The following is a 70783-nucleotide window of genomic DNA, read 5'->3' on the forward strand; positions in this document are numbered from 1 at the left end:
GTTTGAGCACCTCAACATCTTTCTTAAATTGAGGGGCCCAGAACTGAGAACTGGAGTCAGGGGTCACAGTGTGGCATACCCAGTGCTGAGTACAGAGGCAGAAGGACTGCCCCGGTCCTGCTGGCCACACTATAATCACCTCCCTCGAGACACATCTTTCGATGCAGCCCAGGTGACAGCACAACCCCTGTCACCCCATCAGGTCACAGATACAGGTCTGTGCATCTGGCAGGATGCACAGGAGACAGATTATGTCCCTTTGTGTCCCACAAGAAGTAGATGTTGCCTGGGTGTTACTTCAGCAGAAGCCACACACGTTGTGACGGTTCATTAATATTCCTCAGGAGCAGCGACTGCAGGAAGCTACCAGAGAGGCTGCTCCTGGTACTAAGCCAAACACATATGAGTTTTCTCATTGTGAGGACCATGTAAACAAACTGGCAGACATCCAAAGGCAGATGGGGAGCAATATCCATGGGATGGAATGGTGATAGGGCTGGGAATGGATTAATTTGCTAATGTGATTGCTGTGAAGAAATTAAATGGTAGTGTGAGAAGTCCTCAGGCTTGTGTTCTGTTGTATTAAGATGTGGTAAGTTTGCATCTCGAGTCACAGAGCAAACAGGGACGTGTCTTGTTGGTCAACTCAACCCCTTAGTTCAAATCTGTAGGTCTCTGGTGTCTGCTTTCTGATGCAGGGAGCCAGGAAAAACCACAGTGTCCTCTACTCTGCCCTAGTGAGGTCATGCTGTGGTAGACCTGATAGGCCCAAAATAGGCTTGTACATGTCCTGTCTTGCCTAGGCATGTTTTTGTGCTCCATCAGAGAGTCAGAGAGGCAAGTGTGGAAAACAGACTCTAAAGAACCTGGAGCCACTGAGTCTGGCCTGCCCAGGGTCCTGTGGTGTAAGGTACACACACTTAGCTTGTGCCTGCCTAGTGCAAGGCCTGTGCTGTTCCCAAATTAGGGAAAAGAGAGCCTGTGGCTTTGCCTCATATGGTAAGGTTTGGCTAACTGCCATCCTGATTGGCTGTTCTGTGTCCAAAGGGCAATTAATCTGGGCCCACATTGATACAAGGAGATAGGCAGGTGAACAACCTGCCTGTGCGTCTCTGCTTTGCCTCCCTGCTCTTTGCTTGCTCTCTCTGCTGTGCCCAGCCCTGCTGCCATTGCACACTGCCTTACTGCCTGCCTGCTAAACTCCACTGCTGCCAGTTACCAGGAGCAGACCCTGGATGTCTGCACACCATCAGCCTGTGTGGCCAGCGTGACATCGTGCTGAGACTGCACCACAGCTGCCTCTGCACCTGAAGGTCCTGCCTAGAATCCCTGGACATATACACAGATGGTCCATAAGAAGCCAGGAGAACAAAGGTCAGAGACTGTCTGCATCCTTTCCCCAGGAGCTGGGAAGATTTAAGCCTCAATGTCCAACAAGACAGAGGCAGGCATACCTCCTACTGCAGCCAGGTTTCTTGGCCAAACTGCTCTTGGACACTTCTGGGGATGGAGCATCCATCACCTCTCCAGGAAACTCGTGCCAGGGTCTCACCATCCTCACAGCAGAGGGTTTCTTCCTTCTCTCTAGTCTAAATCTACCCTCTTTCAGATTAAATCCATCACCCCTTGTCCCGTCACAACAGGTCCTGCTCAAAAGTCTGCCCTCAGCTTCCTGATTGCCCCCCGTTAAGCACTGAAAGGCCACCAGAAGGTGTCCCTGGAAGCTTCTCTTCTCCAGCTTGAACAACCTCGATTCTCTCAACCTGGCCTCACAGCAGAGGGCTTGCAGCCCTCCCATTTTTTGGAGGAGAGTCATGAGCACTTAGAGCCATGTGGCCACCTTGATTTCACACACACTCACCCCTACTCTCCTGAGCAGGGAAATGCCCTGCTTGACTCTCCACTGCAGAGATAAGGGAATGGATACATCAGTCAGAGCTGGTGCTCACTGGCATCATCTGGTCTTCAAAAGCACAAGGGCAATCAGCATAATGACTGAGTTTAGAGTGGAAATCCAATTACTGCTGGGAAGTGTTTCATTAGGGAGGATTTTCTCTGTGGCTGTCACATCTGGGGAGCTTCTTGCTGCACGAGATGACTGATGCTCGTGTCATGTCCTGCTTTGGGCTAGCCCAGAGCTGATTCTGGTCAGTGCTGTGACTTCCCAGCTCTGTCTCTGCTCACTGAGGCACTCGCAAAAGTTCAGGGCGGGTTTGCACAGCCAGGGGCCGCTTCTAGCAGGGAGAAGCTGATAGGGAGAGCTCCTGCTGAGGGCTGGGCTGCACTAAGGCTCTGCCCAAGACTTGCCCCTCTGCACACCAAGCCACAGCTTATGCCTCACCTCAGGGGCCAGGAAGGTAGAGGTGGCATCTCTGAGGAGGAGCAAACGGCCCAACAAGGGATTCCAGCCCACCTACCTATTATGGAATTATTTTCATTCGAAAAAACCTTTAAAATCATTGAGTCCAAACATTATCCATCCCTGCCAGGCCTGGTGCTAAATCATGCCCCTCAGCACCACATCTTTACATCCTATAAAAACCTCCAGGGGTGGCTCAGAGCCTTAAATGACCTGGAATGGTTCCAGGGATGGGGCATCTACCACCTCTCTGGGAAACATGGGACAGTTTTTCACCATCCTCAGTGTCTTCCTGCTCACCAGATGAAATCTTTCTCTTTTAGTTTCAAACTCATCATCCCTTATCCTGTTGCAATAGGTCCCATTCAAAAGCCCCCAGCTTTCTGATCAGCCTCTTTAAGCATTGAAAGGCCACCAGAAGGTCTCCCTAGAGCATTCTTCAGGCTGAACAACCCCAACTCTCTCAGCCTGGCCTCATAGCAGAGGGCTCCCAGTCCTCCCACCATTGTTGTGGCCTCCTCTGGCCCTGCTCCAACAGGTCAATGTCTTGGCTGTGCTGAGGACTCCAGAGCACTGCAGATGGGATCACAGCAGAGCAGAGTGGCAGAATCCCCTCCCCACACCTGCTGCCCGCACTACTGGGGATCAAGCTGGGGCACAGCTGGCTCTGGATTGAGAGTGCATGGTGCTGGCTCATGGCCTGTTTTTCACCCATGAGCACCTTCAGGTCCTTCTCACCCCTCAGCCTGTGTTGATAGCCGGGATTGCCTCAACCCATGTGCACAGCTTGGCCTTGTTGAAGTTAATGAGGTGAACCTCACCAGGTTATGCACATTATTGGCTGAGGTTTTGCTGCCAGCTCACATCTGTTTAAATTTGGTGAAACTGCCACTTTTAAGGGGTCGAATAGGTAGCTGACTGATCTGCAACACTTCTGCTGAAACACCACCAGCTGCATGAATAAGCCTTGGAAATGATCAAGCCTGACATTACCATAATGAAGCCAGCAGACACAGTGAGGATAAGAGGCTGCTGCAGAAGATGTGGTGGCAGGCAGCATGAGACACGTCTGTGCAGGAGGTGTCTCCAGGGAGGTGGCAGATTCCTGGGGCTGTGGCTCAGGCACTGCAAGGGAAGATAAATTCTACTGAAGAGAGGAGTTCATCTCGGTGGCAGTGACAGCTCAGCTCCCTGCTATGGTGCACATGTTATGCTATGTTGATATGCTGTGGAGAAAACCAAACGTGGTCTGTTGGGGAATGTTTGCATGTCTGTGGTTTGCTTCTCTGAAGATTCAGTTTTGAATCCAACAGTGAGCAGCAGCCTGGGCTGTGGTTGAGATGGGAAAGAGGCATAAATAAATGAAAATGAGAGAACTGGGAGGAGAGGAACCTCATGAAGTTCAACAAGTGTAGGGTCATAGAATCATAGAATCAGTCAGGGTTGGAAGGGACCACAAGGATCATCTAGTTCCAACCCCTCTGGCATAGGCAGGGACATCCAGATCAGGCTGGCCAGAGCCTCATCCAGCCTGGCCTTAAACACCTCCAGGGATGGGGCCTCAACCACCTCCCTGGGCAACCCATTCCAGGCTCTCATCACTCTCATGCTGAACAACTTCCTCTTCATGTCCAGTCTGACTCTCCCCACCTCCAGCTTTGCTCCATTCTCCCCAGTCCTGTCACTCCCTGACAGCCTAAAAAGTCCCTCCCCAGCTTTTTTGTAGGCCCCTTCAGATCCTGGAAGGCCACAAGGTGGTCACCTGGGAGCCTCCTCTTCTCCAGTCAGGGTCCTGCACCTGGGGAGGAATAAACCCTGCCCCAGTAGAGGTGAGGGGCTGGCCTACTGGAAACAGCTCTGCAGAGAAGGGCCTAGGACTGCTGGTGGACAGGTTCACCATGAGCAATGTGCTCTCATGGCCAAGAAGGCAAAAGGTGCCCTGGGGTGCAACCAGAAGAGTGTGGCCAGCAGGTTGAGTGAGGTTCTTCTCCCCATATACTCTGCTCCAAAGAGGACACATCTGGGATACTGGGCCCAGTTCTGAGCTCCCCACTTCAAGAGGGACAGAATTACTGGAGAGAGTCCAGTGGAGGCTACAAAGATGCTGAGGGGCCTGCAGCATCTCTGTGAAGATGAAAGGATGAGAGACCTGGGACTGTTTAGCCTGGAGAAAAGCAGCCTGAGAGGGGATCTGACCAAGGATCCCCCTTCAAGAGCTAAAAGGTGGGGGGCAAGAGGATGGGGCCAGACTCTTTTCAGTGGTGCCCAGTGACAGGACAAGGTGCAGTGGGCACAAACTGTAACCCAGGAGGTTCCATCTGAAAAGGAGAAAAAATGTCCTTCCTGTGAAGGTGATGGAGTCCTGGAGCAGGCTGCCCAAAGGGGTTGTGGAGTCTCTTTCTCTGGACTCTCCCCATCACTTGCACCTTCTGCTCCTGCATGGTGAAGATCCTCCCCTGAACAGCAGAAGCATGCTGCTTATATTGCATGTAATGGGATGTCCCTCTTTGAAAGGCAAATAACCCTAGCACTTTTCAAGTGAATCCTGCAGCAGAGCTGGGATTGTGCAGCAGCTTTCTTAGCTCTCAGCTCAAACCTGCTGGGGCTCCTCCACAAGAAACCAGCTTGTGTCTGTGGTTATCAAATTCCAATTAGCCTCAAATCAGCACACCTTCCTAACTCACCCCACACTGGAATAACCAAGAAACTACTCTGGTTTTACTCAAAAAAACATTTCAGGATGATCATCACCACCTCCCTGCTGGGCTTCTGATTCACCCTGTGACATTTAGTTTCAGTCAGCATCTTCTGGCTGAGGAAGGTGTTTGTGATGATTGCAGTGAAGGCTTCTTCAAGCTCACTGATTGTCCCTGATTTAGCCGACTGAGCACTATCAGAGGAACCTGATTTGCTCTAAGATGCTCTTTTTCTGCTCCAACATTACCTTTGCTACCTGCAGGTGAGTGGGTACAGGCTGGAGTGGACTCCTAGGAGAGAAGCTTCTCTAGCTTGGTTTCCTGGTTGGTTTCTCAATGACATTTCAAGGCAGAGGCAGGCAGGCAGAGAGCTGTGGGTGCAGGAACATTTTGCATCAGCCTACACAGCAGTTAGAGCACCCGTGGTAAGTGGTGTGTGGGCAAGTGGTACAGGGCCTCTTCACAGCAGAGCTGCAGATATCTGTGCCAGAGAGAACACCCTCTGAGGAACAGAGGGCAGAGCTCTTACTGCAGCTTCATTGACTCAAATTATTCCCTGGAAACACATTAAAATGCCTCTGTTTTTTTTCTTGCAAAAGGATTAATAAAGTCATGTTTTGTTAGTGCAAACAGGTATCCATTTGGACTTACAGAGCTCTTGCTCTGGTACTTCAGGTACCAGCTCCAGGTACTTCAGAGCAACCCCAGGGACCTTCAAACAACAACAGAGAGCAGAACATGACACAAAAGACATCCTGTGAGTGACCCAGAACGCCCATCATTAGCACAGCCTACATGTCACAACTCCCCATGGACCCTGCTGTCATGGTGGGAGCCCTGTGGCTAGGACTGCAGTTCCCAAAGTGGGCAAAAATAAGTCAGTTATGAAAAGAGCATGAGAAGATACAGAGAAAACCTTAGGAGATGGTTGTTAGAACCAGGGTGGTGAGTGCACACCCTCTATAGAAAAAGGCACTGCCCACAAGAAAAAAAACCCATGATTCTAAACCATTTCCATAACCAACAGGCTGCAAGGTTTGGAGCAGGCTGCTCAGGGCACTGCTGGAGTCCCCATCCCTGCACAAATAGAAAAATCATCTCAAATTTTGGTTTGGGGTCACAGAGTCACAGAATGGTTTGAGTTGGAAGGGGCCTTTAAAGGTTATCCAATCCAACCCTCCATTTAGTCAGCAGGGGCATCTGCAACTAGAGCAGGATGCTCAGAGCCGTGTCCAACTTGACCTGGAATGGTTCCAGCAATGGGGAACGTGGGCAACCTGGGACAATGCCTCACCACCCTCATCATGAAGAACTTCACCCTTCTCTCTAGACTAAATATCCCCTATTTCAGTTCAAAACCCATCATCCCTTGTCCTGTCACAACAGGCCCTGCTCAAAAGTCTGTCCCCAGCTTTATTAGCCTCTTTAAGCACTGAAAGGCCACCTGAAGGTCTCCCTGGAGCCTTTTTTTCTCCAGGCTGAACAACCTCAACTCTCTCAGCCTGGCCTCACAGCAGAGGGCTTCCAGCCCTCCCATCATTGCTGTGGCCTCCTCTGGCCCTGCTCCAACAGGTCCATGTCTCTGCTGTGCTGAGGACTCCAGAACTGGCCCCAGCACTGCAGGTGGGGTCTCAGCAGAGCAGAGGGGCAGAATCACTGCAAGCTCTCACCAGTAGAGCAAACACCCATTGGCACCAGCCCACAACTGGGTTACTCACAGGGCTTTCAGGGGAAGAAGTGGAGCAGAGTTGTTCAAAGCAAAATTTTGATGTGCTGTTCATAGCCCTGTAAGCCTGACCAAGTGCCCACCAGTGTCAATATCCATTTGCCTGAATATGAGCAGCTTTTGTTCTGTTACCATCCTCCCATTCTGCTTCTCTTTTTTTGTTTTCCTCTCATGAGGAGAAATTTTCCCTAAAGCTCAAAGATGATGACTTTGGAAGTGCTGTCTTCCTTCTAACCTTGCCAGGGTCAGGAGTCTTCTTCTCTGCCTCATTAGACGCTCTTGCTGCTATTTCTGTGCCACTCTGCTGGATTCTTTGATGCTAAACCCTCCATTTCAGATGTCTTGTTTAAGGAGGGAAAAAAAAATCCAACCTGATTCAAACCTTTTTTTAATCCTTCCAATTAACCAGCAGCATTTTTTCTGCCAAGACCCAGTCAGCCAGCCTGTCTTCTTCTGCATGCAGCAAAGCTTTCAGAGGGCCACAGTGCTATTTGTGACACTGGCTGGCATCATGTCATTTGACCTCAACACCAAGGTCATGAGTAGAAAGAGGTTGCCATCAATATCCTCCTAGGGTAGGATGAAGCACATGGAAAAGGGATGTAGGAATAAAACCAAACCAAAACAAAAACCAAGAAGAGTGAGGTAATGTCCACCCCAAAGAACTCCTGGATGCTTGGGGATGTGCCCATGGCTCTGCTGGCCTCGGTATCCAGGAGGATAATCTTATCTAATCTGATCTAATAATCCAACATAATCTTCTAGAGTGTCATGAACTGCATCTCACCAGCATTGTCTGCCAGCAGGGAGCTAATGGGCCTGTTGCAGATGATGTTGCCTGTCAGAAAGAGCTATTTTTGGCTTCAAAAGCAACATTACTTCCTCAATGACTGTCCAGAAAAACTCTTCCAGCCTCAGAGACTGCAGTGAAACTGCAGGTTTGATATTCAAAGCCTGCACAAGGCTGGTCTTGGTCCATTCTTCCAGACTGAGAATGCATCCACAGGCAGCAGTGGTTGAAATAAACACTTGCTGGTTCTTGTGGTCTGCTTCTAGGTTCTCCTGTTACACAGGCTTCATTCCCCATGGATGCAGGGAAAATGTAAGAAACACTTACATCTCACAGTCATGCAGTGGTGGAGGTTGCAGGGGACCTCTGCAGATCATCCAGTCCAATCCCTCTGCTAAAGCAGGGTCCCCCACAGCAGCTTGCCCAGGATCACAATGTCCAGGTGGGTTTGGAATCTCTCTGGGCAGCCTGATCCAGGGCTTCAGCATCCTCACACCAATGAAACTTCTGTCATGTTCGAGTAGAACCTCCTGGGTTCCAGCTGGTGCCCACTGCACCTTATCCTGCCACTGGGCACCACTGAAAAGACTCTGGTCCCATTCTCTTCCCCCATCCCCACCTCCTTTAGCTCTTGCTGAGCATTGATCAGATCTCCTCTCCTCCAGGGGGCAGCTCTTCTTCAGCCTAAACAGCCCCAGGTCTCTCACCCTTTGCTCCTCACAAAGATGCTCCAGGCTCCTCAGCACCTTCATAGTCTTCACTGGACCCTCTCCCATAGTTCCCTAACTCTCTTGAAGTGAGGAGCCCAGAATTTGATCCAGTCCTCCAGATATGGCCTCCCTGGGACTGAGTAGAGGGGCATGAGAGCCACCCTCAACCCGCTGGCCACACTCTACTTTCATCTCTGGAAACCATTGGCCTTATTTCCCCTACCTCACAAACTTTGAAGGGTAGAAACTGGGCTGAAAGTGGATTATTTTTATTGACTGAGTATAATGAGTTCCATATGGCCTAGTTTCTGTCTTACTTGAATAAGTCCTCTGCACACAGCATCTGCTGGAGCTCCTAAGTCAGTAGTAGAACATCTGCACTAAGCTTCCTCTTGCCAAAGTGACATTTTACAAGGAACCAGTTTTAACAGCATTTTGCCCTGTGTATCTGAGGCAGATTCCTGTGCTGGCCTCAGAATGACAGGTTTCCTCTCACTAAAATGCAGCAACTGGATTTCAACCACCAAAACATTCATTGCCTTCTGGAGCCAACATCAACTTTCGATCAGAGCAAAGCACTGTGAAACCAGCAGGTCAGTAGGTCCTTCACTTGGGATACAACTCCAAGAATGTTCCATGCTTGGAGAAGAATGATTGGAAAGCTACCCAGCACAGGAAGACCTAGGGGTGTTAGTTGAAAACTGGATGAAGATGACCCACTGTGTGCTCAGGTGGCCAAGATCAACAGCTTCCTGGCCTGCATTAGCAACAGTGTGGCCAGCAGAACTAGAGCAGGACTTGTCCTCCTGTACCTACAGAATCATAGAAGCACAGAATTGTTTTGGCTGGAAAAAACCTTTAAGGTCATAAAGTCCAACCATTATCTAACCTTAAACTAAACCATGTCCCTCAGCACCACATCTCTGCATCTTTTAATCACTTCCAGGGATGGGAAATACAACCACCTTCCTGGGAAGCCTGCTTAAGAACCCTTTCAGTCAAGAACATTCTTTTGATATCTAACCCAAACTCCCTCTGCTGCAACCTGAGGCCATTTTTTCTTGTTCTGTCATTTTTTTCTTGTGAGAAGAGACTAATCCCCACCTGGCTCCAGTCTCATTTCAGGAGGTTGTAGAGAACCAGAAGGTCTCCTCTCAGCCTCCTTTTCTCCAGGCTGAACAACCTCAGTTCCCTCAGCTGCTCCTCACAAGACCCTTTACCAGCTTTGCTGCCCTCCTTTGGACCTGTTCCAGCACCTCAGTGTCCTTCTTAGAGTGAAAGTCCCAAAGCTGAACCCAATGTTTGAGTTGTGGCCCCAAGCAGAAAAGCCAAATGAGAAGCAATGAGAGCAACTCAGTTCTGCCACCACTGTGTCCTGATCTGACAGGTCAGGAGCCTTGACACAGAATCACAGAATTATAGAATCAGCCAGGTTGGAAGAGACCTCCAAAATCATCCATTCCAACCTATAACCAACTTCTTCACAGTATCACAGTATCACCAAGGTTGGAAGAGACCTCACAGATCATCAAGTCCAACCCTTCACCACAGAGCTCAAGGCTAGACCATGGCACCAAGTGCCACATCCAATCCTGCCTTGAACAGCCCCAGGGACGGTGACTCCACCACCACCCCAGGCAGCCCATTCCAGTGTCCAATGACTCTCTCAGTGAAGAACTTTCTCCTCACCTCCAGCCTAAATTTCCCCTGGCACAGCCTGAGGCTGTGTCCTCTCGTTCTGGTGCTGGCCACCTGAGAGAAGAGAGCAACCTCCCCCTGGCCACAACCACCCTTCAGGTAGTTGTAGACCTTCTTGCCACATATGTCCTGATCCTAAACTTAATCCTAGCTGAAAGTGCCCAGAGATGTCTCCACATCAAAGAGTCAGAGCAAAAGAGGAAGATGGAGCTCACCCAGGGCTGGAGAAGAAGAGAGGGGTGAATCCCTGAGGCAGCAGAATCATTTTGATACTTAAAAAACAGATAAAAAACTACTTCAGAGGAGTGCAGGGAAGAGTTAAAGGCGATGAATAAAGACGTGAGACAATATTAATTGTCTGCAACACAATCTGTCTGACTTTGGGTTTAGAAAGACCTCCTCCACTTGGGTTCCCATGGTAACTGCTGCGCAAACCCACACTTTTCCTCATCATCTCCGTGGAGTTTAAAGCAATTCTGTAATCCAATCAAAATGTAAAGAAGAGAATCTGGGGTGGGCTTGTTTTTGGTATGTGCTGAGTACACCATTACCTCAGGAGCAAACTAACTAGGAGAAGCCAAATCTACAATTTTGACCCGAGAGAGATGCTTAATTACTGACTAATTAGCAGCTCCTGGAGTTTCTTAGTGCATATGGGAGAGGTTTTTTGGACAGTGGTTGTGATTCTGAGGTCTTCCAAGTAGGTTTCCAAAGTGGGAAGCAGCAAACCTGACTGTGCAGAGTATTTCTACCAGCTGACGCAAGCTGCAGTCAAGCAGGGATTGCATAACTACCGGAGCTGAGGCTGTGGAACTCTGTGCTTGGGGGAAGGGAGTCTGGAGTGCCCTGCCACAGTGCTCCCACTGAAGCTCTCAAGAATATCAGCCCCTAACCCAAGAGTCTTCTGGACTCTGTGAGCTGTGGCTGAGGCAGCTCAGGTGCTGGGAAGCAGAATGTCTGGGCTGTTGGGTAGGAATTGCTTTCCAGTGGGGCTTCTCCATAGAATCACAGAATGGCTTGAGTTTGGAGGGACCTTATAGATCATTTAGTTCCAACCCCCTGTCATGGGCAGTGACACCTCCCACTAGACCAGGCTGCTCAAAGCTTTATCCAGCCTGGTATTCAACACTTCCAGAGATGAGGCAACCAGAAGTTCTCTGGGCAACGTTTCACTGTTTCACCACCCTCACAGTAAAGAACTCCAAGCTCAGATCCCTGTGGAGAAGGGGGTTCTGTTAATACTCTCCAGCAGCATATGGGGTTAAAGTTGTGTTCACAAACACCAAACCCAGTGTGACTTCTGGGAAGTCAGCAGCACCTTCCATAGACTTTGATTTAGCAGAGGATGGAATTATTTCCCTTGATATAGAGGATTTTCTGTAGGAGGAAGCATGAACACATGGCCTTTAAAACTTAAAGGGGACCTAGAAGAAAAGTTCAGGACACACTTCTGAGCAGGGCCTGTTTGGAAAGGACATGAGGTTACGAGTTTGTTTGTTTCCTTCCTTCCTAGAAGAGGAACAGTCAGGTTACAGAGAAAGGAAAAAAATCTGATGCTGAGGGTGGCGAGATCCTGGCCCAGGTTGACCAGAGGTTAGTAGATGCCCCATCCCTGGCATCACTCCAGATCAGGTTGCTGGTGGCTTTGAGCAACCTGCTCTAGTTGCAGATGTCCCTGCTGACTGCAGTGGTGGGTGGATTAGATGATGTTTGAAGGTCCCTTCCAACCCAAATTTTTCTGTGATTCTATGGATTTTCTTCCTGGAATGAAACCTACTGCTGCAGGCAGGTAATTAGCTCTTTAATTCTTCTAACACTGAACCCCAGGAAACTCTTCTGAGTGGAATTCTAAATGGCAAGTTTCCCAAAAAGCTGAAGCAAGAAAACAGCCAGATCAATCACCAAATCATTCTGCTTGGAAAAATCTTTTACCATCACTGAGTCCATCCATTCCCTAACTCTGCCAATCACATCCCTCAGCACTACATCTCTGTGTCTTTTAAACACCTCTGGGGGGTATTCAATCACCTGCCTGGGAGCCTGTTCCAGTGTTTAAGAACCCTTGCAGTAAAGAATTTTCTTTTGATACCCAACCTACATTCCCCCTCCAAACCCCCTCAACTCCCCACTCTGCCCTGATGTAACTTGAGGCCCTTTAGTCTTGTCCTATCACTTGGGATAAGAGATCTTGCTCCAACTTCTTTTCAGGGAGTTGTAGAGAGCCAGAAGGTCTCCCCTCAGCCTCCTTTTCTCCTGACTAAACAATCCCAGTTCCCCCAGCTGCTCCCCATAAGACTTGTGAGAAGAAACCAACATTCACCTCACTACAAATCAGTCAGGATCACTCTTTCTTCCTATAGCAATACAAAACACATCCCTGGGACATTCAGGGTCAGCCTTGATTTCACCTTGAGCTTTATGACAATGACTTCATGTCTCCTGCCTTGTATGATTAGAGGGAGGAAAGTTCTCTGCATAATCTCTTGGCATTTCATAACTGCAGGCTCAATAAATGAGGTCAGGACTTTGGATGCTGAACCTCATCCAGGGACTGCAGCACTTGGTTTGTGTCCTGAAATGATCACCTGGCTGGCACTTGGCTGTCTTCAAGTGGTCCTTCATTAGGTCAACCCCATGTGAGCAGCCTCTCTTCTCCTATGCTCATTTGCCTGGTTGAGTGATTGACTCACCATCAGGACATATGAAGGTCCTTAAAAAGTGAAATACTCTGAGCAAACAGGTTCAAGACAGAGCTGGTTCAATTTGTTCACATTTCAGCTAGAGATGGATCAACATCCTGCATAAAAAAAAATAATTGACTTTGGGTGGAATTCTTTAAAATGCTTTTGACCACTTGCACAATGGATTGAATTGGAGAAATTTGTTTCCCTCTATGACTTTAACTTTAGGGAGAAGGTTGAGACACTGAAGTGCTATATTCTTTTGTTTGTTTGGACTTTTTTTGTTTGTTTTCAGCTCAAAAGAAAAGCCAGAGGAAGAAGTCTTGCTACTCCCACTCCTGCCTGTGGAATGTGATGTTGTGAGGCACAGATGTCATCAAGAAAAGGGTAGTGTCTTGATTACACAGCCATTTTTTCCTGTATCATTTTTCATCCTCTATTAAACCAAATCAGCTCTGTGGGCAGAACAGATTGGCCTTCTTTGCTTGGTGTCCCACAGCTGAACATGCCCTTGTCTGACAAGTGTTCTTAGAGACTGAAGTTTCCCTGTGGTTAAATCACAGAAACATAGAATCACAGACTGGTTTGGATTGGAAGGGACCTTTAAAGGTCATATAGTCCAACCTCCCTGCACTGAGCAGGGATATCTCCAGGGGACTGAATGCAGTTTGCAGATGAAACTAAGCTGGGAGTGTTGGTCTGCTTGAGGGTGGAAAGGCTCTAGAAAGGGATCTGGACTAGCTGAATGACAAAGGTAATTGAGGTTCAACAAGACCAAGTGCTGGGGCCTGCAGTTGGATCACAACAACCCCATCAGTGCTCCAGGCCTGGGGAAGAGTGGATGGAAACATACAGATGAAGGTGAGCAAGTGTGTGCCCAAGTGGCCATAAAGACCACCAGCACTTGGATCAGTAATAGTGTGCCCAGCAGGAAAGGACAGTGATTGTCCCCCTGCATTGGCAATTGGTGAGGTCACACTTTGAGTGCTGGGTGCCTCACTCCAAGGACAAGAAGGGCAGTGAAGGGTGTGGAGAATAGGTCTGCTGAGGAGCACCTGAGGGGACTGGGGTTGTTTAGTCTGGGGAAAAGGAGGCTAAGGGAAGACCTCATTGTTCTCTACAACTTGCTGAAAGGAGGTTGGAGTCAGGTGGGGCTTGATCTCTTCTCCCAAGAAACAAGTGATAGGAAAAGAGAAACCAACCTCAAGTTGCACCAAAGGAGGTTTACGTTGGACATTAGGAGAAACTTCTTACCTGAAAGGGTTCTCAAACACTGGAACAGTCTGCCCAGGGAGGTGGTTGAATTCCCATCCTTGGAAGTGCTTAAAAGCCACAGAGGTGTGGTGCTGAGGGACATGGTTTAGCACCAGATAGATAATTGTTGGACTTGATCTTAAAGGTCTTTTCCAGCAAAAACAATTTTATGGTTCTATGAAACTGAGTCCAGTGTTACAGAAGAATGGGGTCAGATTTCCACCTGTTTTATCCTGATTAAGGACTAATTAAACAATTTCTTGTTATCCCCCAGCATTTCTGCTGTGTCTCAAAGCACCCTCTGCTGGTGCGTCGGGAGTATCACCTTTGGGTACCCAACAGACACGGGCACACAGTGACTCCGCACAGAGTGAAGCTTTCTGGCTACGTGGACCTGAGGAGTGGCAAAGCAAAAGGCACGAGAAATGAGGACAGAAATGGAACTCTGCACAAGGTCAGACTTTATTGGAAATTGACAACAGAAACATTCACAGAACGGCATGGTGACAACCACTGACGTTCCCACAGCTTTCATGGGCAGGCACAGATGAGGCCCACCTAGGGAGGGGGTACTACCTCAGAAGAAGTAGCTTGGGTCTGACAAGTCCAGAGAAGCCAAGCTGGGACCTTCTAGCCTCAATCATACCCATTTCTGTCTGGCCGATCAGTGATTCAATAAAGCATCCTCACTCCAGATCTCAGCCTGGCATTGTCCTCTTAGGAGAGAAACCTGCCAGTTTTCTGACCAGAAACCTTCCTGGCTTGCTGTGTTAAGGGGAAATAAGCACTGCAGGAGAGCTTTTGATAGACATGGATGAGTTTCCCCACCACCTACTCCACCTTCCAGCTGTTGCAGGCCAGTCAATGCCCTGAAACATCGTGTCTGTATCCTTTATATCATCAGAATCTTGTCCTTCACTTTCTTCATCCTCTAGCTACTCTTCCTCTTCCTGCACCTTTTCTTCTGTCTCATGAACTTTGTAGTAGCTGCCAAAGCTCTCTTCACTGCAGTTGCTGCTGCTGGCTGGCCCATGGCTCCATTTTGTGATCTACCAGCAAAGTGCAAAAGGAAGAAAGACTCCAGTAACTGCCACTGCCAGGCAACAGCACCCTGCTCCTGATCATGGCCACCTGGATGCTCATCTCCTGGTTCCTCTGCTCCAGCTCCTGCAGCAGCCATGCCATCTCCTGTCTCTGCATCACACTGCTTCATGTGCTCGTTTGTGGCCTCATCCAGCTCAAGGCTGGACTCTAGCACTCGCATGATGATCAAGGTCAAAATACTAGAGGAGACTTTTATGGCAACCATGGCAGCCATGGCCTGCAGAGAGCTAGTGGTGGTGGGAGCAGGGCCAGGAGCCACACAGAGCTGGAGGCAGAGAGGAGAGGGGACCAGGCAGCTGGGAGGCAGCAAGGACTGAGCCCAGCCCTGGCACCAGCAGCATCATGTCCTGCCCAAATTGCTCTGGTGAGCAACCTGGTCCTCAGCACAGGGTGAGGACCTGCACTTCTTCCCTGGCCATCGTCCAGCCCAACATCCCCCCATGCTCGCACTCACTCCTGACTCAGACCATACTGGGGCTGCACTGTCTGCTGACACATTCACAGCAGCTCCTTCCCACCCATGCCCTGTAATGCCACAAACACCACAGCACATCGCAGCCACACCCACTGACCAGCTCTGTCCTTCTGCTGAAGCCTGGCTCCACAACTCACAGCTGCCCCAAGCCACCAAAGCTCTGAGACCCCACAAAGTACTGACCACCCGGCAGACACCTTACCTGCATTGTTGTGACCTTCATTGCTGAGCAAACTGATCATTGGTCAGTAGCCAACGGTTGCAGAGCCCTGTAGAGAAGGAAGATGTGTTACAATCTGCTTTTATAGCAGAGGAAAATTAATCACATTTTGAGTATCAAGTCAGGAGTTTAAGGATTGTTTGGTGTCAACTCTGAGAACTCTCACTAAAGCCCTGTTTTCACATCCCAAAGCCATGCAATGGAGAGAAAAATCAGTAATCAAGGAAAACTTTTTTTAAAACACCAACTCTCATTCTACTTTTGCCTGGAAAAGCTTGGTTTTCCACTCATTTCATAGAATCAAACAGGTTGGAAGAGCCCTTCAAGCTCATCCAGTCCAACCTAGCACCCAACCCTATCCAATCAACTAGACCATGGCACTAATGCCTCATCCAGGGTTTTCTTGAACACCTCCAGGGATGGCAACTCCACCACTTCCTTGACCTCTGCCCTCCCATCCTGCCTGGCAAGGTCCCTCTACAGGGCTCTCCTACCCTCCAACAGATCCACACCTGCTCCTAGCTTGATGTCATTTGGAAACTTACTGATGGAGGACTCAATCCCTAGGTCCAGATCATCAATAAAGATATTCATGTTATTTAGAGCTTTTATGGTTTTGCCTGGAGGCTGAGTTTTTCAAAGGGAAGTGTAGCATAAAACTGGATGATAATAACTTCCTTCTTTGTAACCAGGAACCTCCTGAGTTGTATCCAAAAGAGAGGTTCTAGATTGACTGCTGACAGAGAACACAGCATAGCATTTTCTCCGCAAGACACTATTCAATGCTGGACTGATAAACAGCAGTGACTTTCCATGCAAGGTATGATGCTTCTTGAGAAGTTGTCTTGGTTTATGCAATGCTGCCCAAGAGAAGAGTTAACAAAGTGCAGTGACAGTGAAAGGACAAAGACAGTGATTTGCCATTGGAATGGGCTCCCTAGGGAAGTGGTGGAGTCTCTGTCACTGCAGGTGTTCAAGAAAAGACTGGATGAGGCACTTAGTGCCATGCTCTAGTTGATTGGATAGGGCTGGGTGACAGGTTAGACTGGATGAGCTTGGAGGTCTCTTCCAAGCTGGTTGATTCTATGATTTTATGTCAAACATTGTTCAGAGTTCAGGACCTGAAATGGGAAACCTTTTAAAGGGACTAGTTGACCTAATTCCCCCAGAACTAAAGGCCTACCTTCCCAGTTAACTACCTGCAACACTGATGACCAGAGGAGTCACCTCAGAAAACCAAGAAATGTCTTCTGCAACTGATGAAGGAACAGCTGGTTGACCAGCAGCAGTGATGGCTTGACTGCAGTCCCATCTCCACACACTGCATGATTCTAGACCACAAGCTATAAATATTGCCCAAATTCCAGATCTCATTTGGAGGAAATCGAGAGTATGACACCAAAGGCCAGGCCAAGTTGATGGCTTTGACCCCCTCACCCCTCATGCTCCAGCCTTTTGGGTAAGATTCACCACCTCAGCTATGCTGAGCACTTCTCTGGGAGATCTGAGTGACTGCAATGGTAGTTTGGAGCTGCAGAGCAGTTCTGTAGTGCAGTGATTTTACCACCAGCAACCTTACAGGATGCGTGTGTGTCGCTGGCAAGTAACACAGTACCTCTGTGGTAAAGGGTTGGACTTGATGATCTGTGAGGTCTCGTCCAACCCTGATGATACTGTGATACTGTGATAAAGTGTTCTGATCCAGCACCTGCACCAGTGCAGCTTTGGGATGCAGCCGCATGTACAGCAGACAGGCTGCTTGGGTAGCTGATGCAGGGCCTATAGCACCAAGGGCTAGCACAGCTATGAACTTCCAGCCACCCCCAGCCCCTCTAACCCCTGAGGACGGCTAGAACTCAAGGGGATCCAGCTCCTGCCAGATTTACCCCACTCTCAACGCAACAGCTGCCCACTTGGCTTGGCTACCTCTGCCCCTTTTCTAGTCTCCTGTCCCTCGGGGTTCCCTCCTGCAGGCAGAATTCGCGGCCACATGGGCACGCCGCTGCTCATCAAGCCCGCGTCGCTTGTGCGGCCGTGGCTGGAGCCAGGCCCCGCGGGCAGCCGCTCCCGAGGCAGCCCAAGCCGCGGCGGCTGGCCCCGGGCCGGGACAAGGCAGAGCTGCGCACAGAGGCGGCGCCCCCGGGCAGCCCCGGGCGGGGCCTTGAGCTGCGGCAGGAGGCTGGGACGAGCGGGCTGCAATGGCAGCGCAGTCTGGCGGCTCCGGAGCCAGGCCTCCATGGCGACACACACCCGCGGTCTAAGGCACATCAAGCTCACAGAATCACAGAACTGTAGAGGCTGGAAGGGACCTCCAGAGATCACCGAGCCAAACCCCCTGCCAGGCCGGGTCACCAGGGGTAGTCTGCAGGCTCGCTGCTGCTCATCAGGCCAATGCCGCTTGTGCTGCCGCCACTCGAGTCAGCACCGCGGGCAGCCGCTCCCGAGCCAGCCGGGCCCGCTGCGGCTCGCCCCGGGGCGGGGAAGCGGCAGGGCTGCGGCGGCGCCGCGCAGTGCCCGGGGGAGGCCACTGAGGAGGCCTGAGCGGGGCCCTCGGCAGCGGCAAGAGGCTGAAAGGAGCAGCTGTAACGGGAGCTCCCGGGGGCTGCTCCAGAGCCAGGCCTCCATGGCAGCACACTCCCGGTCTGAGGGAGATAAAAGTTCACCAGGGCTTCCTCCACTGCTTCCCTCCTGTTGGTAGGGAAGGGGCAGGGAAGGAGCTGGTGAGACCAGGGCTGGCCAGTCTTCTACTGCCAGCCCAGGGAGACTTCCAAGATGCCCCAAAGTGGCCAGGTTCCTGGGCAGTGGGGAATTACTGTCAACTTGCCAGGGATAAAGCTCTCAGCAGGAATGAGCTCTCTGGAAGATGGGAGCCCTGGCGCTGTTGGGGTGCTGAAAGGAGACTCTTAACACAAGCCTCCTTGGAAAGGCCTCCTGAGCTGCCTGAAGATCTCTTTCGCTGTCATCTGTCAGCTGCAGCTTGCAAGGGTGTCTCTACTGTAGTGATGCAGCTTAGGCCTCAGCCCCCAGACTGATGCCACAAAGTTCTGGAACCAGAAATCTTTTTTGTGTGTATCAATGTGGGAGCTCTTGCAGAGCGTGCCCAGGAGATGGGAACACCACCGACTCCTCCAGATCTCCTCAGGATGGTGGAGGAAGCACAGCATGCTCTCCAGCAGTAATACTGTTGTGCAGTGCACTTAGTTGCACTTGGACCTGGAGCCTTTTCTTTGGCCTCTCCTCCATGATGCTTTCCGCGGCTGGGCTGCAGGGGCAGCAGCAGGCGGTAGCCACCATCAGCCCCATGAGCACTCCAGCCTCCAGTGGTCCTGCCTACCCCAATGGGTGGCTGCATCACCAGGAAATAAGTGCCAGAGCAGAGCTCTTAACAGACATGGATGAGTTCCCTCACCAGCTCCTCCACTTTCCAGCTGCTGTGGGCCAGCTTCTGCACTGGCCAGTGGATGCTCCTTGCAAAAATTACATCCGTATCCTTCATAGGATCTTCTTCAGTTTCTTCTTCCTCCTCTTCTTCCTCTTGCTTGTTTAATCCTTCTCAAGCACTGTATATAGCTGCTGAAGCTTTCTGTTTTGCTTCTGCTGGCTGGCTTACAGTTCCATTTTGTGATTCACCAGCCAAGTGCCAAGGGAAGGAGAAGGACTCCAGCAACTGCTACTGACAGGCAACAGCACCCTGCTCCTGGATCATGGCCACCTGGGTGCTCATCTTCTGGCTCCCCTGCTCCAGCTCCTGCAGCAGCCAAGCCATCTCCCGGCTCTGCATCACCTCACACTGCCTCATGAGCTCATCTGTGGCCTCATCCAGCTCAAGGCTTGGCCCTGGCGCTTGTGTGATGATCAAGGTCAAAATCCCAGAGAAGCCTTGCATGGCAGCCAAGGCCTGCCGGGAGCTAGTGGTGGTGGGAACAGGGCCAGGAGCCACAGAGAGCTAGGGGCAGAGAGGAGAGGGGGCCAGGCAGCTGGGAGGCAGCAAGGACTGTGCCCAGCCCTGGCACCAGCAGCACCATGCCTTGCCCAAATTGTTCTGGTGAGCAGCCTGGCCCTCAGCACAGGGTGAAAATGCAACCCCAGAGACCTGCACTTCTTCCCAGGCCCTCATCCAGCCCAGCTGCCCTCCATGCCCACACTCACTGCTGGCCCAGGCCACCTTTGCCTGGGCCTCCACCAAGTTGTCCAGGATGTCCATTGAGCATCATGGCCTGGGCAAGGGGGAAAGAGGAGGTAAGAAGTGATGCAGGAGGCCAAAGCAGGGGCAGGAGGGACACTCGCAGCATGGTGACCACTCAGCTGCTTCAGCAGCAGCTTGATGGAGGCCAGCTGAGCTCCCCCCACTGCTTCTGCTTCTCTCCTGTTGGTGGGGAAGGGGCAGAGCTGGTTGAGGCCAGTCCCTCTCCTGCCAGACTGCAGACACTGCTAAGATGTCCCAAAGCAGTTAAATCTCCCTGGCAGTGCAGCAGAGAAGCAGCTGTGTTGAGGACAGGTCTGGGCAGAGGCTGACTGGACAGAGCTGGGTGAAGCTGCTCCATCAGCTTTCCCTGCTCCAAAGCTGCCCTGCCCTGCAGGGGGGGCTGTGCCTTGCTGCAGGGCTTGCCCAGGCTGCAGTGCCAGGCAGGGTGTATCCATGCAGTGCACTGAAACAGAGCTCATTTACCTCCTGGGAGCTTCAGAAAGAGAGGAGAAACAGCCTGAGTGCCAGCTGCTGCCCAGCCTGTGGGCAGGGTTTGACACCCATACAGCCCTGCCCTGTGGGGACAGATGAAGATGCAGGACAGAGATGCTGCCCACCTCTGTGGTGGCCCATGACACCCAGACTCACCAGAAGGTGATCACACAGGAGCCAGAGATCTAGATGAGGATGCGGGATCTGGTGACTTTCCCTTCCTCCTTCTCAGCACCATCCCGACTGCCCCCTTGCCACCACTGAGCACCTGTAGCTGGCCTAGAGCCAGGCAGAGCTTGGTGCACAGTGCATTGACAATTCTGCAGAGAGGAACATCAGGGAGTGAGCTGGAGCTGGCCCAGCCTGGTGGCTCCTCTATGGCATCTGCCTGCCAGGGACATGGCTATAGGTGCATTCAGCACCAGGCTGCTGGGTGCCAGGAGCTAATTCTTAAGTGTCCTGCCCTAGTGCCAGGTCAAGGGCTTAGGCCCAAAGGCACCTGGGGGCTGGAAGTCTTACTTGGCCTTGGCAATGACCAAGGTGTCCCTGGCTCACCCTCACCCACTGCCAGAGCAACGGCTGCAGTGATGCTGAGACAGGCTCTGGCTGCTGCCCAGGCTCAGGGGCATCCCCGCAGAGCAGATGGGGGCTGGGCACGAGCAAGGTGGCTGCTGCAGGGTGTGGCTGTGCCAGACTGTCCCCGAGTCACAGCGGGAGCTCACCTGGACCCACTGGAGCAGTTGAGCTGGCCCATCCTGATGAGTCTCCAGGAGTGGCACAGGGCACACTGGTGATGCCCAGAAAGAGCCCTGGTGCCAGACAAAACTTCCCAACTCTTGCAGCAATATCTCTGCAAGGTAGCACCCAGTAGCACCCAGTGCTGCCCTAGCACCGTCCAAGCAGGCACTGTAGCTGTTACAGGGCAGCACCAGCGAAACACAAGTTGGTTGTTAGGACTCCAATGGTCACACTGGGGAGCTGGGGAGGGGCACTGGGGGCTCTTCCCAGTATGTCTCTTTTGTACTGGGGAGCCCAGGCCTGGCACAGCACTGCAGTCATGGCCTCAGCAGTGCTGAGCAGCAGGGAAGAGTCACCTACTGCCAGCACCTGGCAAGGTTTTGCCCACTGCAGCCTGGACTGCCACTGGCTGGCTTTCAGCAAGTGCTACTTGGTGGCTCGTGGTCAAGTTGGTGTCCTCCAGGACCCTAGAACCTTTCCAGCCATGCTGCTCTCCATCAGCTTTCCTAAGCTGCCTTTAGTCACCAGTAAGTGTGGATGTGTCTCAGGATGCCATGCCAGTACCATCTACAGTCTGTCCCTTCCTCTTTATGTCTTCTCTACCACTACTGTGAGAGTGGGAAAGGAATGTGTTCTCCAGAGAGAGGAGATGGTCCAGCTGGAAAAGCTCTCTCTTGTTATGGGACGGGAGAAAGAGGATGTACCTGGCAGTAGAGTTCAGCGATGGACTTTCCTTAAGTCCAGCTTTTTAACACCAACTTTGTTCTTCTTCACCTAATGGTGAGGATGGTGGTGTCAGTCTCTTGGAAAGCTGGAGAGGACTTTGGCTTTGCCAGGATTTGTGGAGAGAAAAGGAGAGGGAAGGAGAGAGGGAAGGAGGAAAGGAGACAATGTGTGAAGTATTGAAAATAGGCGGAGAAGACAAAAGGGAGGGGTGTGAGGATGTAGAGAGAGACAAATAGACAGAGACAGAGAGGTAGAGACAGGTCCTTTCTGTAAGCCCTCAAGGGTCAGGAAAGAGTTTGCAGGATCATGATACCCCCTCGTCATGCCATGTAGATTTGCAAAGACCTGTGTCTGGAGAGGAAGGCAGACAATTCTCCACACAGCTGAGGAGAGCTGAGTTGAATAACCTGGAGGGAGAAGACATAAATATATGGCCAAGACTTTCTTGTATTGTTGTTGAGTGTCGGGGAGTGAGGATTAGGGTGGGGGGAAGGATAGATTGACTGCAAAATCCCCTTCTGCTCCTCGGAAAAACAACCTAAACCCACAATTAAGAATGTTATTGGGGAAGCCCTCCATCTTAAAACCTTGAAAGATGAGAACACTGGAACATGATGCCCCAGGAAAGTGGTGAGGTCACCATTCCTGTAGGTGTTCAGAAGCCATGTACATGTGGCACCTTGGGACATAACCATTAGTGTGCATGGTGGTCTTGGGTTGATGGTTGGACTTGATGACCTTGGAGGTTTTTTGCAACCTTTATGCTTCTATGATTCTATTCTATGATTTTGTGGGTGTCCCCATCTTCCCCCATCCTGAAAGACAGGGTGTCCTTAATATGAAAACCATGTAATTTCTAACCAGAGGATTTTCTTCTCAACTTTCCGTCTCTTCCCCACTCAACTCTGCCACTATGTGGCAGCACTCAAAGAGAACTTGGAAAAAAAACAAACATAAAATCACTTAGGCAATGAAAAAAATCAAACTACTGAGACCACATCTGGAGTACTGTGTCCAGTTCTGTGCTCTCCAGTTCAAGAGAGACAGGAAACTACTGGATAGAGTCCTGTGTAGGCTACAAAGATCCTGAGGGGACTGGAGAAATCTCTGCAAGGAAAGGCTGAGAGACCTGGGGCTGTTAAGCCTGGAAAAGCAGCCTGAGAAGGGATTGGATTAATGCTCAGTAAGAGCTGAAGGGTGGGGGGCAAGCGGATAGAGCCAGGCTCTTTTCTGTGGTGCCTAGTATTGGGACAAGGGGCAACAGGCACAAAATACAACCCAGGAGGTTCTATCTGAAGATGAGGAAAAAACTTCTTTCCTGTGAAGGAGCCCTGAAGCAGGCTGCCCAGAGAGGTTGCGGAGTCTCCTTCTCTGAGATTCCAAACCTACCTGGAGACTGTGATCCTGGGCAAGCTCTGTGAGTCACCCTGCTTTAGCAGTGGGGTTAGAACAGATGATCTCCAGAGGGCTTGTTTAGCCTGGAGAAGAGGAGGCTCAGGGCAAACCTCATTGCTGTCCACAAGTACCTGAAGGGAGGCTGTAGCCAGGTGGGGTTGGGCTCTTCTCCCAGGCAACCAGCAACAGAACAAGGGGACACAGTCTCGAGTTGTGCCAGGGGAGGTCGAGGCTGGATGTTAGGAGGAAGCTGTTGCCAGAGAGAGTGAATGGCATTGGAATGGGCTGCCCAGGGAGGCTGTCCCTGGAGGTGTTAAAAAAAACACTGGATGAGGCACTTAGTGCCATGGTCTAGTTGATTGGATGGGGCTGGGTGCTAGGTTGGACTGGATGATCTTGGAGGTCTCTTCCAACCTGCTTGATTCTATAATTCTGTGTTCTCGTCCAACTCCTACCATTTTGTGATTCTGTGACTCTGAAATGCCTTAGAACTTTGCAAAGAAACAAGAAAATGTCAGAGTAATAACAATGGAGACAAAAACTACTTTGCAACAGTCATCACCCTTAATATAACTACTGGTACCAAGGGAAGGAAAGATGAAGTCATGCTTTTCAGGATCTTTCAAGCTCTTTCCGTAGGGAGCTTGATGTGCTTTGAAGCAGCTTGTTATTTACAGTGAATTTATTTACCAGCTCCTTTTCCCTTGTAGCCTGTAAGTATTATGTGGCAAAACTGTATTCCCTGCCTCAAAGTTCCACACATGCCCTTCCAGGTGAGATTCATTCCCAGAAGAGCTCTCACATGGAATTGTCTAAAGGCTGTGTGGTAATTGCTTCTGTTAGTGCCAATCCACCATCACGTTTCTCTCTTGCTCACCTGCACATGCATTAAATGAAATGAATCTTCCATGCACTCGTATTTTTGGATGCACCAAGCAAAGACACATTCAATTACCCTCTTATTAAGTATGAATAAAGGCTTCCAGACAATTTCCCCAGGATGTAGGTCAAAGCCACTTGGCTTGGTGGTCACCCAACCTCTGCTCAACACATTTGTTTGTGCACTTATTCTTCAAGGCATCTTAAATTATCAGTGTGTGCTGCTGCCCCAAAGAATGAAAGAGAGGCCTTCTCACCTCTTTGCTGTTGTAGAATGGAGGGATTCTTGGATTATCAATAAGAAACTGGGAAACTCCAATTCTGTCTGAAATGGAATGGCAGCAAGCTGCAAGTGCTGCAAGCAGTGATTTATTACTGAGTCCTGCATCAAGGAATAAGCAGCTTCAAGTCCTTAGTAATGTCCTGTTGTTCTGCAGAAAGGAACATACATGCTGTACTTTACAAAATTTGCCCCAAACACAAGGACATGGAACTGTTTGAGACAGTCCAGAGGAGGCCATAAAGATGCTCAGAGGGCTGCAGCAGCTCTGCTGTGAGGACAGGCTGAGAGAGTTGGGGCTTTTCAGCCTGGAAAAGAGAAGGCAGACCTTGGAGTGGCCTTCCAGTATCTGAAGGGGACCTACAGGAGGGCTAGACAGGGACTATTGACAAGGTCTTGTAATGACAGGATGAGGAAGAATGGGCTTAAACTGGCAGTGGGGAGATTGAAACTAGATGTAAGGAAGAAGTTTTTTCTAGTGAGGGTGGTAAGACACTGGCACAGGCTGCCCAGGAAGGCTGTGTCTGCTCCTTCCCTGGAGGTGTTCAAGGCCAGGCTGGATGAGGCCTTGAGCATCTGTTCTAGTGGGAGGTGTCCCTGCCTATGGTGAGGAGTTGGAACTGGATGATCTTTGAGGTCCCTTCCTCCACCTGCCAAAGACCTAAATTGCGGGACATAAAATTATGATCAAAGTCCCTTGGAAAGGTGCAGGGAAAGAAATGATTCAGGCAGAAAAGGAAATGTGATGTTATTGCAGCTGGGCCTGAGCAAGAGCTGGAGAAAACTTTGTGGCAGAGAAACTATGTGCATATAGAAAAAAAAAAAAAAGAGGTTCTTTCCCTTGAACGAAAGATCTCCCAAGTAACACGACAAGAGGAAATTGCTTCAAAATGCACCAGGAGAGGTTTAGGGAAAATGCCTTCCCCAAATTGGTTCCCAAGCCCTGAAACTGGCTGTTCAGGGCAGTGGTGGAGTTCCCACCCCTGAAGATGTTTAAAAGCCATGTAGATATGGTGCTGAGGGACATGGTTTAGTGGTGGCCTTGGCAGTGCTGGGTTAACAGTCGGACTTGAGTATCTTAGTCACTTCGAACTGAAACAATTTCATCACTATGAAAAGCTTCAGGTGCTGGCAGACTGCAATGAAAAGATGTGGGATCTGTCTGCTAACTCCCCCTTGTGCTTGAGAACTAAGTACTCAACCATCAAGTTACCTTCTGCTACAAGTAAGGGAAGATGCAGGAGACAGAAATGGACTGAAGTGAGGGCAATCTGTTCTCCCTGTAAGTAGAAAATGAAATAGGTTAATGAAACAAAGAGAGTCTTTATAAGTAAATATGAAATTGGTCAGTGAAATAACCAGAGCACAACAGAGAAACATAGTTGCTTTGTTTCTTTAAGATAACACAGAATACAGCTGGAAAGAGAGATTGTCTTTATAGTCCTCCAATAAGGAGATGATGAATTGTGGAAGGAAAGATTAAAAACTGAGGAAGTAAGCAGTTTTCTTGAAGGTCACAGAATCATAGAATCAACCAGGTTGGAAGAGACCTCCAAGCTTATCCAGTCCAACCTAGCACCCAGCCCTAGCCAATCAACCAGATCATGGCACTAAGTGCCTCATCCAGTCTTTGCTTGAACACTTCCAGGGATAGCAACTTCACCATCTCCCTGGGCAGTCCATTCCAATGCCAATCACTCTCTCTGGCAAGAACACCCTCCTAACATCCAGCCTAGACCTTCCCTGGCACAACTTGAGACTCTGTTCCCTTATTCTGTTGCTGGATGCCTGGGAGAAGACCCCAACCCCACCTGGCTACAGCCTCCCTTCAGGTAGCTGTAGACAGCAATGAGGTCTGCCCTGAGCCTCCTCTTCTGCAGGCTGCACACCCCCCAGCTCCCTCAGCCTCTCCTCACAGGGCTCTGCTCCAGGCCCCTCACAGCTTTGTCGCCCCTCTCTGGACACATTCCAGTATCTCAACATCTCACTTGAGGAGCCCAGAACTGGACACAGCACTCAAGGTGTGGCCTGACCAGTAATGAGTACAGGGGCAGAATAACTTCCCTTGTCCTGCTGGCCACACTGTTCCTGATCCAGGCCAGGATGCCATTGATTATCCTGGCCACCTGGGCACACTGCTGGCTCTGGTTCAGCTACTCTCTACCAGCACCCCCAGGTCCCTCTCTGCCTGGCTGCTCTCAGCCACTCTGTCCCCAGCCTGTAGTGATGCTTGGGGTGGTTGTGGCCAAAGTGTAGAACCCTGCACTTGGCCTTGTTCAATCTCATCCCATTGGCCTCTGCCCACCCATCCAGCCTGGCAAGGTCCCTCTGCAGGGCTGAGTCTACTAAACAATTAAAGCTTTCAAGTTTTCAAAATTTCAAGTCTCTGAGCATGCATGAACCTTGGGGTTAACTAGAGAGCAGACCAATGTAGAACACCAGACCATCAGAGGAGGAGGAAGTCAGGGGGATTGAAGACCCTTCCTCCAAATTCACCAGAGGATGGGGGTGTGCATGTGGAAGACACACTTGCATATATTAGCCTTAGGTCCCAAAAGACTAATTAATGTACTAATTGTTTCTTGGAAAAGCAATGAGTGTGTATCAATCTGTCTAAGACCACATCTAAACCCTGTTCAGCATGTATGAACTCATGCATCCAGTGGTAAACAAATGCCTCTTTGCTCCCTTGGCCTTTCAGTATCTGAAGGCGGGCTACAAAAAAGCTGGGGAGGGACTTTTCAGGATATTAGGGAGTGACAGGACTAGGGGCAATGGAGCAAAGCTGGAGATGGGTAGGTTCAGGCTGGACGTGAGGAGGAAATTCTTCACCATGTGAGAGTGGTGAGAGGCTGGAATGAGTTGCCCAGGGAGGTGGTTGAGGCCCCATGGCTGGAGGTGTTTAAGGCCAGGCTGGATGAGGCTCTGGCCAGCGTGATTGAGGGTAGGGTGTCCCTGGGCATGGCAGGGGGGTTGGAACTGGCTGCCTCTTGTGGTCCCTTCCAACGCTGACTGATTCTGTGATTCTGTGATTCCCTAAAACCTTCAGAACTGGGTTCTGAGAGCCTGAATCCAGTATTTGTGGTAACAACCCTATACAGGAATTTCCTCACTTCACTGCCACAACTTGGTAATAAGTGCTCTGAGCTGGACAAGAAGCAAGGCATGGTTCCAACTAAACACGAGGAGAAGCTTCTCTGGTGGGAAGGTGCTGGAGCCTTGGTCAGGTTGCTCAGATAGGTTGTGGAGTCTCTTCTAATGAGATTCCAGAGCCACCTGGACATTGTGATCCTGGGTGACCCTGCTTTAGCAGAGAGATCGGAATAGATGATCTCCAGGGCTCCCTTCCAGCCGCCTCCACTCCGTGCCTCTAAAGGACTCACCCAAGGCTCTGTGACCACCCCCAGGGCCTCGCCCGCCTGCCACACCCCCCGAAAGCAGCATAGCGCCGTGCGAGGCGGCGCAGGAGGAGTCCTCGCCGCTCAGTGGCCGAGCTACACGTCTGTCATCCTGCGCGGCTTGCTATAGGGTGCCGCCCGCCTTGGGCCCGCCCGGAGGGGCAGGCTGCTGCCGGCAGGCGGCGCCGGCGGTGACGCGCGGGAGGGCGGAAGCGCGCGCGCGGCGCGGCGCTGGAAGATGGCGGCCGCCGGGCAGCTGTGGGCCGGCCTCTGCCTGGCGCTGGTGGCCGGCGCGGTGGCGCTGGGCAGGCAGAGCCCGGTGAAGGTGCTGTCGGACGAGATGTGGCGGGAGCTGCTGCAGGGCGAGTGGATGGTGGAGTTGTGAGTGGCTGGGGAGTCGTTCGGGGTGCCGGGGCCCGGTGGGTTGGGCTTGAGGGGGTCTCTGGGGCCGCGGGAGCTGAGCGGTTTAGCCACAGCCGTTTTGTTGCTCCTAGCTACGCCCCGTGGTGTCCTGCCTGCCAGAGCCTGCAGCCAGAGTGGGAGAAGTTCGCGGAGTGGGGAGAAGACCTGGAGGTGAACATCGCCAAAGTGGATGTCACGGAGCAGCCGGGTGCGCATCTGCTGGGGACAGTTGTGTCCTCCTCGGGGCTTTGGGCGTCTGGGATGTCGGGCACAGCTCGCAGAACACTGGGTGTGCCGGTAGCAATGCGAAGAGCTCGGGGGAAACCGTAAAGATCTACTGATCTTTAGTGGAGGCAGATTGCTGTAAACAAGCAAATCCGTAATAAAGAAAGGGAAGTTATTTGCAGAGTGATTTTCGAGGCTTTCAAGGAGATTTTTGGCCATACTTTTAAAGTATCATAGAGGAAAAAAATTGGCTTCAGCCTTCTTTGTGTGTGGAGTTCAAGGGAGTACAAGCAGCCTGGTCTCCCTCAGCTGAGGGAAACTCTCAGAATGAGTGATTTCCCTTTGGAATGGGCTGCCCAGGGAGGTGGTGGAGGCACCGTCCCTGGAGGTCTTCAAGAAAAGACTGGATGAGGCACTTGGTGCCATGGTCTAGTTGACTGGATAGGGCTGGGTGATAGGTTGGACTGGATGATCTTGGAGGTCTCTTCCAACCTGGTTGATTCTATGAAGCTCCCTTCTCTGAATTGCCCATGTGTCTGTGTGGGGTTTGTGAAAATTACTTTCTCTATGCTGATGCTTTTCTCCAAAATCATATAAGAGTTTGGAAAATTGCCTCACTTTGATTGTTTTCTGCAAGCACTGAAGATTGCAGATTCATAGAATGGTTTGGATTGGAAGGGACCTTGAAGGTCATCTAGTTCCCACACCTGCATTGACAGGGACACACTCAGCTAGCCCAGATTGCTCTCTCTGAAGAGCTACAGCCGAAATAGTCAAATAGAACAGTTTTCCTTTACCCTGTTTTTGTCATTTTTCTTAACATCCTTTTTCCCCCTCAGAGAACCTTTCTCACTGTTTATCCAGAGACTTTTCTTTTAAACTGTGCACTGCTTTGATATGCACAAATTTGTATTTGTTTGCACTTAGAGGCAGATGCTTTGGGAGTATCTTTTTTTTTTGTTGTTGTTTTGGTGTATAATAGCATTTCTTGCCGTATAATAACATTTCTTGCCTTTTCTTAGAATCATAGAATCAACCAGGTTGGAAGAGATCTCCAAGCTCATCCAGTCCAACCTATCACCCAGTGCTATCCAGTCAACTAGACCATGGCACTAAGTGCCCCATCCAGTCTTGAACACCTCCAGGGAAGGTGACTTCATCACCTCCCTGGACATCCCATTCCAATAGCAAATCACTCTCTCTGTGAAGACCTTCCTCCTAACATCCAGCTCATACCTCCCCTGGCACAGGAAAGGGCCTAACCACAAATTTCTTTTTCCATGAAGGTGCTCTGCTATTCTGAAATTAACTGTTTTCTTACAGGATTAAGTGGAAGATTTGTCATAACAGCCCTTCCCACTATCTATCAGTAAGTATGAAATTCAACACCTCTGGGTTTGATTTTTTTTCTGCAGGAGAGAGAAGGGGTTTTAATTTTTGGGGGGTGAGGGAATAAATGAGCTTTACCATCCTTTTCAGGCATGTGAGTTCCTTTACACAGAGACAACACTGACTTACCTGCTGTGACCTCATACAACTGCCAGTTGGTTATTTTTGTTTCCCTTCAGGCCTTATTTAATGTATGTTTTCATGGGTGTTTCTGTTTTGCAATCTTCTGTCTGAAGGTTGATCTTCATGCAGTCATGTGGCAAGTGCCTTAGGAAGATCATTATCTTTCTATGGGATCAAGGCCTAAAGCTAGCCAAGGTGCACATGTAGTCGGGAAATAGTGATAGTCAGGAATTTTGGAAACATGGGACAAATAAAGCAAAGTAAAACTATAACAATTTAACCAATGAAAACTAGGCAAGCTTATGGGAAGGAAAATGCTGACTGGAAGGAAACACTGCATGCTTGGACCGCTTGAAAAACAAAGGACTGGATTTATTTCTTTTACAGCTGTAAGGATGGACAGTTCAGGAGATACCAGGGTGCAAGAACTAAAACTGATTTCATCAATTTCATCAGTGACCAGGAGTGGAAATCTATTGAACCAGTTTCATCATGGTTTGGGCCTTCCTCTTTCCTGTAAGTTTCAGTATGAACTTTACAGTAACTTGTCAGATGAACACACTTGAAAGGCATGCCACAGGTCTTTAGGTGTGGCACTTCATAGAATCAACCAGGTTGGAAGAGGCCTCCAAGACCATCCAATCAAACCTGGCACCCAGCCCTAGCCATTCAACTAGACCATAGCACTGAGTGCCCCATCCAGTCTTCGCTTGAACACCTCCAGGGATGGCAACTCCACCACCTCCCTGGGCAGCCCATTCCAATGCAAATCACTCTCTCTGGGAAGAACTTCCTCCTAACATCCAGCCTAGACCTCCCCTGGCACAACTTGAGACTGTGTCCCCTTCTTCTGGTGCTGCTTGCCTGGCAGAAGAGACCAACCCCACCTGGCTACAGCCTCCCTTCAGGGAGTTGTAGACAGCAGTGAGGTCACCCCTGAGCCTCCTCCAGGCTGCATGCCCCCAGCTCCTTTGTTCACAGCTTACACAGCAGCTTTGCTCTGCTGAGAAACGTGAATGTGATAGGTCAGTGGTCATGGCTCTTCCATTAGTTCTGCTGAGGCCACAATCATAAGAACTGGCTGCAGTTTCAGGCTCCCTGCTGCAAGAAGGACATTGAGGTGCTGGAGTATCCAGGGAAGGGCATTGAACCTGGTGAAGGGTCTACTGCACAGGTCTGGTGAGGAGCAGCTGAGAGTGAATTGGAGTTGTTCAGCCTGGGGTGAATGAGACTGAGGGGAGACCTGGCTCTCTACAACTCCCTGAAAGGGGTTGGAGTGAGGTGAGGGTTGGTCTGTTCTCCCAAGAAACAGGTAATAGGACAAGAGGAAAGGCCTCAAGTGCCATCAGGGGAGGTTTAGGTTGAATATTAGGAGAAACTTCTTGCCTGCAAGGGTTCTAAAATACTGTGCAGACTGCCCAGGTAGACGGTTGAATCCCCATCCTTGGAAGTCTTAGACTCAGATATGTGGTGCAGAGGAATATGGTTTGGCACCAGACTTGGCAGATTTAATGAGTGGTTGGTCTTCTGCTACGTTACAAAGTCTGTGGTTGTGCACAGCAGAAAGGTCCTAAGCAAGGTTTACTTCAAGGCTTCCGAGAGCCATAGGTGGTTGCATTGTACCAAACTGTTGTCAGTAATTATTGATACTTGGAAGTTTTTTGATTATTCAGTAGAAAGATGTTTTGCCCAGCTAAATTCTAGGAAATTGCCAATAAGAAATTAAGAATCGTGGAGCAACGTAGAATCAGTCAGGGTTGAAAGGGACCACAAGGAGCATCTAGTTCCAACCCCCCTGCCATGGGCAGGGACACCCTACCCTCAATCAGGCTGGCCAGAGCCTCAGCCAGCCTGCCCTTAAACACCTCCAGCCATGGGGCCTCAACCACCTCCCTGGGCAACCCATTCCAGCCTCTCACCACTCTCATGTCTGAAGAACTTCCTCCTCACGTCCAGTCTGAATCTCCCTACCTCCAGCTTTGCTCCATTCCGCCTAGTCCTGTCACTCCCTGACAGCCTAAAAAGTCCCTTCCCAGCTTTTTTGGAGACCCCCTTCAGATCCTGGAAGGCCACAAGAAGGTCACCTCAGAGCCTTCTCTTCTCCAGACTGAACAGCCCCAACTCACTCGGTCTGTGCTCACAGCAGAGCTGCTGCAGCCCTCTGGTCATCCTTGTGGCCCTTCTCTGGACACACTCCAGCATCTCCACATCCCTCTTGTAATAGGTTCTCCAGAACTGGATGCAGTACTCCAGGTGAGATCTCACCAGAGTGTAGTAGAAGGGGAGAATCACCTCCCTTGACCTGCTAGCCACACTTCTGATACAACCCTGGCTCTGGTTGGTTTTGGGCTGCAAGTGCACACTGCTGGCTCTTGTTTGCTGTGATTTCTATATATGGAGTGGACATTTAGGAAAACATCTGTAATATAAAGCAAAGTTAAAGTGGAAAGGAGAAGGTTGCTTAATTGAAAGATAGCTGGCATAAAGAGACTGTAGTCTGAGGAAAAAAACATGCTCTTTGGAATTCTTGCTGGGTTTATGGCTTAATGGGCTTTCAGTTCTGGATGCATCTCCTTTGTGGTGGTTTCAGAGTCATTGAGTAGCTGTGAAGGATAAAGCATGTTTGGGAGACCTTTGATTCAGGTGATTGAGCCAATTTTTTTTCATTTGCTGTTAATCAGAAATCGTGGCTGAAATGCCTCTGAGCTAATTGTGCTGCACTGTATCACAGACTGGTGGAAGTTGGAAGGGACCTCTAGTGATCATCCAGTCCAACCCTGCTTCTAAAACAGGGCCACCCGCAGCAGGCTGCTTGGGATCACAATATCCATCTGAATTGGGAATCTCTCCATAGAAGGAGTCCCCACAACCTCTCTGGACAGCCTGCTTCAGGGCTTCAGCACCCTCACAGGAAAGAAGTTTCTTCTGTTCAGATGGAACCTCCTGGGTTCCAGTTTGTACCCATTGCCACTTGTCACTGGGCACCAATGAGAAGAGTCTGGACTCATCCTTTTGAACTCAGACATTTAGCTATTGATCAGATCTTCTCAGGCTGTTCCTCTGCAGGCTAAACAGTCCCAGATATCTCAGTTGTGTTGGCTTGATAGTAGGAGGAAGTTCTTTCCAGAGAGAGTGATTTGCCATTGGAATGGGCTGCCCAGGGAGGTTGTGGAGTTGTCATCCCTCGAGGTGTTCAAGAAAAGACTGGATGGGACACTTAGTGCCATGGTCTAGTTGATTGGGTAGGGCTGGGTGCTAGGTTGGACTGGATGGTCTTGGAGGCCTCTTCCAACCTGGTTGAGTCTATGATTCTAAGGAAAGGCAAGAAAGTTTATTATACAGCAATAAATGCTATTACACACCAAAACAACAACAAAAAAGATTTCATGGATTGATAGAATGGTTTGGGTTGAGTGAGGTGTTGAAGATCATCCAGTTCCAACCCCACTGCCATGGGCAGGGACACTTCCACTAGACCAGGTTGTTCAAGACCTCATCCAGTCTAGCCTTGAACACCACCAGGTCACCCATGAACTTCCTGGGCAACCTGTTACAGTGTCAAACCACTCTCACTGCAAAGATACTTCAGTCATGTCAGCATCTGTGAAGCCCTGGCAGATAGCAGAGTTCTGCCTGGTTTCTTACAAACTGTTGGTCCAAGTAGAAGATAAACAGAAGTAACTGAAATTCCTGTGTCAGCAAGTGCTAATCAAGGAAGCTTCTGAATTTGTAGCTGTCCAGATTCAGAATGTTATCCAAGCTGATGGTGGTACTGAAAGTACCTGACAGAAAATAAAGTAGTTGGAAGAGAAACAGACAAGAGCAGAAAGGTGTTTTCAGAATGGGACTAAATGACCAGTTGGGTGGACCAGAAGTTGCTGGTGTGTGACTGGCTTAAAGATATCTTCAGTTCCTTTCTTCTCTCTGTTTCAGGATGAGCAGCATGTCAGCTCTGTTTCAGTTGTCCATGTGGATCAGGGTATGTGCTTGGAGCTCTGCTTTGATCTTTATCTTAACAGGCATCACATTCAGCTCTTCTGACAAGGGTTCTCCTATCTTTTGTTCCAGCACTGCCATGGTTACTTAACAGAGAATGTTGGGATACCAGTCTGGGGCTCCTATGCTGTTTTTGCCTTGGCAACTCTGTTCTCAGGACTGATCCTTGGACTTGTAAGTGAAGCACCTGAAACAGAGTGGCTTGTACCACTGGATATTACACCAACACCTTCTTTGCTTCAGTCTTTCATAGCAAAAACAATTGCTCTTGAGGTACCCAGCACCTTGGGCTCGAAGACAGGGATTGAGAGCAAAATTAAGCTCCCACAACCAAAGGGGCACTGGTCAGTGGTTTAAGTGGTCTTGGAGACGCATGGATATATGAAACTGGATGGGATCCACCCAAAGGTACTGAGGTAGCTGGTGAAGTGGTCACCAAGTTGTTCTCCATCCTGTACCAGCAGCTATGCCTAACTGGAGAGGTCCCAGCTGACTGGACGTTAAGAAATATAACTGCAAGAAAGGGCTGGAATGAGACTCTGGGGAGCTACAGACCTGTCAGTCTGACATCAGTCCTGGGGAATGTCCTGAAGCAGATCATCCTGAGTGTCAGTGTGTGGCTTATACAGGACAACCAGATGAGCAGGCCCAGCCAGCATGGGCATGTCCTGCTAGATAAATATGATCTCCTCCTACAACAAAGTGACCTGCTTAGTGCATGAGGGAAAGACAATTAATGTTGTTTACCACTTATTATAAAGCCTTTGACACAATGCCCACAACATACTCCTGGAGAAACTGGCTGCTCCTGGCTTAGATGGGTGGAGGCTTCACTGGCTTAAAAACAGGCTAGGTGGCCAGGCCCAAAGGGTGGTGGGGAATGAGGCTAGCTCCAGTTAGCAGCCAGCCACCAGTGGTGTTTGCCAGGGCTCAGTACTGAAACCACTTCCCTTTAACATATTTATTCGTGATCTGGATAAGGGGATCAAGGGCACCCACAGTGAGTTTGCAGATGACAGCAAACTAGGAGGGAGTGTTGACCTGCTTGAGAGTAGGCAGGTTCTACAGAGGGACCCAAACAGGCTGAATCAATGGGCTGAGGCCAGTGGGATGAACTGCAGCAAGGCCAAGGTACTGCACTTGGGTCACCACAACCTCATGAACTCTTGAGGCTTTGGGCCAGAATGTCAGGAAACTGCCCAGTGGAAGAGGGTGTGGGGTTGCTGATTGACAGCTGGCTGAAAAGCTGGTGTGTGCCCAGGTGCTAAGAAAGACCACCAGCATCCTGGCCTGGATCAGCAGTAGTTTGGCCAGCTGGACCAGGGCAGAGATTGGGGGGCACTGATGAGGCTGCACCTTGAATAGTGGGTTCAGTGTCAGGGCTTTTCACTCCAAGAAGGGCATCAATGTGCTGGAGCATGTCCAGAGAAGGGCAGTGAAGCTGGTGGAGAACAGCTCTGGTGAGGACCAGCTGAGGAAACTGGGGTTGCTCAGTCTGGAGAAAAGGAGACAGAGATGGAGAAACCATCTTGCTCTCTGTACTCTGAAAGGAGGTTGAAGTCAGGTGGGGGTTGGTCTCTTCTCCCAGGTAACAAGTGATAGGACAAGAGGAAATGACCTCAGGTTGCACTAGGGGAGATTTAGGTTGGGACATCGGGATAAATTTCTTCCCCTGAAGGGTTGTCAAGCCCTGAAAGAGGCTGCTCAGAGCAGTGGTGGAATCCCCATCCCTGGAGGGATTTCAAAGCTGTGTAGATGTGGTGCTGAGTGACATGGTTTAGTGGTGACCTGGCAGTGCTGGGTTAAGATTTGAACGTAACGATGGTCTCTTCCAATCTAAATGATTCTGTGAGTGTAATGCACTATGTTTGTGGTTCCAACTATGCTTTTCCTTGGTTTCAGATGATGGTCTTCCTAGCAGACTGTATCTGTCCATCCAAGAGGCACAGGCCTCCACAGTACCCTCACTCAAGTAAGTCCACTGTCTACTTGTTAATGTAGTGAAACTGGGAAATCTCTCTTGTTACATGTTGGTGTGGAGCTTGTGTCTGCAGGACAGGAAGGTCAGAAGTGTGTATAAATACTGTGTAGGAGTTTGTTTAATGTATGGAAGATGGATTCTTTCCTTCACATGCAGCTGTTTGCCCTTAGGCTTTAAAGTGGATTTGTATTTAGCTAAAACCACTTTTTGAGGAGATAAAAAAATGGGTTTTTTTTATAGCATTTTCATACCTCCAAGAGATGTAATTCCACATCTGCAGGGAGGTAAAAGTTTGCAATGGAGCTCTTACTGTTGCTTGGTTGGGCCAAAATGAGGATTAAAGTGAATTTCCTTTTCTGTGGATAATAAATGATTCGGCTCAGGATTAGCCTCTGGAAATTTTTAAAGGCAATCTTAGTCATGGAAGAACCATTTGAATGCTGCTTTTTGAGGAACCTGGTTCATCTTTATTTCAAAGCTTGAGGAGGTTTTATGTTCTTTTGCCATTGTAGTTTGTGATCTGTTAAACCTTGACCTGGGATAACTTCATGCTAGTGACAGTTCTACCTCAGATGGCAGCTTAAGTGACTGGTACTGCAAAGTGCTGCCTGGACTAAATACATTAAAAATTCTGTGCTAGCCTTTCTTCTCAGCACTGGTGAGGCCACACCTCGAACACTGGCTTCAGTTTTGGGTCTCTCATTCCAAGAAGGATATCAAGGTGCTGGAGCAGGTCTAGAGAAGGGCAGTGAAGCTGGTGAAGGGTATGGAGAACAGCTCTGGTGAGGACCAGCTGAGGAAACTGAGGTTGCTCAGTCTGGAGAAAAGGAGGCAGAGATGGAGTAGCCATCTTGCTCTCTGTACTCTCTGAAAGGAGGTTGGAGTCAGGCAGGGGTTGGTCTCTTCTCCCAGGTAACAAGTGATAGGACAAGAGGAAATGACCTCAAGTTGCACTAGGGGAGATTTAGGTTGGGACATCGGGATAAATTTCTTCCCCTGAAGGGTTGTCAAGTGCTGGAAGAGGCTGCTCAGAGCAGTGGCGGAATCCCCATCCCTGGAGGGATTTCAAAGCTGTGTAGATGTGATGCTGAGTGACATGGTTTAGAGTTACATAATGGTTGAAGTTAATGATCTTAAAGGTTTCTTCCAACCAGAACAATTCTATGATGCTAAAATAAATATTTCCCATGGTATTGGTATTTATTTGTGTCTGCACGTTTCCCTTCCTCCTTAAGGAAAGCTAGCTCCAGAGTCAGCTCAACTGCTGAAAAAGTTGGACGAAGAGCAGGAAGCAGATGAGGAAGATCTCTCAGATGATGAAGCAGAGGGCAAAGAGGCATCCGACAGAAACTCGTCACCGAATGCTGTCAGGCAGCGCCCAGTGAACGCCGCTGCAGATAAATCTTAGCTGTGTTTGCACATAGGAGTAGTGTTATGAGTCACCAACTCAAAAGGAGGTAGATCAAATCCTTCAGCTTGAAGAGAAGAGCAACTCCTGTTGTGATGATATTGATGCATTTCATGAGTTCAGGACACACACAAAAGGAAAGCAGGAATCAGGTATTCCAAACTTAAATCATGCTGTCGCAAACGGCTGGAACTTCTCCTGGCAGTGTGCAGAGAAGTGCCAAGAAGTAATTGATGTAGCTTCTTGAACGACTTGTTCTATAGGAATTTTTTTTTTTTTTTAACAGGATGTAAAACAGTGTTAAGGGAACAATAACAAGGAAAATGCACTAACTTTGTGCTGTTAAAGCATTCAGAAAGGTTTCTCAGTATAAATCCTACCTAGCTGTGCTCGGAAGAAATGCTGGGGGGGTGGGGGAAATTCCTTCAGTTACGGGACACACTCCAGGCTTTTGATGTGATAACTGCTTTCTGCTATGACAATGAGTGCTGCAACACCCCTCCCCCCCGCCATCCTTCTTCCAGAGAGATGAAAGTTGCTGTCCTCATTTAGAGGAGCAGAAGCTGCCATATGGACAGAGAGCTTGTCCTGGCCATCCTCCCAGATGGAAGTTCCCACAAGTGCTTTGTGTGGTGTGGGTTCTCTGGCTGACCAGAAACCTGCTCTTTGCATTGATTTTTGTTGTTGTTTAAAGAAGGCTTCAGACAACTTGGCAGAGTTAATTCTCTAGAAAAATAACAAAACAAACCAGCAAGTAGCACTCTGTGATCTTGTTTGTCTCCATGACTCCAGTGGAAATAGTTTACACACAAGGTTCTCTGCTGACTTCAGAACCATTTATCCTGCTTCATGGCTGTAGGACTCTGCTCATTTTTAGTACATCAGCAGTAATTTCTCTTCAGTCAGATTTTTACTTCAAATACAGCCAGGCTGTACCTGCTTTGAGGGTAAATCTCATTCATCATTTCTTCATCAATTCTTTAACACAAAGTTGATTTTCCGTTTTCTCAAAATGTCTGGAAACAACCTCCCCCACAGATCTTCTTTTACAAACCTCCATGGTCTGCTGTGTTTTGTATGGGATCTGGGTAGAAATAAAAAGGATGCACATTGGGATTGTTGTTATCCTGCATCATTTGTCCAGAATTCTCCCTATTCCTTCAGTTAATTCAAGGAAGATTTGCCAGGCAAGAAGGGTCAGCCCATAGCTGAGCACATTTAGGGCTTTTAATAAGTCTCTTCAATTTTATTTTCTTTTTTAGTTTTCTAGTTTGTGGCTCTTCAGTGTTGTGGTTTTTTGTTGGTTTTGGGTTTTTTATTTGTTTATCTGAGTAGTTTTGCAGGGCTGGCAGTTGATAAATCCATGACCATAGTAAACATCATCACGAGTAATTAAGACCACAAGCATAGATATGGTTTTGATGATGTTTTTGCATTCTAAAGCCAAGTTCTTCTAGTGATTATGAAGACAGAGCATCAGATGAGCTAATAATGAATCCTGTAGGAACTGAAAGAACTATTGGGAAAAACAATACTCGAAGCTCTTGCAGGTGAAATCAGGTTGTAAGGATATTAAGATTCTACAATGGGTTTTGTCAGTTGTGACTGCTGATTTCTGAGGTGCATTTTAAGTATCTGCTTATAATTCATCATGTTATGGATGGAAAATGTTTCACTCAAATTTGAGAGTGAATCTTGCAAAAAATGCTTGGGTGAGTAAGAATGAATCATGTAGGATGACCTGGAGCTTCATCCTTTTGACTTTCTGAGGACAGCTGCTGTGGAATGAGTTACAACTTCAGTGCTGGGTTATATTAGGAATAAAAAACTGATGGTCAAAAGGATCCTTTTGGTTTAAATCTTGAGTTTTTAACTACCAATTTTATCCTAGCGTTGGAATGAAGTCTGTTGTGTGCTGTAAATGCCCTTCAAGTGTCAGTCTTGTGGGACTTGCCTTAAATTCTCTACAAGTTTAGTTCTTAACCTTTGTCACTAGTGAAACAAAGCAATAAATCTGTGCTGTCCTGAGGAGAGGGAACAGAGCTGCCTTTGACAAATAGTGCAGCCTGTTGGTTTAGAGAGGGTTTGAGGAGAGAGAAATGCTGTTGTGTGCTGGACTGTTTTAAAAGTTGAACTGTCTGGGCTTACTGTGGAATATATTTAACTGTAGCTGTTACAAAGTTTTCTAAGTTTTCAATTACTTTCAAACTCTTTGTGCAATATAGAGAGTGTAGAACAAAAGCTTTTTTGTTTTAGAAGAAACGACCTTATTGTTTAATTGCTGGACTTAGACCCCTGGTTTAACAACTCCTAGCACTAATTTACCTTGCTTTCTTCACACCCACCATTTCTTACTGCCTCCTGCTTTAGGCAAGGAACCAAATTCCATAACCACCTCAAGATTTAGCCTCTTTTTGTTCCCCAGTTTCTGGAATCCAGCCCCTCTGCCAGGCTTGTGATCAGTGTAACTTCAAGTTTTATTTTGCTGATCTGTAAGAAGCCTGTTTGATCTCTGTAAGTCTTCCTATTTTTAATAATGTTTTGGGGTTGTCCTGTAGATATTTAAGTTTCTGGTTTTAATTCTATATTCCAAAGATGTTTGAGGCTGAGTGAGGGTTGTGATACAATGAATGTCTTAAGAGCCTGTCCTTTGTGTGTATTGATGATGCTTGAATATCAGTTTTGTACAAGGCAAACTGCCCTTTTATCATCACCCTGACCAAGCATGTCCAGTTTAATTACAAAAGGAATTAATTAACTGTAATAATATTTTTTTCAATGTTTCAGTGAGTCTTCAAGTAAAAAATAACCATCAGCTTTGAATTCCTGTGTTTGTGTCATCATCTTCATAGAATCATGCAACGGTTTGGGTTGAAAGGGACCTTGAAGATCATCTAGTTCCAGCTTCCCTGTCATGAGCAGGGACACTTCCTACTAGACCAGGTTGCTCAAGGCTCCATCCAACATGGCTGTGAATAATTCCAGGCTTGGAAGTTCCATAGCTTCTCTGGGCAACCTATTTCAGAACCTCACTACTGTCATGGGGAAGAATTTCTTGCTTCTGTCAAATCTAAATGCAGCTTCTTTGTAGGACAGTAGCTTGCTGATTAGCATTGAAACAAAATTGCAGCTCTCTTCTTGTAACACTACAGCTGAAAAACTATTTTACAGAATTAGAGTGGTTTGGGTTGGAAGTGACCTATAAATGTCATCTAGTCAAATCCCTCTGCTGTCAGGAGCAGATTGATCTGGAATGGTTCTAGGGATGGGGCATCTATCACTTCTCTGGGCAGCCTGGGACAGGGTCTTGCCACTCTGTGTGAAACATTACTTCTCTGTACTCTGCTTTTTCCCTCTCTTAGCTTAACCCCATCTCCTCTTGTTCTGTCACAGTGGGCCCTGATCAAAAGTCTGTCCTCATCTTACTTGACCTTAACCTCATGCATGCAAAATCCAGCCTTCCAGAAAGCCCCTAGAACTCAATTGCTGGTAAATGCTGTAGCATGTAGGCTGGGATTTTGTTTCTTCTCCTGTCCTACAGATACTGAAGTTCTCCACCTTCCCCAAAAAGATACTTTGCCAAAGTGGCTGCCTACTCCGAGATCCAGGAGGAGTGCTAGGCAATGTATTGAAGGCTAGTGGTGTTTGTGATTGATGTCTTTGAAGTGACTTCAGCTTCTGAGCTGCCTGTGAGTGACAGAGTGGGGAAAAGATTACAGTGAAATCTTCTGGATGTTTCTTGAAAAGGTTCACTTAAAAATGCTGGATGAGAATTAGTTCAAGCTCCTCACTAAGGATAACAGTTTCGTTGGCTCTGCTTTTCCTTTTGGAGTCTTCTCAGATTTGCTGAGCCTAGATCTCAAGGTGTTGCCTGTTCCTGGTACTTTCTTAGACTCTCAATCTTTAACATCCATCAGCAATATACTATGTGGAGTGGTAACTCCTTGTCAGGCTCAGGACTGGGCTGACCAACAGACAAGAGACAGACTCTGTGAACCTCTTTTCCTTCCCAAAGGGAGGAAGGGAGAGAGACTGATGGGGTGGGAAGGAAACTCAACCAGCTGGGATGGAAAGAAGGATAATCCCATGGAACAGAGATAAAAGCACACAAGCCAAGAACCAACCTAATGCCTTATGGCAATGACAACACCACTGATGCTGAGGGCACGCACTGGGCAAATCTCAGACTGGATCCAGTGGCAGACAGGAACTAGTTTCAGGAGCTGGATGCTGGAGCCAGATTCAGGAACTCATGGCTTGGGATGGAAGGCAGAAGGGACACGGAGTCCTCAAGGTGAGGCTTGACTGCACTTGTCCCACAACTTGCTGCTGAAGATAATGTCTGTGGGATGAAATCCCCTGTTAGGCAGCTCAGGGTCACCTGTTCTGGCTCCTTCCCCCCACAGGTGCCACCTTTGCCTCCCTGGCCCTCAAGGCGAGGCACAAGCTGTGGCAGTGCCTTTGGTGTGCAGAGGGGCAAGTCTGAGGCAGAGCCTTTGTGCAGCCCAGCCTTTGGCCAGAACTCTCTCCCCATCAATTTCTCCCTGCTAGGAGCAGCCCCTGACTGTGCAACCCTGCCCTGAACATCACAAAGTGCCTCAGAGAGCATAGACAGAGATGAGAAGTCTCAGCACCGACCAGAACCAGTTTGGGGCTAGCCCAAGCTATGATAAGTGGCCACAACACAAAAGCTGATCAAGAAAGCTTGTGTGAAGATGAATAGTGTCATGGTCTAGTTGATTGGACAGGGCTGGGTGATAGGTTGGACTGGATGATATTGAAGGTCTCTTCCAATCTGGTTGATTCTGTCCCTCTTGCAACAGAGACTCCAGAACTGGATGCAGTACTCCAGATGAAGGTCTCACTAGAGGCTGGTAGAGGAGGAGAATCACCTCCCTGGCCCTGCTGGCCACACTTCTCCTGATGCAGCCCAGGCTCTGCTTGGCTTTCTCGGCTGCAAGTGCACACTGCTGGCTCCTGTTGAGCTTCTCATCCACCGGCACTGCCAAGTCCCTCTCCTCAGGGCTGCTCTCCAGCCACTCACTGCCCAGCCTGCATTTGTGCCTAGGATTGCCTGAACCCAGATGCAGGACCTCCTGAGGTTGGCTTATGCCCACCTCTCCAGCCTGTCCAGGCTCCTCTGGATGGATCTCTTCCTTCCAGTGTGTCTGCTGCACCACACAGCTTGGTGTCATCAGCAAACTTGCTGAGGCTGCACTCAATGCCTCTGTCCGTGTCACCAGTGAAAATGGTGAACAAGATTGATCCCAGGACTGATCCCTGAGGATGCTCAGAGGGCTGGAGCACCTCTGCTATGAGGACAGACTGAAAGAGCTGGGGCTGTTCAGTCTGGAGAAGAGGAGGCTCCCAGGTGACCTTCTCGTGGCCTTCCAGGATCTGAAGGGGGCCTACAAAAAAGCTGGGAAGAGACTTTTTAGGCACAATTGCACTGCCCACAAATAGACACAGGGTGGCAGCAGTGAGCAGGGAAGAGGCATCTCCTGGCCCTGGGCATGGGAATCAGTTCAGCGGAGCTCTCTGCAGAGGTTTTCCCGTTGGAATTTTAAACCATCCAACAAGACACGAAAGAAAAGCCACTGTTCTTAATTCATACATATATTCAGAATTCAAGAGCCTGCTCTAGGGTAGGGTGTCCCTGCCCATGGCAGGGGGGGTTGGAACTAGATGATCCTTGTGGTCCCCTCCAACCCTGACTGATTCTATGATTCATTACATTCAGATGTTTAAAGTATTTCCTGTCAAAGGCTTCAATTTTGCTTAGTTATTTACTTTAAAATTTGTTATTAAAATAGGCATTTAAAACATCACTTAACTATTCACCTTAATATATAAATTACTTGCAATCTTGACTAGGTCTTTTCAGAGCTATGAGCCTTTTCTGACTGAAGCTCTGCTTTAGTGATAGAGAGCAAAGTTACTGCCATCTCAGGGCTTAGAAAGGTCACATTTGGGAAGTCTCCAACTTTTTTTGCTTGTTTGTTTTCAAATATAAAGTTTGAGAGGCTTTAAGGCCCCAAAGGGGCCCTTTCACTTCCAGATAAGTGAAAGATGTTCATAGGCATCACATTTTCCTACCTTGTTTTTATATAGGGACATTTGCTAGCTGCCCCTGACCCCCTCACCCCCCTTTTTTTTTTTTTTCGTGGAAAAACCTCTGTTTTGTCCCTTGATGGCTACAAGCAGAGTTTCATTCAGTGTCATCGTGCCCCGTCCCCATCTCTGCTTGGTTTGCTAATTTTTGGACTTCACCTTTCTGGCTGAGGAAGCGCAGGCAGCTCCCAATAAGCAGGGAGCTGCTCCACCCAGTGGGTGCAAGCAGCAGGCACCACACAAGCTTCCTCAGCAGAAATGCGTAGAAATCCCAAAGCAGTGAAGCAGTTTGAGTCATGGATGCATACTTCTGTCCCTCAGAGTGAGATCACAGCACAGCACGTCTGAAGGAGGCATAGAAAAAAAGCTGGGGAAGGACTTTTTGTGCTATCAGGGAGTGACAGGACTGGGGGGAATAGAGCAAAGCTGGAGGTGGGGAGACACAGACTGGATTTGAGGAGGAAGTTGTTCATCATGAGAGTGGTGAGAGCCTGGAATGGGTTGCCCAGGGAGGTGACTGAGGCTCCATCCCTGAAGGTGTTTAAGTCCAGGCCCGATGAGGCTCTGGTCAGCCTGGTCTAGGGTAGGGTGTCCCTGGGCAGGGCATGGCAGGGGGTCAGAATTAAATGATCCTTGTGGTCCCTTCCAACCCTGGCTGATTCTATGATTCTACATTCTATCTCCTAGCTGCTCCAAGTCCAAGTGGCATGATGCACTTGGGAAATCAGGTATGAACCCACGGAAGAGCTGTATCGGGTACATTTTTTTACTTGTAGTGCTGAAGATGGGTGCTGGTTTGTCACCTTGGGCTCATCTACAAAGACTGGCCAGTTCCTTGGACTCTGCTGTAACCAGCCAAAGAAAACCAGGATCCTTGGCTGACACTAGTGTCAGCCACCCTGGCTGGGATCAAGTGGAGCACATAACCTCGATAAGGGAAAGATGCTGCAGCTGAGGGCACAGACAGGGCTCTGTGCTATCCTGACCCCATGAAACCTGGCTGCACGTGAAAGCAGCTCTTGCTTTAGCAGTCCAGTATATTAAAGCTTGTGTATTGAGCACATCCCCATGAAACATAACTACAATAGATGAGGGACAAGAAAAACTGCTTCTATCTGAGCACTGGCTTTCCCCTCCCACACAGTTAGTGCTGGGCACAGGCAGGCTTTTGTGTCAGTCAGTCTGAGCAACTCTGTGGATGGATCATAAGTGCTGGCAAAAATGCTCCTGCTCTACTGACTCACCAGGACAGCCAGTCCAGGGCAGCCCCTTTAATGTCAGCTCTGAAATGTTAACACTCAAATCCCTTGGGAGGAAGATAATAACTCAAAGAAGAGACACAGCCAGGGTGCATCCATTATAGAGAAACACTTTAAGGTTGATTCTGTAGGTGCAGCACTATGTTGGAAGGAAGTAACTGCAGCTGACAAACCACTGAGCACTAGAAGCTACTGAAGAATACTTACAGAGCTGAATTTCTGCCTATCTCTTTCTGCAAACAGATAAAGGAGACTTAAAAAGCATGTTGTGACACAAGCAGCCCTGAATGGAAAGATAAGACCTTTGTGCTCATCACATAAACTCTCCAGTTAAGACCTGACACTCAGATGTACTTTGCAGGAGGCTCCAGGCAACCCTAGGACAAAAAAGCTCTTAGTTCCTGATCTAATCCTTGTAGTTTTAGGCAAGAGTCTGCAACATGACTCTGTTTCCTGTGAGACAGCACAGTGCTGCTACTGTTAGTATTTGATACCTTCATACTGCAACAGCTGCAAGAGCACTGGGAAAGTTCATCTGAGTTATGCAAGGTGCAGTACAGACTTATAGTGCATGGTGGCACCTGGAAGGATCTCCAGCATCTTACAGCCGGTAGGCAGAAGAGGTGGTTCAGGTTTAAACACCAAGTTGTAATGGTGGTTCCAAATAGAGCTAGCTGGCCTGGTGTGGACTACACACTTGAGATAACTGCTAGATTTTTGTCATTAATAACCTCCTTACCTTGGCAATGTGGGTACACAAACCCCACAACTATTTCAGGCCTACGGTGGAAGATTTTATGAAGCTGCTCCACAGCTGCTGCCCAGGTGAACAAAATGGTTGTAGGAAGTTGAAGAGCTTCCCAGTTGCAATTATGCACACATTTGTTCTCTGCTTCATAAGACTGCACAGTGCTGGCAATGCATTGGCTGCAAAGGTCTCCTGAGACTGGTAAGCCTTTTCAACCTGGCTTCAGACGCTGAATGCTCTGTGAGACAGAGGAATGTGATCTGTCAGAGGTGGCCAAAGAGGCCGTTTTGATCTGAAGAATGAGCCTAGCAGGAGGATGAGATGATGTGTGTCAAGCTGTCCCTTTGCATGTCAATGTGATCTCCGGACAAGCCTTGCTGATTGCATCACTTTTGGCCTCCTGCCAGGTCTTTTGATTCCTCCTGGTGCAGCTGAAGGGCTCCCTGAGATGAGCAGCTAGGGGTCCTGAAATAACTTGCATTGGCTGAGCTGAAAGACCTGTGTTTAATTACCCTGTGCCCTCTTTGCTGGGCTACAGCATTTGCAGGCGTTAGGTCATCGCGGAAGTGGTGAGAGTACAAAGTGCGGCAGCTGTGGATAAGACAGACAGAATTCTGCATGAGTTGCTACTGCTATTATACTGCCTCTTTCCAACCAGGGTGTTAGCAGGGCTTTGGCTCACTGCACTTGCTCACGAGGTACCACAGAGAAGAATTAGATTCTCCCAGGCAACCAGCAATAGAACAAGGGGACACAGTCTCAAGTTGTGCCAGGGTAGGTATAGGCTGGATATTAGGAAGAAGTTCTTCACAGAGAGAGTGATTTCCCATTGGAATGGGCTGCCCAGGGAGGTGGTGGAGGCACCGTCCCTGGGGGTCTTCAAGAAAAGACTGGATGAGGCACTCAGTGCCATGGTCTAGTTGATTGGATAGGGCTGGGTGCTAGGTTGGACTGGATGGTCTTGGAGGTCTCTTCCAACCTGGTTGATTCTATGATTCTATGATTCTATGATTCTCAAAACATGTATTACAAGCAGAAATAGGAGCATGAAAGAAGTAAAGTTCATCAGAGGAAGATACTGTCCTGGCAGCGTAGCTGTTGGCATTCATTTACCTTCATTTTGAAGGTGGGAGTGGAGTCAGATTTTGATCTTACCTCCACACTGTGCTGGTCCACATTTCCTTTTAGCAGACATGAGACAGGTGCAAAAGGACGAGCTCCCAGCAGCAGGTGAACACAGTTTTGTATCTAGCTCTTGCTGCTTGTTGCTGGGAAGACTGGAGTGTACGACATCCAGCCCTGTTACAAACCCCTGTGTTTCGGGTTTACTCTGTGTGCCGTGGGGAAATCACTGAGATAGACTGCTCTTCAGACAAATCCGTCAGGACAAGTTTTTCATCATTGGTGCCATGGTCTAGCCTAGAGCTCTGTGGTAAAGGGTTGGACTTGACGATCTGTGAGGTCTCTTCCAACCCTGATGATACTGTGATACTGTGATACCCTTCAAATGTTTGTTCTTTTTCAGCTTGCCTAACTAAACACAGCTGAGTGCTTCAGGACTTTGTCAGGGCAGAGGCCTATGGAGGATGCACCTGCTCCTGTTGCCCGTTCTTAATTAGCGTGGTTGGTGAGGCTACAAATCTACAGGCAGTGGTAGCATTCCCAAACTGCACCCAACTGCTCCTTGGGTCCAGTGAACTGACAGCTGCCCCTAGAAAACAACTTCCTCCATATAGCAAAACAACCTCCTACATATAGCAAGAGCTCTGTCTCATAAACCCTGTGAGCAAACCAAGTTTCCAGCTGTTTGTAAACAGACAAAAGGTTCGAGCATTGTTTTCATGCTTACATAACTTCACTGAAAGCATTGAAAACAGTCAGCAGTTACCTTTTGGCTGAACAACACTTGCAGCAGCCCTTTTACAAATGATGCTTACAGGTTGAACTGACCCCACTGCCACCTTATGCCCAGTTAAAGAACTGAAAACTTCATCCTAAAAAACACTACAATGCAGCTGGGGTATGTTCTGCATCTGCTGCTGCTGCTTTAAGATCAGCAGCCACAACCATTAGCTCACAACAGTGGGTGGAAAAAGCAGGAACTGCACATTTCTTATCACTTGGCAGCTGATTCCACCTGCTGAGAAGAAGTTTGGCTGTCTACAGCCTTAATTCAGCACAGCAGGAGGAAAACGGCCTCTGACAACCACACTACACATCTAAAACACTTTATGACCATAAAAAGGTAGGAGGAAAAATGGGGATTAAGCAGAGCTGCCACTTACAAAAAGCTAAAGGAGCGTTTTGTGAGAAGACAGTGGGTTTTGCAAGAAAACTGGGATGTGCCATTCTTTTAATCTCCAGCCTGCATCTGTGGAAAACGTGAAGTGAGAACAGGGAAATCATGCAATGAGAGCATTACATGCTTTCTTTTAGCAGGGAACTTCTGCCAAGCTACCAGCATGCTTTCTTCTCTATCGTGACAGCTATGTAATATTAATAGTATTTACTAGCTGAGAAACACAGAGTTACCCCTCAGAGACACAGCTGCAAAACCAAAGATAAATCAGCCCTGATTTCTTAAAGAAACAAAATGCAACTCTTTTGCTTGAAATAAGATGAGGCTATATAGATTAAAAACTGTAATTGTAAGCAGTGGGATCTTTCCCCCAGCAGACAGCATTTAGACACGCAAAGGAAAGTTTATTGCAGTAACCCTGACTTCAGTGTAGCCCCTAGGTGTGTGGCTGCCCCATCACTTTTCATGAGGCTACCAGCAGCACCATGCCTATGGAACATTTTTCATTATCAGAGAACACCTATGCCACCTGTGTGAAGCTGGAGATGGGGAGATTCAGCCTGGACGTGAGGAGGAAGTTGTTCAGCATGAGAGTGGTGAGAGCCTGGAATGGGTTACCCAGGGAGGTGGTTGAGGCCCCATCCCTGGAGGTGTTTAAGGCCAGGCTGGATGGGGCTCTGGCCAGCCTGATCTAGGGTAGGGTGTCCCTGCCCATGGCAGGGGGGTTGGAACTAGATGATCCTTGTGGTCCCTTCCAACCCTGACTGATTCTATGATTCTACATTTTTGATTTAGTTGGGGCAATTAACGAGGCAGATTATAAAATAGGTAGTGAATTTTATTTCTGGAAAGCTCCACCCACAACTATATATAAATTAATTAATTTTGGGTTCTAACTCGGTCAGGAAAATCTTCCCAAGGATCATAGAATCAAAATTCATTAGTGCTCCAGCTCAGGTGGCTGCAGCATGATGTGCACTGCTGACGCTGTAGGTGAGAGGCAGAGATGAAACTGGAAGCAGTGGCTCAGCTGATGCTGGGTAGGTAGCTGGAATGCTATCAGGTACTTCCTTTGGGGGGATTTATTGGCACAGGATCCATCAGGATTTCAAAGCGCCCTGTTGTGCTCTGGATGCTTATGAACATGTGATGGTTTGGGTGTTCCCTGCCCCCCCCCACTTTAGAAATTACCCAGACTAGATTCTGCCAGCTCTGGGAATATAAATGAAGCTATTTATTTACAGCTAGCACAATATACAAGCAGCTATTTACAATATATACAGTTATATACAGAAATATACAAGGTAAAAGATAATACAGAAACACAACTCCCCTCCCAGAAACCTGAGTCCCCAGGAGGGGCTTTCAACCACCCCTGCACCTCCCCCCTGCCCCTCTCAACCTTACCCCAGTCCTGAAGAAGAACAGAGGTTCAGCCAAGAGGTTAAGAAGCAAAGGTGAGTGGCAGGTGAGGTTAGGGAGATGCAGCTCAGTCAGAAGTGTGAGACAAAATGGCAAGAGTGTTATCTAGTGTTTTAATTTCTTCTTCAGCAAGACTCTGAGGGAAGCAGACATCACCACTGTTTTCCTTTCACAGCCTATGATCTAGTTCTTCTCACCAAAACATTCTACCCTGCTTCAAACTAGCACAGGGCAATTTGTTCATTCAGGAGAATCAGAAAATCGGAAAAGTTTAGCCACAAAATGGCTTTGCCACACTTAAACATAGGTAGCCTGAAGCCCTAGGGAAAGTCTATTCTACTCACTGTGGTGGAGTAGGAGTTTCAAGATAGTCTCTGGCTCCTTTGTGGCATGTTGGGACTTCTCAGCTGTTGAGAGGCTTCCAGATCTTCTCAGGGTGCTGGGAAAGAGGCAGACGATCTCTGATCTGATCCTGGTTCCTCTTGGCATGGAGGTTTGCAGAGGTGCAAGCAGGATCTCTTGCAGCTGTGCAGGGAGCACTATGTCGGTAGCACTTCTTGCCATGTCATGAGGCACTTAAATGCCTTCTGGGAAGCTTGAGGCACTTAAGTTTCCAGGTAGTTCAAGCCCAAAACATCAGGGCTAAGCTGGTCTGAGGCACGAGGCAGAGCAGAACACGTTGTCCAAGAGCAATGAGGCAGAGGTAGCACAACTGCTTGCAGCTTAGCTCCATTTATATCACTTGCCCGAGTGCCAAGGCTCCTTTGGCCACAGGGATTCACCAACCAAAATGGCATTTGCAAAGCTGACCATATTAGGTGAACCCAGGGCTTGCTCACCTTTATTTGGGCAAGACACCAACAAGTACCTAAACACCTGTGGGGACCTGTTTATCACTTTGGGAGGGGACATAATGGCCCAAGCCTTTGTTTTCCTCCCACCCTTGCTTTCCCCATCAGGAGAAGGGTGGGGCAAGCCAGGATATCTAAGATGCCTATTAGCCTTCCAGGACAGTTTTCATAAGCAGACTTCAAAACATTTCACAGGGAAAGTGAAGCTCCTGTGTCTGTTCTCCACACTGGGAACCTGAGATTAAGACGTGAAATGACATCAAGTGTGTCCAGTTCTGGGACCCTCAATTCAAGAGAGATGTGGAGATACTGGAATGTATGCAGAGAAGGGCGACAAAGCTGGCGAAAGGCTTGGAACACAAACCCTGTGAGGAGAGGCTGAAGGAGCTGGGGGTGTGCAGCCTGCAGAAGAGGAGGCTCAGGGCAGAGCTCATTGCTGTCTACAACTCCCTGAAGGGAGGCTGTAGCCAGGTGGGGTTGGGCTCTTCTGCCAAGCAACCAGCAACAGAAGAAGGGGACAAGCTGTTGTCTCAAGTTGTTCCAGGGGAGGTCTAGGCTGGATGTTAGGAGGAAGTTGTTGGCAGAGAGAGTGATTGGCATTGGAATGGGCTGCCCAGGGAGGTGGTGGAGTTGCCATCCCTGGAGATGTTCAAGCAAAGCCTGGATGAGGCACTTAGTGCCATGGTCTGGTTGACTGGATGGGGCTGGGTGCTAGGTTGGACTGGATGAGCTTGGAGGTCTCTTCCAACCTCATTGATTCTATGATTCTAAGATTATTTCCCCAAAATAGCTGCACTGTTGGGAAAAAAAAAAAGCAGAAATCTCCTCAGGAGCCTGTGCTTGTATTTAAGTGGTGAAACTGAACTCTGATGTGTCTGGACTCTGTGGGTAGAAGAGCAGGGAAACAATAGCAGTTCTCTTGCCCACTGGGAGCAGCCCCCTGGATGCTCAAAGTAGATGAGAGCTTTTGGGAAGTGGGAGAACTGTTGGACACCAAGCCCAAGAGCAGGTGTTGCAGGTTAAAGGCACTTCAGGGTCTGTTTGCCCTGTGCAACTCGTGGCTCCAAAGCAGGACAGCAGCACCGCTAGCGGCACCAGCACAGCCCTGAGCTCGGGGGGTCACGTTTTGGGTTTAACACATACTTAGACGAAACCGCCGCCGGAGAGGAGAGGTGCTCGGCCAGGACCTGCACCTCAGAGACCGAGGAGAAAGGAAGCGGCACCGGCTGCGTTGGGACCCTTACAGAGAAGCCAAACAGAGGGCGAGGGCAGCGTGTAAAGAGAAGACAGCGGCAGGAAAGGCAGGGGCTGCTCAGAGAGGTCTCCTGCCTCTGCTTATCTGCCGCCTCAGCATTGCTGGCAGCGCCTGACGTGCCGGCTCTGCCCAGCATGCAGCGGAGGGAGCAGGTGGGGTCGGGCCGAGCTGCCTTTCAGACTCTGGAGGTGCTTCCCGCCGGGCGGAGCAGCGGAGCGGGCTGCGGTCCCGGCTCGGTCCCGGCTGCTGCCGGCGCCCACTGCCGCGTGCGGCTGCCCGCTGCGGTTGCTGGAAGCGCCAGCAGAGGGCGCTCTGCCCCTTCCCTCCCGCCTGCGGCGCACCTGGCCGGCCGCCGCCGCATGGCTGCCCGCGCCTACGCTTCGTTCCGGAGGGCACGAAAGAATGGTGGGTGAGATCCCCTGCTGGGAAGCTCTCCCTTGGCTCCCATTTTACTTAGTGAGAGAGGAAAAAAAGTTCTCCACGTGGCTCATCAAAGCGTCTCCTCTGCAGCTAACCAGCCCCGCTCATCTCCCTCACCAGGCCTCTCCACGCAGCTCACCTGAGAGGCTCTCGGCTCCACCGGGGAAACGAGACCCTCCATCGGCCACCCTCGTCCAGCCTGGAGGCTGCTTCCCAGTAAAAGCCTTGCATGTCTTTCACAGGTAAAAAGTTGGGTCTCAAAGATGATTTTGGGGGCTGGAGCATCGCTCTTATCAGGAGAGGCTGAGTGATCTGTGTCTCTTTGGCCTGGAGAAAATAGGTGTTCGTATCAGCTCTTACACCTTGTGTATCCAAAGGGTGGAGGTCAAGGGCATGGGGCTAAGCTCTTTTGGGTTGTGCCCAGTAATAGAACAAGGAGCAATGGGCACAAAGTGGAATGCAGGAGGGTTTACTTACACATGAGGAAACAGCTTACCTTTGCAGGTCATGGGGCACTGGAGGAAGCTGCCCACAGAGCTTCTAGAGCCTCCTTAGGGGATTTTCAAAGCCTGCCTTGGTGCGTTCCTGTGCACCTTGCTGGAGCTGAACCTGTGCTAGCAGGGGAGGTTGGACTGTGTTATAAACGATCTCAGGCAGAAAGCAATCAATAGCAGAGACAGTGTAAAATGTATTTGTTAAAAGCAAGCGGTGCTGGGCACGAGGGGAGTCTGTGCTCTGCCGACTTTGTGCAAAGGGCACACAACATCCAGTTCGTGCATATGTATCAGGTGTGCAAGCCAGTCCCTGAAGTGCTTGCTGCGCCAGAGATCTCCTGTGCACCTGTGTCCTCCGGTCACCTCTGGTAGTCTTCTCTGTGTGTCCTCCTGACTCTCACCCCCCCCAGCCCTGACACAAGCACAGTAAGAAAACCCCCGCCAGGCCCACGCTAACTGTCCATCCCAGGGAGGCACATCTCCCCCCGTTTGTCTCCTCTGAACACAAATCATGTGCCTATTTATCACAGACTACATGATCTCCAGAGATCGATGCCAGCCCCTACCACACTCTGGACTCTATACACAGCCCCATCCCCGGAGATGTTTAAGGCCAGGCTGGATGAGGCTGTGGCCAGCCTGATCTAGGGTGGGGTGTCCCTGCCCATGGCAGGGGGATTGGAACTAGGTGATCCTTGTGGTCACTTCCAACCCTGACTGATTCAATGATTCTGATTCTATGACACTCTGCTTCTGTAAGACTACATGTGGATGCAGAGCCAGACTTTCAGTTACTTGTGACAGTTAAAAAGAGGGCTAGAAATACCTTCAGAGGTGCCTCTGAATCTTAGGGTGAATTGCCAACAAAATGAAGTAGCCTCTTACAGAGCAGTAGCCACATTTAAAAAAACATCTGTGAGATAGTGGAGACCATTTCTAGTCAAACTCTTGCAACTATGCTTGCACAGGAGATCCATAGGTTTGGACAGATTTCTTCTAGACAAGGCCAAAGATTCTGTGTTCATTAGACCAGAGGACTTTGGCTAGAAGAAAAGCTGAGCTGCCACAGGAACGGAGAGCGCATGACACCTTGTCTCTTGGTCCAGAGCACCCATTGCCATCTCTCCAGATCAGAACAAGCACTTTAGAAAAGCTAGCACTTCTAACAAAGCTTTTACCTCTGCCTAAACCCTAGATATGCAAAAATTGCTGGGCAAAGATCAAGCATTTCTCAAGTGATTCATTCTTTATCTTTCCAATTGATTTGGTGTTTGTTCCTTTTTGGATCATGGTCAGAAAAAAGCATTATTAAAGCAAGGTTAGTCTTCTATGGCTCATATCCAGATTCCTCTTTGTTATTACAAAAGCTAGTATTCTCAACCATGTCTGATGCATAAAGCCACTTCCCAGCTGCCTGGCAGGCCACAATCTGTGCTGCTTCTCCTGGTTCCTATCTACCACTGAAGGCACACAACGTAGCAATCTGACAGCCATGCAAGAGGCCAAAATCCTACCCAGTGTGAGGCAGCACATCCTGAATTCAGTGCAACTCTTGCTATTAGCTTTAGCTGGCATGGACCAGAAAGCCTTTCTGCTGCTGGAAGTTCTTTCTGAGTCAAGGGGGTTTTGCGCCCATCAGAGCATCTCCCAGTCATCACAGAGCTGTTCCCCAGAACCAGACGTTTGCTGAGTACAGTAACTAGAGAGTTAAACAGAAACAGGGTTCTGGCATTCAGAAAACCACTTGGACCAGACATTTTCCAAGAGTGTTGAGTACATCTGAAGAAATCACAGCAGCAACAGGAGAAGCATTTAGGTCCAAATTACCATCTGAGGCCAAGGGAGTAAAAGAGTCCTGAAGCCAAGTTTCTAGCTCCGTCTTGTCCACAGCTCACAGCTGCCTTAAACACAGAGGAAAGCTGCTATGTGCAAACATTTTTATCATTGTCTCTCAAAACCCAAAGTACCTGACACAGCAAGAACAAACATCTCCACAGAGACCATGCAGTCCTGAAGCTCATTTTGAAAATAGCTGTCAGGCCTCATGAATAAAAAGTGAATTGCAAAGTGCATTAGAGTATCATTGTGTCAGCTAATACTCTACTAAGGGTTTCTAGCTTTGCCACAGACATCAGATACAGAAAAAAAGATCTTATTAGGCCTAGCTCATCCTTGGGGAACACAGGATTATCTCTGTAGGTTAAGTGCAACTGCTTTGTTTCACCTGGGCAAGAAACAGCTACAATTTACCATCTGCAAGGTCCTAACGACAGGATTTCTGCTCCTCTGCTCCTATCCAGAGTTTTATACTGCAAGCCCAAAGGGATAACTGTTCCTTGCTGGTGGGCTGTTATTTGACTTAATTATAATCCTCCTATACCTGTCTGGTTTCAGTCACTTTTTTTTTTTCCCCCCATGTCTTGTTTTGAGCTAAGATGTAACTAATTCTGTTCAGTGATTTTACTTTTCAGCTCAGTCTCTTCTAAGTGATGGCACTTTCTGAATTAATGCATATTTTTGCAGGCAGTGTCTGATTCTAGAAGTGATGGGGTTTGATGTTTCTAGTTGCTACTAAGGATTGGCATGTGTGGAAAGGCTCTTGCTTATACTTGATCCCATGCAGACCAATGATACTGCTAAATTTTGTGTACTGCATTGAGGCTATGGTAAGAGGCTGCACCTGCAGAGGGAAGCAGAGAGGACAGGTGGCCTTAAACTGACCAGCAAGGTATTCCAGTTCAATTCCATGTACATCATACACAGTATGAAGCTGAGAGATTATGATGTTCAAGCTCTCTTCTTCAGTGGCTAATGTCTGAGGAAGACCCTGTCTGTTTTTTTGATTCTGATCCATGTGTTCCTGTATCTAGTTCCTATTTGCCACTGAGTCCTGTCTGGACTGGGACAATGCCTGCCCACCACATTAGTGGTGTTGGTGATATAATTGCCACGAGAGGGTTGGGCTTGATACTGTTTTTTAACTGTATTTCATTTTATTGTTATAATTTTCACTAAAGCTGGTTTATTTTCCCTTTTCAGTCCATAAGTTGTTCTCCCTTACTGCCTTTCTCTTCCCTTCCAGGAAGGATTCAATAGAGAGTGACTGTCATTTGTCTAGAGACTTGCCCAGCTCTAACCCTTATTGCCCCATCACATGGCAGTGTTCATTCCTGCTTTACCTACTTCTGCCACGGCACTGTGACTACCCACAATGTGCTTGCTCAGAGCAGTGACAGCCACATGAAAGGGAAATGCTCTGAAGACTTGCTCAGGCACTGACTTCTCCCAGCCAAAAGTGGGGATGCAAATTGGCTTGCAGCTTCTCAGTGTGCTGAGGGGCCTTAAACATAGGTGTTAAGAGTGGGCACCTGGGGTATCACACCAGCTAGGGACTTCTCATGTCCTTCAATACATCCCCTCTTAAACTATTTTTCTGCTTGTTGTCCAGTCTTTTATTCCAGGGATTACTTGCAGGTCCTTCTTTCGTGACAGCTATGCATGCCCCAAATCTGCCTTCTTCCCACTCTGTTTCCTTTTATTTTGTTTTCCCACTTCTCCTCCAAATACAGGATTTGGTAATCCTCCCTGCTTCTGAAGTCTCTTCTTCGAACTTGCCTACTATGTGCTAAGTCCCTATTCCTTTTGCACATCACAGCAGCTCTGGGCATACATATTTCTGCACTGGTTTTGCTTCCAGTAGTTCTATCCTCAGCTTTTTCCCCATAGGCATTATCCCTCAAAGTGTGAAGAGAGAGAGATTAAAGTGTTCTCTGGAAGGAATAAGACCAGGTCAATAATAGAGGCTGGACTTCATTGTGAAGAATGTAGTTGATGTCTGTGTGTGGTAGTGCTGCAGAAGCCAGCACAAGCCTTTTCAGATCTGCATCAAGCATCCCCGTGTGTGGGCTGTATGCAGTTCTGGTGTCAGTCATTTTCATTGCCATTGGTTCCACTTTGAACTGGCAGAACAAAATATTCACTGGAACAGCAATAGATAAAAAGCAACCTAAATGTCGGTCACCAGGCCAGTAATTCCCATCCCTGAGTCAGACATATTTTAAGGCTAATGAAAGAAAGCTAACAAGAAAAGCTGGGAGAAAATACCAGTTAAGCTAACAGCCTGGTGGTTAAGTTAGGCTACTGCTCTGGGAGATGGAGTATCAAAACCCTTTAAAGAAAGGAGGCACTGAAGCAGTCTTTCAGCATCCTGGACAAACTGTTCCTGTTGGGCTGTTTGGTAGAAATGAGGTAGCACTGGCACTTTCACTGTCTCTCTGTCTTTCCACTGCCCATGTTAGAGTTCTTTCAAGCAGCCATCAAGTATGTGCCCAAGACTCAGTACAGACAAGCACCGTCTCATCCTCCTTGAAGGAAGGGGTCCTTGAGGGAAGCCTCTTCCCCAAGGGTTCTCTAGGAAAATAAACTCTCATGTGTTAAGGAATGGATGAATGATTAAAGGAGTGGAAATCAGCAGCAGTCTTTCACAAGGGAGGGATTTCATCAGGGCAGTATCACGGGGATGAGCGTAGAAGGCTGCAGCAAATCACCTGGAAAACAAGTGGATAATAACTGTGACAAACCTCAGGGTGGCATGAGGATATGCTGAGTAAAACCAGAAGGGCTGTCTGTGAATGGCTGCACAACGACCATATGCTACCAAGTGACAATGTGAGAAAATAGCAGAAAACCTGCAACCTAGAAATTCAAGATAATGGACATGGGGGAAGCAGTACTGACCTCATTACATCAAGACCAGTTCTTGATGATGAGCTGATTCTTAGAAATAACATCAGCTTAGTTTATGCTCAGCAGCAGTTAGAAAATGAAGTGTTAGAAACGGGTAAAGAACAGAATGGAGAATGCCAGGATTAACATCTGAGTGCATCAGCATCCCAAAGACTCTGTGCACTTCTGGTACTGCCATCTGCAAAAGGACTTAGCAGAACATAAAGAGCCACAGGAAAGATTTGCAAGTTGTTCAGGTAAGACTAAGGCCAAACTAAGATTGCAGAGAGACAACTGAAAGAATTCAGTAAGGGCACTTTAAATGATGAGTGGTCTGGGCGTGATAAATAAGGAGTCATCATTTACTGTCACTGCCTAGTCAGATGAAATAATGGATGGAAATTCAGAATAAGTGGAGGGTGAGAGTTTAGCTGTAGAGCCTCTGTGGTGCAGGAAGCTTACAGGGGTTCTGAAAGATGTAATCCAAAGGTTCAGGGAAGAGAATCCTTTGGCCATACAACCAGCACCCCTGGGCAGAAAGTACCTCAAATGAATAGCTGCAGGTATACTGTAGGGCTGACATTGCTGTAGGAGTATTGTAGGGGATACCGTTGCTGTAGATAGATTGCAGGGGTACAACTGCTAGGAGTGGTTTGCAGGGGTACAACCCTGTACATCTGCTCTGTCTTTGCAGCTAGACACCCAGTGCTCAACACTGGGCTGGTCTGACTTCCAGCTCGTCCAGTACTACCTGCCTGCTGAGAACCTGCATGTGCCCCAGGTAGGGAGTACTGCTTCAGATCAAGCAGAATACTTGTTCTATGTCAAATATTTATTCATGCCCAGATGAGGATGACTAAAACTTATTTCAGTTTACTGAAAACTAATGATTTATGAAAACATCTGGTCTCAGAAATGAACCCCAAACTAGCTCACAGCTTGGACGTGGTGGCAGAAGAAACTTTGAGCTGCCATTTAGCAAGGCATTAAATATAGAGATAGCTACAAGACAGGTGAAAAGCACAACATAGCACAACATCCCATGTCTTTGCAATTTGATCTTTTTTCTTTCTGTAAATTCAGAATCAGTCTGGCTCTCTCTGTGATGCTACATCATTCCCTGAAAATGTGAAAATGTACTGATTTGGCGTTAATGCATTTGCCGTGGCAGGCAAATGCAAACATGCTGTTACAATTTAAGAAGTCTCTGTAAGACTGGCTGATAAATAGCATGACAAAAGCTGAATAGTTTGATTACCAAAGCCCTGTATGAACAAATAATTAATGGATTATTGCACATCCCATGATTTGCCATTCAGGTAGCTCCCAGTGTATATTGCCAGACGAGAGCTGCAGGAAAGTGGATGACAGTAGGATTAAGATGTCCTCGAAAGTTGCTACTAATTTTCAATGCCTTAATTTGTAAATTCATTGTAGGAGTGATTTTTTGGTCATGCTTTAGATACAAGGCTTTCATCTCATGAGTAGAGAGTAGCAGTTAAGCTGAACCCTGAAGATGGAGTATTCAGAACTACCAAATACTTAGGTGAGGAACTTTTAGGAGCTCTTCCCCAATCTCTGTGTCAGAGCATGGGAGATTTGGGGAGGGAGTCTTTCAACCCAGGCTCTCCAGGACCTGCTTGTGTGTGAAAATTAAGCTTCCTACAGTTATAAAACAATAGCAGTACAGACCAGTACATATGGAATTTGCTATAGTCTGCTAACAAGACTGGAATTACATGAAAGTAGCTTCAACAGGGCATTTTTTACTGAAATTTGAAGAAGCAGGTAATCCACTGAATTGATGGAAACCACTGAGAACCAGGGATCTGTTTGTACAGTTACAAAAAGACCCAGCCAGAGATGAATTACAGCTGCTGGTAGATTTGGAGTGGGGGGTATCCTTCACCAAGGAGATTTTGCCAGTGAGCAGGAGGCCTCTGCTTATAGAGTGGCCTCTGGGTTGTCCCAGGGCAGCCCTGTGCAGTAGCCCAGCAGTCTGGCTCTGGAGCACAGGATCTACCACACTGGCTTAGGCTGTGGCACAAGGACCCATATCCATCTGCAGCTAAGTCTGCATCCAGTGTATTGTAGGCAGGAAAAACTTCTTAGTGGCTGCAGAGGGGATCAGCTAAGCCCCCAAAATGTGAAGCTCAGTTATGCCTGGGTTAACAACCACAACTCCAAATGTGCAGCCCGGAATTTCACTCACATGTGAAACTCACCTGTGAAGCCTCTGTGTATTTAGATATTGCTGCTTGATCTTTTCAAACCTATCCTGTATAAACTCACTAAACCAGCCTGTTTTAAAACAGACTAGGTTATGAGTGGATAGCAAGACATACCCCTTTCCCCCCAGAAAAGCTCATGAGGCTAGAGCAAAATTTTCTCTGTGTTCCAAAGGCATGCTTCAAGACTACTCTGTTGCTTTGCACATGGGAAACTTCAGTAAGAGACTGGTGTGTGCTTACACACAGTTTCAGTCTGCCTCTCCCTTTTTTGTTGTCGTGAAATGGTTGCTATCTCACAGAGAGGAGCCCTGGTTTTTCCTGTTCTGCTGGCCACTATGTTGCTGGGAAATCACCTCAAGGGTTCTTGTCCAGACTGGCTGTAACTCCTCTGCTGACTGTTGTGTGAAGAACTTGCTGCCGTTTCTTGACCTCAGATGGGGATGGTTTTGCCTGCCAGCACCTTTCTGTTCCAGCCACAAAGATAACATGGTGCAAGCAGCATGGCCAAGACCTGCAGGAGCGGCAGGACATCTTACAGCAGACCAGAGACCCACATTGCTCTGATTCTGAGGAGTTTCCTCTAAGTAGGCTGTGTCCCATATTTTGACCATCTAATAAAGATGGCTTAGTGACAGAACAAATCTGGCTAAAACCTGCAGGTTTTAACTGGAGAATATCACTTGAGATTTAACTGGGAAATCAGGGCAAGCAAATCAGAGCTGTGCAACTGTTAGTTTCAGTGCTGCTGTTAGGCAAGGGAAGCCTGAATGAGAAATCACAGACTAATGTTTCCCATGCTATAGATGTAACCCCATCAAGCTTCTCATCCAGATGATAAGACTTCTTGCTTGGTGCTTGAACAGTTAGCAGAATGTGGTGCAGGTCTCAGAATTTTGCACGTCATGAGGGATTTCCAGGTTATGTTGAACATTTCATGCATGCAAAATTCTTGGTTTCAGAGGTCTTAAGTATGGCAAAACACAGGCAAGAAGCAACATTATGAGGCACAGGCTCAGTAGGTGAGAAGCTAATTCTACGTAGCCCTATCTGCCCCTCCTTCCACAGTTCAGGCTGCAGAGGCAGACTGTAGTGCAAGGAAGGTCACAGAGCAATCTGCCAGTCAGTTACAGCAGTGGGTTGTGGTGGCTGACCTTTCTGCCAGTGTGCAGCAGTCGAGAGGGAGAATGGCATGTCAGATGTTTGTGCTCAGAGAAAAATGGAGCTGCAACAATATCTATCTATATTACCTCATTATTAGGATCAAATGCAGTGGGTTAGGAATCATAGACTCAACCAGTTTGGAAGAGACCTCCAAGATCATCCAGTCCAACCTAGCACCCAGCCCTAGCCAGTCAACTGGAAGAAAACAAGAAGTTGAAATCTCCCCAAAGTGCCATCCATACTGCACCTGCAGCAGACACTGGCAGAGCATAGCTCTGGGCCACTCTATGCAGAGCTGGACTGAACTGAAGCCCCCAAGTGCTGAAGTGCCAGGCAAGCACATACTGTTTGCATCTGCTGCTTGTGGGTGGGCACATACCTCTTTGTGCATGACATAGCTTGTTCCTTCCATACAGATAAGTTATCAGGTGAGCATCTCAACTCCAGTTAAGCAAACTCAGTTTTGGGTGTGAGATGCAAAGAAAATGCAACTACTCTTCAACCCTTTTCACAAAATCAAGAGAGCAGACAAGCTCTTTGGTTCAGGGAAATGCTTCAGTTGCTCGGCTCAGTCTTTCAGCTCAGCCACAGCACATTAGTCACTCATCCTGTACCAGATCCTGGGCAGCAGAACAGCAGTCACCAGACAACACGAGCAAAGTCTGCTCGAAGAAAAATGCAGGAGCAGGTGGGAGGAAATAACAGGAATTAAGTTCAAAACAGCACCAGGACACGTCCTGGTGGTTTTGCCCCTGTAGCTTGAAACCTCTTTTTACTTACTAACTGGTGACATTTGCAACTATCACATGAGGTTATGAAACTGCATTCAGTCTTGGTCCTTGAAGATATCTGAGTTTCAGTCTCTGACATCTCTGCCAAAGGCTCATGGTCTCCTTTGGCTGCCCAGAGCATTGCCTTCTGCCTGGCAGCACACTGAAGCAGAACCAGGGGGTTTGTTAAAGCATGAGTAAGCAACAGTATGGAAGTGGGAATTCTTTAGAAGAAAATCAGAACTGTAATGCAGAAAGTTGATGAGTGCAGCAAAGAGAGCGCAGCACACAGCAAGCTGCAGGGCCTCCTTCTTGCCAGGCTCAACAGAGGGAAAGCAAACGTGGGTGCACTGCTGCCAGCCCCAGGCAGGGGACAGCTTGCAGGCTTTCAAAGAGGGAACAGACTCAGGTGTGGTGACCTTTTGGACAAACACAGCCAAGAGAAACCTGCAGCTGCTGCTAGGGTTATGTGTTTCTACTTATAACCCTGATAAAAACTTTTTCATCATGAGGACACTCAGTACATTGCAGTCTCTATCCTTGATAGATAGAGGATGCCCCTTGGATAAAGCCCTGAGCAACCTGGTCTGACTGCAGATCTGACTCTGCTTAGGTTAGAGGGTGGCTGAATGAGTTTATGAGCACCCTTCCAACTTGGAGTTACCTCATGATGGACCACAAATTCTGCAGCCCCCAGTCCTGTGGCTTGAAAAGGTTGTGCAGCTTTCTGCAGCACCCCAGTTTTGCTCCCCATACAAACTCCCATTTGACTTGGCCACACTTTGCAGTGCCACGAACAACCTGGCCCACTTTAAATCATTCAGAGGTCAAATACCTGGGAGAAACACAAGCTGGTTGTGACACACTGAAATCAGTTTCTGGAGAGAGACAGGTCCATGCAAGTGCAGAAGCTGGAAAGAGGGACTTGCTGGCTGTAACCTTGTGCAGAGTGTGACAAAACCCCATAAGGCCTCCTGGCTGCGTCTCCCCAGAGGTATGTGTGACTCCCTCAGACTGCTGCTCTAAAAAGCAGGACAGGGTTTGCCTTTCAGCCAGTCATTATTGCAGAAAGGAGGTGTTGGTAGCTGACATCTTCCTCTGCCTGTCTTGGGGAAATGGGGCTCGAAATCCAGAGCTTGGCCTCTGATAAGTCTGACTAACACAAACTCCTCAGCCTTGCTTCCCCCATGCCCAGCAGAAGCTGAAAACTCTGCTAGGGAAGGGGCTCTTATGACAGTAATCCGAAGTAAATATTTCTATGAGCATTGCCTCAAACAGCACAGTCAGGATTTCCTCACCACTGCCAATCTCAGGAAGAGGTGAAGGTATCGGTACAAGCCTGATCTCATTGCCCAGCGTGTCCATTAGTAACCGCCTCAGCAAAGTCTATTTCTCTGCTCCAGTTGCAGTGGTGGAGGAGGAAGAGTGTCATCTCTCCTCCAGAGAGTCCAATTTTGGATGCCATACCAGCTGGTAAACAGCAACCGCCTCTGTTCCCCTGCTGTCTTGCAGCAAAGCAAGTTGCTCACATGTACAGGACTAACACCATACTGAAGTGTCTGCTAGGAGACAGCCAACTGCGTTAAAAGAGAGTTTGTTAACCGTCTAACCCAAAGGCGGCACTGGGGAGATGAGCAAAGAATTATGTAAAGGTTTTAAAACCAGACAGTTCAACCCTCTCAAGTTGTGCCTGGTTTATGGGGACCTTTCCACAAAAGGAAAAGATGGGGAAAAGGCTTCCTCACAATACCCATTCATCAGGTCTGGAACACAGCTTCTTGCAGAACAACAGGCTGTCATGCAGTAACCACAACCTGAAAGGAGTAAAATGTGGGTACTGCATTTTATCTCCACAGCATCTCTCTCCCTTATTCCATAGCTGGCTTCCCATTCCCATCAGTGTCACCCCATACAATCCCACCTCCTGCGTGCCTCACAGCTTGCCATTTACCACAGTCTGATGCCCTCTGACCTGCAACCTACACCCTGCTTTACTTCTGAGCCACATCTGCGCATCCAAACTACCATCACAGGGAGAACAGCACTTTTGTGCTGGACTGCAGATATGGAAGACAAGACTGCTTACAGGAATATAAAACACTTCCTTGGGTGAAATGGGAAAGCACAACTCTTGTTACCACTCCTCCCACAGCCACCCACCCTCTGCTCAGGCCAGTAACTACTCGGGCTGTGAGGCAATGCCTGCAAGTTAGATCTTGCTCTCATCTAGGCTGACCTAGCAGTGCACATGGTGGAGTGTGGGAACCTCTAGCATGAATTCATTACGAATGTGGGCAGGGCAGCTCCTTGACCTGCAGGAAACATTCTGCTTCATCTCAATTACCAGTATCCAATTACAAATGGTAAGAGGACATCTAGTTTTCTTTCTGAGCTCCAACCCTATTTTTCAGTCAGATGCCTCTATTTGCTCATGCTGCCTCAGAGCTCTCTTGGTCAAGTACTTCACTTACAGAAAGTGAAGACAGATTTTCTTTCCTCCTTGCCTTTTAAGGGTCCATTCAGTGAACCTGGAAGATGCTTCTCCTGCAGCCTGACCTAGTGTTTTTTTGGGCCATGTATAACACTGATCCAAAAAAAAAAAAAAGAGCAAGTCTTTGCAAAACATTTCATCTGCCAAGTCAAAGGAGGCAGTCTGGAAAACAAAACAAACCTAATGTTGTGTGCTTACAAGTTTGATTCTAGGATACTGAAAGCTGTGCCTGCCCTTGAGCAGATGTGCCAGGCAAGTTTGGTTTTGAACTAAACCAGCTTCAATTTTTCCAACTGAGTTCTAAAATCCTATAAATTATTTTAAAAAAGAAATCACTGCCCCTCCTTTACCCTATCATAGAATCAACCAGGTTGGAAGAGACCTCCAAGATCACCCAGCTCCATCCAGTCAACTAGACCATGGCACTAAGTGCCTCATCCAGGGTTTTCTTGAACACCCCCAGGGACGGTGCCTCCACCACCTCCCTGGGCAGCCCATTCCAATGCCAATCACTCTCTCTGTGAAGAACTTCCTCCTAACATCCAGCCTATACTTTCCCCTGCACAACTTGAGACTGTGCCCCCTTGTTCTATTGCTGGTTGCCTGGGAGAAGAGGCCAACCCCACCTAGCTACAGTGTCAGTCTGGTGAAGCTCAGAGCTACTGTTAAAAGTAGCAGACCCATGGGAATGGGAGAAGAAAATACAGCAATCCAAGTAAAAAGTTGAGAGATGAAACACTTGCATACATACCAAATAATGGCCTTCAAAGGGACAAGAAAGAGAATTCTGATAGAGAATGGAACTCTTCTATTGCTGAGCACTGAGAAAAACACAAGAAAAAAGGGAGAAAAGGATGCTCTGCTAAGGCAACAAACCCAACAAAATCAGAAGAGAATGGTTTAGAAGAGCCTTTAAAATGAGTTTTATTGTCAGAATTTTACAAGTAGCCTTCAGTGGCATCATACAAGAAGAACTCTGTTGCAAAACTCTAATAAATAGTCTGCCCCAAGTCCCAAAATCTTTTTTTTTTGAAATAAAATAAGAACCAAACTTAAAAAATAAAAGAGAATAAAAGCAAGACTTCAGGATGCTCAGAGATGTTAGCAATATTTCCCATTTACAAATAATATCAGGCATTATATAAATCTCCTTCATACAAGTCATTAAAAAAACCCAAGACGTTCTAAACCTTTACAAAAGCACTCCAGAAATAGTTCCAAAGAGATCCATTTCCATGACAAAACATTAGAGAAGAAGTCCATGGGGATTAGCATCACAAATGAAGTTTGAGGTTGAAGTGTAGTGTGTACTTGTGTGGAGAAAGATTAAAGAGCATTAAAAACCAAAAGATTTGAAAAGAGCTGGAAGTTTCCGTGACAAAACTATTCCTGATGATTTGAAATCTGCCTATTGGAGAATGCAGTAAAGGGGAGGGAGTGGATGTTCCTGAAATTAACCCCCCAAATACACTGCACTTTATGCAAGGCAATTATTTATTAGGGTAGTGACTGTACCCTCAGATGGAGTAGAAAAGGTTTCTCTTATCACTTGCACAGTTCAGTGCCTGAGCAGACTGTGGTGCTTAAAAGTCATGTTCTGACACCTAAACTGTATTTTCTGGAGAGGTAACGTGGCAAGTTAGCTGTTCCCTCAAAGAACAAGAAATAAACTTTCCCGGCACCAGGCAGTTTGGGAAATCTCATGCTGGACAGTTTGACGGGGACAGGGGGTTTCAGAGCTCCAATACTACCCCAGTACTTTGAAAAATACCCTTCTCTAAGTCACCTTTGCCTATCCCTCTGTCTACCACAGGAGTGATTTATAAGACCTGTCACGTAATCAAACCCAAGCTGAGTGAGTATTTCTCAAATCTGTTGTGATTTGAGAAATCCAGAGAAATGGAATGGGAGGAGGGGACAGGTGCACATAGGGTTTATGTGGATTTTCTCTGGGGAAAGAAATCCTAGTCTCTCTACAACTTCAGCCTTAGTCTTCTGCACACATGCAAGTAACAGGTCCCCCTGGAAGGAAAAGGGGTCTGTACTTAAGTGGTACAGCTACAGTACTCAGTATCTCAGCCTGCCTGACACAGTCTGGACTGCAGCATGCCTAGTTTTGCTCTTTGTAAATTTACTCAAAGCCATTGTTTCCACAGGAAACAAAGGCTACCAGGAATGCTAATGCAATAATGTGTGATAATATGCCTCACCCATGGCTCATGTCTCTGGCCTCTCTCTGATGTGGTGCTGGTTGTACCGTACCATAAACTATGGACACACGTTCTCTGTAATGCACGGGAAGGCAGCACTAGCAGTCAAGCGCAAATTGCTAAGGAGACACCTAAAACACTGCATTACATCCCCTTGCCTCTGGCATACTTCAGAAAACAATGTAATAAGAGCAGTAAAATAAACATTTCTTTCTATTTTTCTAGATGTCATAATATTTGCCAAAGCTGCAAGGAAAAGCAGATTACCTGAAACAGAGAGAAAGGAGTTAATGGAAAGAGAGGCAGACGGGACAGTAAACCCGATCCGGCCTCCAAATAATTTTGTACATAACAGATAGGAGACAATGTGCAAAAAATAGACATTCACATTTTAGCAGTTAAACTTTTATTTTACCTTTTTAAAATTATTTACTTTGTTTTTCTACAAAAGGCAGACATTGATTGTTGATCTGCAGTTGTTCTGAGCGCGCGCAGAGATGCAAAAAAAGGGTTATCGGAGGAGGAAGGACAGGGAGGTGCTCTGACTATACTTTCACATGTCATGATTAAGGTGGCATTAAACCTTGAGTCCCAGTAACAATATTCATAACAGATAGTTTCCTTCCCCTGTACGTCGTTCTCAGTTCATATCGATTGTGTTGAAAACCCACTCGGTGAATTTCTTCAGTTTCTCTGTTGCATTCTGGGACTCCTCCTGCAACCTCAAGTTGTCCTCCCGCAAATGTTGCACTTCAGCCTGAAGATTGGCCTTGTCTTCTTTTTCCTTAGGCATGAGGAAAAATACAGACCTCAGTGGGAATTTTAGGTCATGCTTACTATCTACACAGAGGAAAGAATCTCTTAAGAGGCCGTAAGTCTAATTCTTTACAAGGATTTTATGTGCAGTGACACATCATTTTAACTCTGGAGAAGATTTGTGACATTTCATTCCTTTCTTTTTGCTTGAATAAGCAGGATTTCTCTGTATTAAATACTGACACAGGAGCCGAGTCCCTAAGTAGTGAAATAAAATTGGGCCCTGTCCTGTATGTACAGCACATGTGTACAACTGCCCATGGGTAACTAAAAAGATAATACCCCTGCAAATATTTCCCCCAGAGACTTGTCATCTGACCATGGCAGAGCCTTCCTGGGCAGTAACCCAATACAGGAACTGTGATACTGTGAAGTTATGTATGTACAGCACATGTGTACAACTGCCCATGGGTAACTAAAAAGATAATACCCCTGCAAATATTTCCCCCAGAGACTTGTCATCTGACCATGGCAGAGCCTTCCTGGGCAGTAACACAATACAGGAACTGTGATACTGTGAAGTTATGCATGTACAGCACATGTGTACAACTGCCCATGGGTAACTAAAAAGATAATACCCCTGCAAATATTTCCCCCAGAGACTTGTCGTCTGACCATGGCAGAGCCTTCCTGGGCAGTAACACAATACAGGAACTGTGATACTGTGAAGTTATGCATGTACAGCACATGTGTACAACTGCCCATGGGTAACTAAAAAGATAATACCCCTGCAAATATTTCCCCCAGAGACTTGTCATCTGACCATGGCAGAGCCTTCCTGGGCAGTAACACAATACAGGAACTGTGATACTGTGAAGTTATGTATGTACAGCACATGTGTACAACTGCCCATGGGTAACTAAAAAGATAATACCCCTGCAAATATTTCCCCCAGAGACTTGTCGTCTGACCATGGCAGAGCCTTCCTGGGCAGTAACACAATACAGGAACTGTGATACTGTGAAGTTATGCATGTACAGCACATGTGTACAACTGCCCATGGGTAACTAAAAAGATAATACCCCTGCAAATATTTCCCCCAGAGACTTGTCGTCTGACCACGGCAGAGCCTTCCTGGGCAGTAACACAATACAGGAACTGTGATACTGTGAAGTTATGCATGTACAGCACATGTGTACAACTGCCCATGGGTAACTAAAAAGATAATACCCCTGCAAATATTTCCCCCAGAGACTTGTCGTCTGACCATGGCAGAGCCTTCCTGGGCAGTAACACAATACAGGAAGTTTCCACTGTAAAAATTTTATGCTAAGATAATACTGCTAAACTTTTCAACATCAGCAGGATATATTTACATGGATTAACTTCAAGCCTTTCCCAGTGTCACCTAAATTTAAGTAGAGGAATCAGATATCTACAGATACAGACACTCTGCCCTAGCCTTGCATAATTATAAGTATGGCCTGAGAACAGTAGTAAAGAAACATCTTTTCTTACACAAAGATGAGACTGTCACAGGCTCAGGCAGGGCAGAGCACGATTTCACGGCTGTTAGTATCACCTATCAGCTCTGAACGTGTCTTACAAGTTCTGTGTAGATGAAATATTTACCTTCCTTAAATCCTCTTGCAGCATCTTCAGCAAACCTTCCAGTTGGTCCACTTTAGAGGCAAGAGTTGGAGGAGATTCTTTACTGTTAAAAGCAGGCAACAAGAATAGATGCTAGATATGATTTACTGTCTCCACACAGGGTAGCTAACAGCCCTGTCTATACCAAGTAGCTTTAGGCAGGTATACACTCAGGTACCCTAAGAATTCACAGAATGAACCAAAAGAACACATGCAGCACACTGAACAACAGAACAAATTTAACTCATGATCAACTGGGGCCATCCCATCACTCGACCTCTCGACCTCTTTCTGCTTCTACTTGTTATATGTGCCTTGAATTACCATTGCTTTGGATATGTTTGTGAATACCTCTGACAAGGAATCTCCCAAAAAGGTTCAACTAGACTCAACGGTTCTTCTGCTTTCACTTCTCACCATTATCTTATGAAGAGTGCGTGAAGCCTGCAGATGGCTTCCAAATAAAGCTGTTCCTACTCTTTCCCCTGGGTTTGTAGCTGAGGAAGCCTGCATATCTGGTGTATTTACTTACCCTGTGTAAGGCTTTATCTGTGCAGTAAGCTGGTCCTCAACCTGATCAGTGCTGGAGGCAGCACTCACAGGCCTATGATTTTCGTCAGCAGCAGCAAAGAATGAAGCTCGTTGAACTGAGAAGGCAAACAAACCATGGCAGCAGTAATGATTATCTGTTCATGCATAGCTCAAGAGTTACACTGCAGGATCTTCAAGGCAACCAAAGAAGTCTGTCTCAAGCAAGATAAGGTGATGATATGGCACACCAATGTTCACTTGACAGAGGCAGACAGGCATTTCAAGTGTTTGTGCTGGGTTCGCCACTGTATTTGATTCAACAAGCCAGTATTAGCACTGGCACAGCACTGCAAGGTCACACATCATACTTCACCCTCAAGCTAAGAAGCTCTCCAGGAAGGAGATGGTAGAGACTGAATAGCAGAGACAGCCTGGCGGTGTTTGCCGAGTCCACCCACGGCCAGTTCCAAGAGAGACAAGACGCCAAGCTGTGCAGAACCTCCTGGGCACAAGTACATGACACTACCCAATAACTCAGCCTCCTTTGCTCCATAAAGGATCCTTTTATCTTGAGGAAAGAAAAACATCACTGTGCACAATTTAGATGTGGGAAGTAAAATGACCAATGCAATTCTTCAGAACCAGATTTTTTTCCCTTATGCCTTAGAAAATGTTTTCAGATCGAAATGTGAAACCTGCTTCCTGCCTTGTGTCTACACTCTTTGTCCTGTAACTGCTTGCATGTTTTATCACACCTTTAAATCACCATCACATCTAAGCTTCTGACTGCCCCTGCCACTGGAGTTTCCTAGCACAAAGAGCAACGTAAACACCTTTTAGTTTAATAAATTACCATCTCTCTCCCTCAGCAGCTGCTGTTCTCTCACTGGAAACGGAGAGGCATTGTCTTTTTCTGCTTGGCTCATTGTTATTTTGTGCTTTCAGCAAGGTTAAAATTAACATGCCTTGATATTTGATGGAATTTTTCTGCTCCTCTCTTTTTTTCATTTGAATGAAAGTCCTGAAGGTTAGTGCAGCCTGGGGATCCAGGCAGCTTTCGTTTCAGCTGGTTGCAGATACGGCTGTGTTTGTAACTTTGAGGACTCGTGCTGAAGACACCAACCACCAATGCAGAAGAGAGGTGTCCAGGCTCACAGGCTGCTTGGTACCTGTCTGTCTGTACTGGCACCTGGCAGAGACTAGAGACTGGGATTATAGTGACATCAGACAGCTGTTCCCTCTCCAAGTCAAATACAAATGTATTTTTACAGCAGTGAGATGGAGGTGCCAGCCAGCACATTACTCCAGCTTTCCTTCATATGGGCTGTCACAGCTACCTTCTTCACACAGACTTTGTTCACACTTCTAAGGGGATACACAAGTGAGCCTGTGGCCTAAAAAGTGAGGGATTCAGTTTAATGAGGACAGTCAAATAAATTAACAATACAAAAAGGTATTTTCAACAGAAATTGCTGATCACAGTGAAATACATTAAAATCTGGGTTTCAGCCTGATGTGATGGTGGAAAAAGCATCACAAGTCTATCTCCTCTTGAGGACTAAGGCTTACTTTGAGTACTCCTTCCCAAAAGTGCACAGCAGAAATAGGAGGCGTGCTGATCCTACAACTCCAATGGCAATAAAGCAGAGCATGTGTGTGCCTTGATCACCAGTTTAGACATGCACTTTCTTAATGATGTATATGGCTACTACCAGACAACAGCCAAGAAAGCAAGTGACTTCAGAGTCTTCTCCAACCATGCAGAATAATGTCTTCTTGTAGCCACTGTAATGTAAACTCCCTTTGGGCTGAATATATCTGGGCAGCTTACAGTTCTTTTCAGCTTACTAAGTGTCCTAGGATGGAACGACACGTAGGTGCAAGTCTATGTATTCAGAGTATGCAAAGGGAAGAACAGTGATGGTAGAGTATAAGCCAAGGAGGTTTTTTCCCTGGTTACCTTGGTAGCACTACAGAAATATCTTGCTGGCAGTGTAAACAAGCAATCATTAGTGTGCTCATATGTTTTTCCCTGCCATTTGACTTTACTTTTGCACTTCTGTGCCAG

At 47.9% G+C, this 70783-nt stretch overlaps 2 protein-coding genes across 4 annotated transcripts in view; one reads left to right on the top strand and one right to left on the bottom strand.

Moving 5' to 3' along the window:
* The first annotated feature begins 28001 nt into the window (after positions 1-28001).
* Positions 28002-40152, top strand: TMX1 (thioredoxin related transmembrane protein 1). Its single transcript, XM_064143269.1, has 8 exons — positions 28002-28188; positions 28302-28417; positions 29758-29803; positions 30334-30462; positions 33880-33925; positions 34015-34116; positions 35845-35914; positions 37159-40152. Exons 1-8 carry the CDS (start codon positions 28046-28048, stop codon positions 37329-37331), a joined length of 825 nt encoding a protein of 274 aa, XP_063999339.1. The 5' UTR covers positions 28002-28045; the 3' UTR covers positions 37332-40152.
* A 24315-nt stretch (positions 40153-64467) lies between these two features.
* Positions 64468-70783, bottom strand: part of SIPA1L1 (signal induced proliferation associated 1 like 1) — a 250841-nt gene continuing 244525 nt past the window's right edge. For all 3 annotated transcript variants that reach the window (XM_064143298.1, XM_064143279.1, XM_064143287.1), the window contains 3 exons: positions 68717-68831; positions 68167-68248; positions 64468-66562 (listed from right to left, as the gene is read on the bottom strand). In XM_064143298.1, the coding sequence (XP_063999368.1) occupies positions 66419-66562; positions 68167-68248; positions 68717-68831 (341 nt within the window). In that variant the 3' untranslated portion in view covers positions 64468-66418. The remainder of the gene's footprint in view (positions 66563-68166; positions 68249-68716; positions 68832-70783) is intronic.

The sequence above is a fragment of the Pogoniulus pusillus genome, chromosome 1 (assembly GCF_015220805.1).
Source record: "Pogoniulus pusillus isolate bPogPus1 chromosome 1, bPogPus1.pri, whole genome shotgun sequence".
Lineage (NCBI taxonomy): Eukaryota > Metazoa > Chordata > Aves > Piciformes > Lybiidae > Pogoniulus > Pogoniulus pusillus.

Bases quoted from the DNA above. Each gene is read 5' to 3' on its own strand.
- TMX1 (XM_064143269.1), top strand. From the start codon at position 28,046: ATGGCGGCCGCCGGGCAGCTGTGGGCCGGCCTCTGCCTGGCGCTGGTG. The intron at 29,804-30,333 runs GTAAGTATGAAA...TTTCTTTTACAG, and splicing joins GCCCTTCCCACTATCTATCA to CTGTAAGGATGGACAGTTCA. The intron at 30,463-33,879 runs GTAAGTTTCAGT...TCTCTGTTTCAG, and splicing joins TTTGGGCCTTCCTCTTTCCT to GATGAGCAGCATGTCAGCTC.